The sequence below is a fragment of the Anas platyrhynchos genome, chromosome 1 (genome assembly GCF_047663525.1).
Source record: "Anas platyrhynchos isolate ZD024472 breed Pekin duck chromosome 1, IASCAAS_PekinDuck_T2T, whole genome shotgun sequence".
Classification (NCBI taxonomy): Eukaryota; Metazoa; Chordata; class Aves; order Anseriformes; family Anatidae; genus Anas; species Anas platyrhynchos.
The window spans coordinates 135525421-135597509 of record NC_092587.1 but is presented as its reverse complement, the minus strand read 5'-3'; the positions used below and the strand labels follow the sequence as shown (position 1 = coordinate 135597509).

General features: G+C 39.8%; 2 protein-coding genes and 1 long non-coding RNA gene across 6 annotated transcripts in view; 1 reads left to right on the top strand and 2 right to left on the bottom strand.

Annotated features, from left to right (window-relative positions):
* LOC113840609 (arylsulfatase D-like) overlaps window positions 1-12453 on the bottom strand; it is a 22727-nt gene extending 10274 nt beyond the window's left edge. The window contains exons 1-4 of one of the 3 annotated variants that reach the window (XR_011805435.1): window positions 10565-10649; window positions 9439-9517; window positions 8839-8979; window positions 7873-7994 (exon numbers count right to left, since the gene is read on the bottom strand). Coding sequence is in view for 1 of the 3 variants with exons in the window: in XM_072030034.1 (XP_071886135.1) it covers window positions 7873-7994; window positions 8839-8979; window positions 9439-9517; window positions 11272-11281 (352 nt within the window). In the remaining 2 variants the exon portion in view is untranslated. The other 2 variants (XM_072030034.1, XR_011805436.1) reach the window with 2 other exon arrangements.
* Window positions 12454-25130: 12677 nt separating this feature from the next.
* LOC101792097 (arylsulfatase D) lies at window positions 25131-41948 on the bottom strand. Of its 2 annotated transcripts, none has more exons than XM_027447347.3 (11): window positions 41768-41948; window positions 39254-39303; window positions 38542-38691; window positions 37437-37558; window positions 35894-36016; window positions 32892-33315; window positions 31672-31808; window positions 30333-30467; window positions 29491-29653; window positions 29077-29198; window positions 25131-28360 (listed from the first exon to the last, which is right to left on the bottom strand). In XM_027447347.3, exons 1-11 carry the CDS (start codon window positions 41867-41869, stop codon window positions 27990-27992), a joined length of 1899 nt encoding a protein of 632 aa, XP_027303148.1. In that variant the 5' UTR covers window positions 41870-41948; the 3' UTR covers window positions 25131-27989. The 2 variants fall into 2 exon arrangements, with proteins under 2 accessions (XP_027303148.1, XP_027303151.1); XM_027447350.3 differs by lacking the exon at window positions 41768-41948 and adding an exon at window positions 41289-41672.
* A 16626-nt stretch (window positions 41949-58574) lies between these two features.
* Window positions 58575-64192, top strand: LOC106014651 (uncharacterized). Its single transcript, XR_005262932.2, has 3 exons — window positions 58575-59141; window positions 61857-61931; window positions 62524-64192. It is a non-coding gene; the product is annotated as an uncharacterized lncRNA (long non-coding RNA).
* The last annotated feature ends 7897 nt before the right edge of the window (window positions 64193-72089 follow it).

Sequence of the window (72089 nt, the reverse complement as noted above, 5' to 3'; positions counted from 1 at the left end):
ATCTGAGTGGTTAGAAAGCTGCCTGGCAGAGAAGGACCTGGGCGTACTGGTGGCTAGTCGACTCAATATGAGGCAGCAGTGTGCTCAGGTGGCCAAGAAGGCCAACAGCATCCTGACTCGTATAAGAACCAGCGTGGCCAAGAGGACTAAGGAAGCGATTGACCCCCTGTACTTGGCCCTGGTGAGGCCGCAGCCCAAGTACTGTGTTCAGTTCTGGGCCCCTCGCTACAAGAAGGATATTGAGGGGCTCCAGTGAGTCCAGGGAAGGGCAACAAAGCTGGTGAGGGATCTGGAGAACAAGTCCTACGAGGAACGGCTGAGGGAGCTGGGATTGTTCGGTCTGGAGAAGAGGAGGCTCAGGGGCGACCTTATCGCACTCTACAGATACCTTAAAGGAGGCTGTAGCGAGGTGGGGGTTGGTCTATTCTCATATGTGCCTGGTGATAGGCTGAGGGGGAATGGGCTAAAGTTGCACCAGGGGAGGTTTCGGTTGGGTGTCAGGAAGAAATTCTTCACCATCCAGAAGAAACTTCAGGTGCTAGGGCCTGAATTTTCACTGAAACCAAAGGCAGGCATCTTACTGACGTAAAGAAAGGTGCTAGTTTGTTTACTAATGAAGGAGTGTGAAAGAGATGCATGTCCTTGTCACTGAAGAGGAGGCGAGGAAAAGCTAGTTCAAGGAACGCAAAATTCAGTTGTGCCGAACTAACAGGTGGTTGTATCCCAGCTTGGAGACCACAACACAGAATCACCTAGGTTGGAAGAGACCTCCAAGATCACGTAGTCCAACCTCTGGTGTAACACTAACAAGTCCTCCACTAAGCCGTAGCCCTAAGCTCTACACCTAAACATCTTCTAAAGACCTCCAGGGGTGGTGACACAACCACTCCCCTGGGCAGCCCATTCCAATGCCTAACAAGCCTTTTGGTGAAGAAGTTCTTCCTGACACCCAACCGAAACCTCCCCTGGTGCAACTTTAGTCCATTCCCCCTCGTCCTGTCACCAGGCACGTGGGAGAACAGGCCATCCCCCACCTCGCTACCGCCTCCTTTGAGGTATCTGTAGAGAGCAATAAGGTTGCCCCTGAGCCTCCTCTTCTCCAGGCTGAACAAGCCCAGCTCCTTCAGCTGCTCCTCGTAGGACTTGTTCTCCAGGCCCCTCACCAGCTTCGTCGCCCTTCTCTGGACCCGCTCAAGCACCTCAATGTCCTTCTTTGTAGCGAGGGGCCCAAAACTGAACACAGTACTCGAGGCGCGGCCTCACCAGAGCCGAGTACAGGGGGACGATCACCTCCCTAGCCCTGCTGGTCACACTGTTTCTGATACAAGCCAGGATGCCGTTGGCCTTCTTGGCCACCTGAGCACACTGCTGGCTCATATTCAGACGACTGTCCACCATCACTCCCAGATCCTTCTCTGCCTGGCAGCTCTCCAACCACTCGTCTCCCAGCCTGTAGCTCTGCTTGGGGTTATTGCGCCCCAGGTGCAGGACCCGGCACTTGGCCTTGTTGAACTTCATGCAGTTGACCTCAGCCCATCGGTGCAGCCTATCCAGATCCTCCTGCAGAGCTTTCCTACCCTCGAGCAGATCGACACATGCGCATAGCTTGGTGTCATCTGCAAACTTACTGAGGGTGCACTCAATGCCCTCGTCCAGATCATTGATGAAGATATTAAAGAGGACCGGCCCCAGCACCGAGCCCTGGGGAACGCCACTAGTGACTGGCCTTCAACTGGACTCGACTCCAATTAATACGACTCTTTGGGCCCAGCTATCCAGCCAGTTTTTAACCCAACGAAGCGTGCGCCAGTCCAAGTCAAGAGCAGCCAGTTTCTTGAGGAGAATGCTGTGGGAGACGGTGTCAAAAGCCTTGCTGAAGTCAAGGTAGACCACATCCACAGCCTTTCCCTTGTCCACCCAGCGCGTCACTTTGTCATAGAAGGAGATCAGGTTCGTCAAGCAGGATCTGCCTTCCCTAAACCCATGCTGACTGGGCCTGATCGCTGGCTTACCCTGCAAGTGCCGCAAGATGACTCTCAAGAGAATCTGCTCCATGAGCTTCCCTGGCACTGAGGTCAAACTGACAGGCCTGTAATTTTCTGGGTCTGCCCTCCGGCCCTTCTTGTAGATGGGCGTCATGTTTGCTAGCCGACAGTCCACTGGGACCTCCCCCGATAGCCAGGACTGTTGATAAATGATGTTAAGCGGCTTGGCCAGCTCCTCTGCCAGTTCTCTCAGTCCCCTTGGGTGGATCCCATCCGGCCCCTTCGACTTGTGCACATCCAAGTGCCGTACCACGTCACCAACCAGTTCTTCGTGGATAGTGAGGGCCACATCCTGCTCCCCATCCCCTTCCACCAGCTCAGGGTACTGGGTACCCAGAGAACAACCGGTTTTGCTGCTAAAGACTGAGGCGAAGAAGGCATTAAGCACCTCCGCCTTTTCCTCATCTCTTGTAACTAGGTTTCCCCCCGCATCCAGTAAAGGATGGAGATTCTCCTTAGTCCTCCTTTTTGTGTTGATGTATTTATAAAAACATTTTTTGTTATCTTTAACGGCAGTAGCCAGATTGAGCTCCAGATGAGCTTTGGCCTTTCTAATTGTTTCCCTGCACAGCCGCGCAACATCCTTATAGTCCTCCCTAGTGGCCTGCCCACTTTTCCAAAGATTATAAACCCTCTTTTTTCTCCTAAGCTCAAGCCACAATTCTCTGTTCAGCCAGGCTGGTCTTCTTCCCTGCCAGCTCGTCTTTGGGCATGTGGGGACAGACCGTTCCTGCGCCATTAAGATTTCCCTCTTGAAGAGCGCCCAGCCTTCCTGGACCCCTCTGCCCTTCAGAACCGCCTCCCAAGGGACTCTACCAACCAGTGTCCTTAGCAGCCCAAAGTCAGCCCTCCGGAAGTCCAATACAGCAATTTTACTGGTCCCCTTCCTGGCCTCGCCAAGAATAGAGAACTCCACCATTTCGTGGTCACTCTGCCCAAGACAGCTCCCGACAATCACATCCTCCACCAGTCCTTCTCTGTTTGTGAAGAGAAGGTCTAGCGGGGCACCACCCCTGGTAGGTTCACTAACCAGCTGCGTCAGGAAGCTATCTTCCACGCTCTCCAGAAACCTCCTAGACTGCTTCTCTGGGCTGTGTTGTGCTTCCAGGATATGTCAGGGAAGTTGAAGTCCCCCATGAGAACAAGCGCTGAAGATTTCGCAACATCTGTCAGCTGCCTGTAGAACTCCTCATCCGTCTCCTCATCCTGGTTTGGCGGTCTATAACAGACCCCGACCAGGACGCTAGCCTTGTTGTCCCTGCCGATCCTAACCCAAGGGGACTCGACCTTGTCATTCCCAGCCTCGAGCTCTACAACATCAAAAGACTCTCTCATACAGACAGCCACACCACCACCCCTTCTGTGCTGCCTGTCCCTTCTGAAGAGCTTATAGCCAGTCATTGCAGCACTCCAGTCATGAGACCGGTCCCACCACGTCTCCGTGATGGCAACCAAGTCATAGCCTGCCTGCCGCACGATGGCTTCCAGCTCCTCCTGTTTGTTACCCATGCTGCGTGCATTGGTGTAGATGCACTTCAGCTGGGCCATTGCCTTATCCCCCGGCCTTACTATTGTTCCCTCTGGCACAGCTCCAACAATCCTTGCTTCAGCCCCATCCCCCTTCTTACCTAGTTTAAAGACCTCTCAACGAGCCCTGCCAGCTCCTGGCCCAGGATCCTTTTTCCCCTAAAAGATAGGGACCCGTCTGCGGCCATCAGGCCGGGTGCCGAGTAAAGTGCCCCATTGTCGAAAAACCCAAGATTTCTGTGTTGGCACCAGCCCCTGAGCCACGTGTTTAACAGGTGGGCTTTCCGTGTCCTCTCTGGACCCCTCCCTGCCACTGTAGGGATGGACGAAAACACCACCTGCACTCCTGCTCCATCCACTAACTGTCCCAGCCCCCTAAAGTCTTGTTTGATAGCCTTCAGGCTTCTCTCTTCAATGTCGTCACTACCTGCCTGGACTATCAAAAGAGGATAATAATCAGAGGGGTGTACCAGGTTGGGAAGCTTCCTAGCAACGTCCCTGACCCTGGCCCCAGGGAGGCAGCAGACTTCCCTACGGGTAGGGTCAGGCCAACAAATAGGGCCCTCTGTTCCCCTAAGGGTAGAGTCTCCCACAACAATAACCCTTCTGTCTTTCTTGGTGGAGGCAGTCCTGAGGCGTGGAGTTGACCTCCTTGCCCTAGACATCCTCCTGGGAACACTTGCTACCTCTTCCTCACCCACCGGTTTCTCGAGCTCCACGGCCTCAAACCTGTTGTGTAAGGGCACCTGGGAAGGTGGGACCGGAAGGGGAGGGCATCGCTTGCGATGTCGAGCAGGGACCTGCTTCCATTCCTCCCCAACTCCCAGATCCCTTCCCTCTGCCCAACGGTGACAGGGCAGGGGGTCCACCCCCATTTGGGGTGTCTCACCTCGATACCTCTCCTTGAGGCCCTGCAGGGAGTTGCTCCAGAAGTCTCTCTCCCGCTCACACTCCCTGATATCCCTCAACCTCTCCACCTCCTCGTTGAGCTCCGCCACCATGTGGACCAGATCATCCACCTGCTCGCACCTCACGCACGCAGTTTCTCTGCCTCCCGCTGATGGCAGGAGCAGGCTCAGACACTCCTTGCATCCGGTGACCTGAACTGCAGAATTTTTTAATGGGCAGTCAGTCTGGGTGTGTACCGACTTCCTGGAGAGCGCACCGTGCCTGGTGGAGACCGTTATCACCTAGCTAACCGCTGTTGTTAAGGAGGTGTTAGTATGGGCAGGGGGAGTGCTCTGCCCTTCCTGCTCCCCCTACCTGCGCTAACTGCTGCGCCATGCCCTTCTGACGTGTCACGCCCTGTTTGCCCATCCTGCTCACTGCGCTCGTGGTTGCTCGCGCTCCCTAGGGGCAGCTTTTGAACGGCCGGGGAGGGGGCGCCTCAATTCTGCACCTCAATTCTGCATCTGGCAATGATCTTGGGAGGATTCACAGCCATATGACACTTCCTTGCAAATACAAAATAAAGGTATTAAACAAAATCCAACATTATTAGTATCGTGTGTCTGCCTGTATTTCTAAAAGTTTGGCTGCACTCCTCAGTTAAGGTGCAGCCAAGGGAGGAGCAGGTTGGAATAGGACAGGCTCTCTGGGAGCAATCATACTCTGGCACTCGGTCTGAGCAGAATATCTGTTTTTCCTCACTTATCTTAACAAAATTCCATACAGGGCAATGGTCCAGCTCAGCCTCCTCCCTGAGTAAGTACCAATATGGTTGTGCTATTTGGTGCTTATTATTTTGAAATGATAATGTAGTCATTCATTAATGGGTGGCCTGGCGGGGAGAATCCCTTTTGCTAAAATAAACAGTGCAAAAATATGATCTAATTTACACAAAATTTCTATTTGACCTTCACATTCAAGAACAGATTTCAGGAAGAACCTGTACACATTGGCTCTCTGTGTCTATATTCATCCTAAAATGAGTAGCAAAAATAGGCCATTCCAATTGTCTAGTACAATTATCCAATTATCCAGTACAATTGGACATATCAGAATATGTCATGCACTGATAATGAAGCTTAATGAAGTCATATTACAGAGCAGTGTAATTATCCTGACATTGAAGGACAGACAGTCTATGACCATGGGCTTTGGGCCTATTAGCCAGAGAAATAACTTTGGAGAGCTCCAAACCAGCTCTGTGAGCCTGAATATGAATGCGCTTTACAGCACAAGCTGTAACAGACTGCAAGGAGCTAGGAAAGATCCCCTTTTTGCACAGGCTCCTGTGAAGCTTGTACATCACTAATACTCATTAGGAACTACATGACACCTCAGTGTGCCAGAGCCAAGAAGAGGCATGGAAATCATAGTCATTACAATTAAGCACGACACATTTGCTACCTCAAAAAGAGCTTAAGAATGAGAGGTGCTTGAAGGACAAATCCATAATCACTGTTCAGGTGAAACTGGCAAACAGTTAATGGGATTTTCTTTCTTGAACATGGGTTCTGATCCAAAAACCACCAGAGGCAATGGGACTCTTTCAGCATTTTTTTTTTTTTTTTTTTTTTTTGGGGGGGGGGAGTGTCTCAATTTGCAGAACTGTTTTTTGCAGAAACTTAAGGTATTTTTAGAGTTTGTATGATAAGTGGGATGCATAAGTAATAGAAAATCTATCCATCAGATATAATTAAGACACTGTAGTGTCTGGGTGTCAACTGGCAGACATTTTCCTGCTCAGATAGATCACTGAATATCTCTGTTTGTTTTTCTAAAGCAATCTGTGCTTGGCAAATGAGATTTTATAAATGAGATTTTATTTATTTATTATTTATTTACTTATTTTGCTGTGTATATCTGAGTATTCCATACATCCTTATTTTGGATTTATCATATATACTGTGTTGACACTGTTGAGTGTGAGTGGAATTCTAAAAACCCTGCTGATTTTTAAAGTTATGCCTACAAAAACTCTAACTGATCCTAAACATTTTGGAAAAGAAAAATATTTACTGAAACAGCCTCGTTTTAATAACACCAATGAAAAGGCGGCAAGTTTCTACATCTCATATTTACAAGTGCTGTAGAATAGCCTTGCTGGTGCAGTATTGTGGCAAAAGTAGTTTCATTTGGTGGGAGGCCTCCAGAAAACCCATTCCAAAATAGAACACGATGTTGCGTATTGGATGCCATGCCTGGAGAAAAATAAGAGTCTTTAAACTAAAACAAGCCATACTTAAGATTTTCAGTCTCTTCAGGTTGTGCTTTCTAACCAATAAGATTCAGCTGCCTAAGTCGAGTACCTTTTTATTGTACATTCAGTATGCTGCAGGATATTCTAATTGACCCCCAGAAGAATATATCCTCCAAGTCCCGTGTTGTAAATGCTAGTCCAATGCAGATACCTCAGCTATGCTGGAGTGTCTAAAATTGCACCAAGACGTCTATGTTTGGACATTAGACAACCTCTTAAAACCAAAGTTATATCACAACATAATGTTGAAAAGAGAGAAAGAGAGAAAGAGAGAAAGAAAGAGAGAGAGAAAGAGAGAAAAAGAGAGAGAGAGAGAGAGAGAGAGAGAGAGAAAGAAAGAAAGAAAGAAAGAAAGAGAAAGAAAGAAAGAAAGAAAGAAAGAAAGAAAGAAAGAAAGAAAGAAAGAAAGAAAGAAAGAAAGAAAGAAAGAAAGAAAGAAAGAAAGAAAGAAAGAAAGAAAGAAAGAAAGAGAAAAAGAGACAAAAAGGGGAAAGTTTATCTAAAACAAAAGATTTACAGAGTCATGGGCACACACTTCTGAAATGTACAGCTCATGATTTCCTTTCTCCACAAAACCATCTTCTTTAGCAAGTTAGAATCAGATCAGAAGATCTACACTCATGATTACTGGGAGATAACATGGCTCAAGTTTTGTCTTGTTTTTAAAATATTTGTTTTAAAACATTATTGTTGAGAACTATTCCACTGCCTAACAGATTTCATTATGAAAATGTTTGTCAGGATACTCAAAATATTATGTTTTAACATAATTTTAATACCACTAACATACAGTGTTTACACTTTTTTTTTTTTTTTTTCCCTTTATGTTTCTACCTCTGAGTGCTTTGTGCTGTTTTGATTTTTATCTGTTTCTGTGTGGTCATTTAACTGCATTAAATGTGCTTTATGTGGGGCTTTTCCCATACAACTCAATCAGTGAATCTAGTCATCTTGATTTCTGCCCATCTCACTGATGCCCCAAATCCTTAGATTAACAAGCCTTTATTAAAGGGTTATAATGGGTTTATTTAAGGGTATTTTTAACAGCAATAATGGCTAGACAAGCTTCAGTCAACCATTAGAGAGAGGCCCAACCTGATCTGATGGGGTATCTGCCAGTCAGGAAGGCTGCTCTGCTTGGAGTACAGACAGAAGCTGCAGCAATGTGCTGACTAAGTCTCACTCCTTCCTTTGCCAGGCCATCAATGTTACGGGTCCTAAAGAGAAAAATCACATCTCTGATAAAAAATGTATTATACAGAAGTTCTCAGTGTCCTGGTCCTCCTAGTTTTGTCTAGGACATACTCACCAAATTTACAAATTCCTCTTTTTATCTACAACTCAACTAGGACAAATGTGTTATGTATTTTTGAGATATCTTAACTACTTTGAAAAGGAATTTTCTATAGATATGTGTTTTATGTATATAGAGAGAGATATGTATATATATATAAAGGTATTTCTGGTATTCTGGTCTGTCCTGTATCAAAAGCTCATGAAGCATAGTGAAAAAGATTCTACTAATAGAAACAGGACACACAATTTGTGAGACTAAAATAGGTTAGAATAGGCAAGGGATATATATATATACAATCATTCTACCAATCAGCCAGGCTACATCAAGACTGAAAAGTGCAATAGGGAGAAATAGATCCCATCATAGACTGAGCTGTCATTCTGTAACAAGCCTTTTGGAATTGTTAGCTGTTACTATATCCTAATCGTGGTCCTTAGCATTTCAACCCATGAGTTGTGGAAACTTACAAATTATACACATGCCTGAAAAATATAGGGCACATTTCTGTGCAGAATTTTGCACATTTACAAAATTCTGAAAATTGGAAGTCCAAGAAAGTCACTCAAGCATGCTCATATAATTATTACTCCAATAGAAATTACTGTAAAACATTTTATACATGTATTTGAAAAGAAGTGTATCTAGATAAACTAATCCATTAATAAGTTTTCTAGTAATGCCATCAGTAACTTTTTTTTTTTTTTTCCCTACTAAAATTCACCAGAAAGGGGGGAGGTAATTTAATTTGTAGAAAGCACTCTTACCTTATTGTATCATTGCCATAACAACCCACATCTCCAATACCAAGATCATCAGCCAGTATTAGTAAAAAATTGGGTTTTGAAGGATTTGATACACAAGTTCTTGGAAACAAACATAAAGTGAGCCAAATGCTTAGGCATGTCCTGAAGTTAAAAGTAAAAAGGTTAATATTAGAAACCTGCTTGCGAGCTTTAGAATGTAGTTTAAATTATTAGCCTTTAAGTATTATGAAGACTTTTTAGATGCAAAGAGCTACCAAATACTGGCAGCAGATGGAGCTCTTGAGTATTTACAAAACTTGATTTCTCTGAAACCAGTATTACCTTTTCCATTTGCACAGGAATCTTGTATGTACTTTTCCTTCTTGAGATTTGCACTAATCTCATCAGACATATATTAAATGTAATACACCATATACTACATATGCCACTAAACCTCCGTATCCTGTAAGAATAGGCTGAAAGGCCTTGAAAGACCTACAGTTCTAAATCCATATTTTCTGCTCTTAGATTATCAATTAAAAAAAAAAAAAAAAAAGAAAGAAGAGATTACATTTTCTTAAGTGCAACACTTAAAAATATAGGAAAGACCCTCAGCGATACCTTTTCTTACCACTGTGTTCCCCGGTAAACTTCATGGCTTCCCCTTGTGTGGAACAGGTACACAGTTCGTTATATAATTCTGGTTAAAACAAATGAAAAAAAAAAAAAAAGACACATAAAACAAAACAAAACAAAACAAAACAAAACACAACAATCAGAGCCCAGCAGCTCTAGTGATCTTGTCTGTAAAGTTAGTCATTAACTACATTTCATTACCACAATCACATCGCCATTGCCTGTGGCTGACTGTGACAGAGGGGGACTGAACTACTAGGGCTTGATCATGCACTCTCTGAATTCCTGAGCATGTGTGTGCAGAGCTCTCCTGAACTGACACTGCAAGGTAGGAGAGAGTGTTTCTGAGGACACACAGGGTCAGATAGCACAGCATGCAGTTTTACAAGATGCAGCCTGCTCTTATCTGCTATTAATTTTAGGGGGATGGGTGTTTGGCAAGAAGGCTAAACGCCCACAGCTTGAAGCACAGAACTTCACTGAAAGGAAGTCTTCCATTAGGTGGCAAACAGGAGGAAGTGATAAGTAAAACTAATACCTCACTCTCTATGTAATATCAAACTATCTTTAAGGTCCAGGAAAAGAAGCTAATCCTTACTGTGAGCTTAGAAACTACAACGCATACATTAAAGAAAAGCCTGCCTGGAAACCAATAATTAGAGTTTAAATCTTAGGGAAGGGACTGTAACACTTAGGTTTGGATGCCATTTAGTATGTTCAGGGAGGTGCTTCTATCTGAATGTTACTAAAAACTGTCCAGAAACATAAATATTCTGATAAAGAACTTCTAGGCTTAATGTCATTTATAAGTTTACAAGCAGGTTTTTCTACCTGTCACCTCTGTGAACTCAACCTGGACTTTTGTCGTGGTTTAACCCGGCCGGCAGCTAAATACCACGCAGCCGTTCGCTCACCCTCCCCCTCCCTCTCTGGGACAGGGGAGAGAAATGGAAAGTGAAGCCCGTGAGTTGAGATAAAGACAGTTTAATAAGACAGGAAAATAATAATAACAACAATAATAATAACAATAGTAATAATAATAATACAATGGTGATAATAGGAAAGTAATAATAGTATGTACAAACAAGTGATGCACAATGCAATTGCTCACCACTCGCTGACCGATGCCCAGCCTAACCCCGAGCAGTCCGGCCCTCTCCCCCCGGCTAGCCACCCCTATATATTGTTTAGCATGACGTCAGATGGTATGGAATACCCCTTTGGCTAGTTTGGGTCAGCTGTCCTGGGTCTGTCCCCTCCCAGCTCTTACTGCACCCCCAGCCTGCCCGTTGGCAGGACAGAGGAAAAGGCTGAGATGTCCTTGGCTTAGTATAAGCACTGCTCTGCAACAATTAAAGCATCGGGGTGTTATCAGCACTCTTCTCATCCTAAGCCAAAACACAGCATTCCACCAGCTGCTAGGAAGAAAATTAATTCTGTTCTAACTGAAACCAGGACAACTTTAAAAGACTAGAAATAGCTTTTAGGTTTCTAAATATTTATTTCTGCCTGGCAAGGCACATTTTATGAGTGGAAGCAGTTTCCTATGCTTGCTGAGGACAACTAGTTGCTTTGGTCAAAGAATGGCTTGGGGAATGCACTCATTTTGCTTGTGAATAGATGCAGACCAAGAGATCTGCAGAAGATGTTGTACTGGAACCATTCAAACAAGCATGCAGATGCCAGGGATAAATTGGTTGCACTGGGACTGGCACACCTCATCTTAATGCTGTACACTGATGTAAATTCAAGATGTTTGTTTATTCACTAAGAAATGAAATCACAATATGGAATATCCAGTCCATGAGTAATCCTTACTTTGCCACATTTCCTTGTCTTCATCTCCTGTGGGTGCCGATGAGCTTTCCAAGCTGGTACAACAGCTCTCTTGCCTTCCACTGTGTTCCCACAGGTTTGTGTGGCACAGCCAGCTGGTGACTGCAGTTGCATTAGTGTTTAGACAAAGATTTTGTAGAGCTTCTAAAGAAAGCTGGGAATTACAAACTGAGGAGCTGCAGTGGTAATATTAAAATATATTTGGATCTTAATACTATTGGCTGTGGTAAGATTAAAATTATTGCTCCCCGATTTAATACAAGCTATTTTACGAACACTACCCTTACTGAAGGATTAGAAGAAATACCAAACTTGTTAAAAATAAATTTAAATATACATGTTCACCTTTTTTTCTGTTAGGGGCTGATTCCTTCTACAAGCAGAGCTCTCACTGACATCACTGAGAGTGTGATGAACACCATAGTGAGGCCTAGGGCTTGTGAAGTTTCCTTAGTTGTTAAACAAAACAAAACAAAACAAAACAAAACAAAAAAACAATGTAATGCATAAATCTAAAAAAAATACTGTCCTCTGGAAATCAGTACAGTAACTTACACAAATCCAAGAAAATGGCAAATAGCAGTTTCCTCTGTAAAACAGTAAGCCACAATAAACAGACATCAAGTCTAATAAAAAAGACCAGCCCCTTTCAACAATGTGGAAAACAAATGATCTTCTTTCTCTCAAATTTTTCTTGCTCCTTGGTTTGCTGAGCAGTCCTGATCCTCTAAGATGTGCGTGGGAGGAAGCCGGACTGGATTTAGTGCTTTTGCTCTTTATCTCCCTTCCCCCAGTCTTGGACACAGGAACTGCTGGGATGCCTGCCAGGAGCAGCAAGCGAGCGGGACTGCCACTGAGGTTTCACATGAATTCCAGGCAGAATACAAAGTCTTTATTCTTGAAACACTGGCACAACGCGGCCACTGCCTTTTCTAGACTCCCTACCCAGTTAATTCTGTGCAGATTTGTGTAAAGCCTAGCACTGCTCTATTTTAATGCCTCCAAAGAGATGCCACAAATAATTGTCAAACTGAACTCAGAGCCTGTGGTTTTGTTTCCTCCCACCCTGCTTTCTGGCCTTCCAGGCAGGATAATGGGATTAGCTTGTCCTCCCCCTTTTCTTCTTTCATGTCATCTTTTATTCTTCATTGCATTTTGAAGAAAGCTAAACCTACTGTGATATTAAACCTACCTGAAGATATTAATTGCACTGTCTTCTCTCACAGCTGCAGGTTTAGTGTTCCTCCTTGCACACATACAATTTGGGAAGTTAGCTCTGCTGCAATGCATTTTACCCTTCTAAAGGTCTTGAGCAATCAGAGAAACTCTCATCTGTTCATTTGTTGACATTGCAGTCCTTCCAGTCTCTTGAACATTGAGACTGGTGAATTTAACTGCACTCGAGAGAAGTAAGCAGAAGTCAGTGAGGCAGAAAGATGTAGCAGCTTCACCTGGTGGGTTCGTACAACACATTGGCAGGGATAACTACGGCTAGAGGCAGGTTTTTGTTGACCTCCTTGCACACATGACTATGCTTGGTTACCTTGTAAGACACAAGGTATCAAATTTGGCTACTTTTACTAAGACCTGTTTGACTATAATACTTATTTAGTACAATTACTTAACAGCTTGTGATCTTTCTGGTGCAAAGATTGTTATTGAGAATTGTCTCTCTTGAAAATTATGTCACACTTTGGGAAAGGTGTGACTTTAAAAATTGCCAATAATGTAAGAATTAAATTACATCTGTCTTTGGTCCAAATTATGACTAAATTTTTCTTTCAGTTTTCTAGACTGTTTCCATTGTTCTGACCATGTGATTTCTACTGAAGATGTGCCCATGCTGCTGCTGGCATATCTTTAAAAACACAAGGAAAAAATAATAATAACAAAAAATGCTTTGAATTTTTCCCTAGTAATAAAACTATGTCTGGAAGTGGAGGCTGCTTGTGCACCCCTTGCATCCTATTACTCACCACTATGTTAGTGACCCAAAGCAAAGGTAACACCTATGATAACATTGTTTCCAACAAAATTAATTTTTAAACCAAGATAATTTATTAGGAGAAGAAAAAAAAAAGTTTGTAACAATGAAGCAGAAAGGGGATTATGTTTATTTGCATTCCAAGCCCTGTAGTATTTCCTCCTTTTCAGCTGTGTTTAAATTGTACCAAAGTACAGGAATTTGTTGTTTCCTCACTACACACTACTACTGGTGAATTCTCTGCCAAAAAAAACATTTGAGTTTTTGTGTGCTTTATATGGCCTCTCTGTTTCTCACATCTCAGTACTACAAAGAGACGCTGACAGTGGTAATATTCCCTTATAACTCTGACAAGTTTTCAGATTGAACTTGTTGTACAGAAGAAGCTAAATATTGAAATGACAGAAACAGAAATCTGTATTTATTTTTTTTTTGTTATGTAATACTTATGAAAAAACACTGAGATGATAAAGAAACAGTTAAGCAACTAAACTGGCTTAGCAAGTAAAATGCTTGTATGGGCAGTCATAGGAGAATAAAAAAATCCCTACAAACATTCACTTTCCAATTCCTCACTTCAAAGCCCAATTTCTCAACAGAGTTTTAGCAGTGTGCTTATGATAAACTCTGACTTCATCTACATACTGCAAAGAATGGTCAAAAATACAGTTTTAAGCACTAAAATCTCTGCAATTTCACTGCAATCTTCAGTGCAAACAAAGTCACTTGCCTCCTTAGAAAGTCTGGCTAGGATCACATCACTAGCAGTTTTTTTTTTTTGTTTTGTTTTGTTTTGTTTTGTTTTTTTTTTTTTCAAACTAGTATTGGCATGATCCATTTTTACAAGTTACAGTTTGTAAACATAAGTATACTGCTGCCAAATATTTATGAGCACTAATTCCAATATAACTCTCAAATGAACTGTGTTTTGCTAACTGACTTTGAAACAGTGCAAGCTATTTATCCAAAACACTTTAATTGGCATCTTTTATTCAATAAAACTGCTGTTTGCCAAGTTAGTACGCACCAAGACCTCCATCTGTAGAGCAAAATGATTCTCTCTCTTTTGTCAGTATTGCAGAGTTATACCGGACTTCAGTGTTTGGTACTTTCTACTATCTGTGATATGTGTTATTGTCACTCAACTAAAGCTGCAAATCTATTCAAAAAGTTATTTACAGCTTAAAAAAAGTGCTATTCAAAGTTCTAGTTCTATTCAATTTCTATTCTATTCTTCTACTCAAAAAGTTATTTACAGCTTGAGGATTACCCTTCACAAACTTACAATTGTTCAGAGTCTCAACAATATTCTTGGAAAGATAACAGAAGAATACAGGAAGCAATAATGACTCAAACTGCTGTGTTGGATAACTATGATTTATAGACCACAGGGCATGAGTGCAAACACGTAGTGTTCTAGGTAAGTCCAATATTTCTTACTGTATGCCTGCTCAACACTATACACTAGGCTCTCTGCAGAGTTCTCCAGTTGTCTTCTTTGAGCAGGCATAATTTTGACAGAGTTTAGGCCTATTAGGACAGTTGTCTCTTACATGTAAATCTGAAAGCAAAAACAAACAAAAACCACAAACAAACAAACAACAAACAAACAAACACCACAGTATCCATCCATTCAAGCCCTTTACCACAAAATACAGGACTTACTTAGACTTCTGAATACTGGTGAGGAATAAAGGGGAAAATCTCTACTCAACATTACTTTTCTTTATTTCATCCACTTTGCTGACCAGACAGTGGAAAGACCTGATTATTTTCTGAAAGCTTGTTCAGCAGAGGACTTAGTGCCTCAGGACATGTTACCTGACATTCATCTCACAAATTTTGTGTGCTGTCACCTTCCTTATCACACCAACAGAAAGGGAATGTCCCACAGCAGGGCTGCAGCCACGGCTTCCAGACGACGTTGTACAGGGAGAGCTGCTCTGGTACTGGAGTCAGTGTCCTGCGGTGCTCTTCTATGGCTCTCCCAATCCGCTCTACCACAGTGTCAAAGAGGGGCTCAGTGTCAGCCGACAGAGGTTTGGCTTCAGAAGGGTCTTGTGAGAGGTCAAACAGCAATGGAGGCTCATGATGGGTCATGCCTTCCCCAAAACACGGGCAAATTTCCTTTTCCATAGTAAGTCCCAGCCCCAAGTGGATGAAAGACTAGGGTCACATAATGAGCCTTCCAGATGGCTTCACCAGGCAGGAAAGAAATCTTATGGCATGACTATAAGACAATGGAGAAAAATGGAAAGTGTCTTCAAGTTAAAGTGTATTCAAGGAATATGACCATTTACTACAGATACCTCTTCTCATACACCCTGGCTCTCCCATCATCACAAATCAGATCTTCTGCACTGAGTACTGACTTTGAAGATGGAAAACACTACAAATATGAAGACAACAACATCCATCTTCCAATGCAGTAGTAGACAGCCTGTATTCCTACCCCACTTTCTATAATACATTTCCTTTATTACAAATCTCTCTTTGCTGTAAGACACCTCCAGCTACCTAGAATTACTGATATATCATGCATAACAATTTAAAGAATCTCAGATATCATTACAGATAAACACCTATCATATAATAAACCTGTCAATTTGCAAAACAGCCAACAGGAGGAGAAACCTCATATTCAGCAGTTAACACGGAGCAAACATTTACACTTACTGTCCTTTTGGTGCCACCGCACTGCATGCAGGTAGGACCCACAATAGTGAAACAGGAACTCATGCTCTGAACTTTGAGTTCTTCCTTGCAGTAAAGGTATCAAGTTTCGTCCATCAATCACCCTAATGTAACGGGAGAAATGTACTTAAGTGGGGACAAACCTGACAGAGTGAACTGTATACTTATTACTGATTTTGCATTAGCTACACTGGTGCTAGAGACAGCATAAAGAATAATTTGCTCATAGATTTAGAGCAGCCAGAAGATTGTAAATTAGTATTTTAAATACCTAGATTTTAATTAATTTATTTATTTAGTTTAAAAATAGCTGGGTCAACTCATGCCAGCAATATTTGAACTCCATTTAGAGTTTGGTCTATTGGAAAAATACCCTTTATTCAGAAAATCAATACTGATCTCATAATTGTTTATATATAGCACATTTCAAAGGAGCTTTTAGAAATCTGTTGGACAAGAATGTGTTTAATCATTTTAGGAGGAATCTAAAGTGGAATTTGTGTCCATAACTGAGGTCAGTCAGTACCAGAAGAACCTCAGCCACCAATTCTTTCATGAGAGATGCCGAACCTGTTTTTGAAAGAAGCACCTGGTCTTTTGCAGGAGCAACTCCTCTGGTGACATGCATACCTGTGGGCATATCTGGGGGGATTTGTCCTCTAGTTTAAAATCTTAGACTAGACTTGAGAATAATGGAATATTTGTGGGATCTCCAAGGATGATACAAAAAACAACAACACTGTAATTATTTAGTAGTTAGGTCTCCTATCAATTTCTCTTGTTGAAAACATCTCCCCACCTGTCCTGTGGCAATATTCCTCCAGCTAGATGAACAACTGTGGGATAAATATCCGTCAGACTTGTAGGTTCATTGATAACTGTGCATGCAGGTAACACTCCTGGCCACCTGAATACTCCTGGCACATGAATCCCTCCTTCCCAGCCTCCCATGCCTTTTCTACCTGCAGTAAAATTAATCAACATACGGCAGTTCAGAGGGAAACTCATGAGGAAGAACTCACAGAGGAAGTACTCACAAGACTGAAGAAATATTCAATATTCTGTTTAAAATTACACAAGACTTGAGAGTTAATATCCCACTTTAATAAATAGCTGTAAAAAAAAAAAAATAAATCTTATTTTTGTAGCCATGAATTCCGTTCAAAATCTGTGTCCTTAACACTTACATTTCCATATACTTTATACACATTTTGCATTTTTGAAATTGAGATTTGGACCTGACTCTCCCAATGCTTAATGCAACATCTCTGAACAACCTAGAAGCAAAAAATCTGAACCTAAGAAATCAAGTCATATACACATTACTTAAAATGGAAGGAAAACATCCTTCTCCAACTTGCTACCAGCATAAGCATCTTGATGCTCTCTATATATTAAGACAATATTTAACTAACTCTGAAGGCAGAAATCTATTTTAATTAAGACGTTCAATATGGCAAAAACACTGTCTTTGCTAGATCCCTTCAGGCTTATGAATCAGTCTTATTATGCATAAAAAGAAATAATTTATCAAGCAAAGGCAGGAAATACAGAGTGAGATAGAAGATCAGTGTACTAGTTGAAAGCCCTTCTCCTTGGTAAGAGCCAACAGCTCCATTGCTCAGCAGCAAAGCATCCACCACATGGGAGCCAAAATTTCATGTCTTTGACCTTGACTGTGTCCTGTGGAGAGGCTTAAGAAGGTTTTGAATTGGAAGCAATCTGTTTTGGGAAAATAAACATATCAGAAGTTTGGATAAGAAGTGGATGATTCATTGCTGGTAACAGAGCCTAAACCTCCTCCAGTGCACTTTCTCACCTATTCATGACAAGACACAGGATGAAGTGGTATGATCACAGAATCTCAGAATCATCTCGGTTGGAAGAGACCTTCAAGGTCACCTAGTCCAACTTCTGACCTAACACTAACCAGTCCTCCACTAAACCATATCACTAAGCATTACATCTAAAAGTCTTTTAAAGACGTCCAGGGGTGGTGACTCAACCACTTCCCTGGGCAGCCCATTCCAATGCCTAGCAACCCTTTCAGTAAAGAAGTTTTTCCTAATATCCAACCGAAAACACCCCTGGCACAACTTCAACCCATTCTCCCTCGTCTTGTCGACAGCCGCATGGGAGAATAGACCAACCCCCACCTCACTACAGCCTCCTTTAAGGTACCTGTAGAGTGTAATAAGGTTGCCACTGAGCCTCCTTTTCTCCAGGCTGAACAATCCTAGCTCCCTCAGCTGCTCCCCATAAGACTTGTTCTTCAGACCCCTCACCAGCTTCATTGCCCTTCTCTGGACTCGGTCGAGCACTTTGAGGTCCTTCTTGTAGCAAGGGGACCAAAACTGAACACACTACTCGAGGTGCAGCCTCACCAGAGCTAAGGACACGGGGACAATCCCTTCCCTAGCCCTGCTGGTCACACTGGTTCTTATACAAGCCAGGATGCTGTTGGCCTTCTTGGTGTAGTGGGTTTAAGTGGCAAGGTTTTGGTAGCAGGGGGCCATAGGGGTGGTTTCTGTGAGAAAGATCTAGAAGCTGCCCCACGTTTGGGAAGGGCTCCATTGTTTTCCAGAGCTGAGCCAATAAGCGATGTTGTTTTGCGCCTCTGTGAGAGCATCTTTAAGACAGGGAAAAAAACGCTGCGCCACACAGCAGCTGGGAGAGTGAAGGGAGTGAGGAACTGCCTTGCAGGCACCAAGGTCAGTGTAGAAGGAGGGGGAGAGGTGCTCCAGGTGCCGGAGCAGAAGTCCCCTGTGGCCTGTGGTGAGGACCATGGTGAAGCAGGATGTCCCCCTGCAGCCCATGGAGTACCACGGTGGAGCAGGGTTCCATGCTGCAGCCCGTGGAGGAGACCACGGTGGAGCAGGTGGACCTGCACCGATGGAGGCTGCCGCCTGTGGAAGACCCCTGCCGGAGCAGATTCCGGGCCAGACCTGTAGCCTGTGGAGAGGAGCCCACGCAGGAGCAGGTGACCTGGCAGGAGCTGCTGCCCGTGGGGGAGCCAGGTTGGAGCAGTTTTCTCCTGAGGGATGGACCCCATGGTATGGACCCATATCTGGAGCAGCTCTGGAAGAGCTGCTGCCTGTGGGAAGCCCACGCCAGATCAGTTCATCAAGGACTGTATCCCGTGGGTGGGACCCCACAGAACAGGGGATGAGAGTGACTGAGAAGGAGCAGCAGAGAAGAAGCGCTGTAGACTGACCATAACCCCCATTCCCCTGTTCCCCTGCGCTGCTCGGGGGGAGGAGGTGGAAGAGGGTGGATGGGGAGGAAGGTGCTTTTGGTTTCTTTCCTTTGTTTCTCACTTCTCTAGCTTGTTAGTAATAGGCAATAAATCTTACTATCTCCTTATGTCGAGTCTATTTTGCCCGTTACAATAATTACTGAGTGATTTTCTCATCCTTGTCTCAACCTTTGAGCCCTTTTCACATATTTTCTCCCCATTCCTCTTTGAGGAGGGGGAGTGAGTGAGCGGCTGAGCGCTCGGCTGCCCACTCGAGCTGAACCAGGACACTTGGCCATCTGAGCACACTGCTGGCTCATATTCAGCTGACTATCAACCAATAATCCCAGGTCCTTTTCCGCCAGGCAGCTTTCCAACCACTCATCTCCCAGCCTGTAGCTCTGTTATTGTTCCCCAGGTGCAGGACCCGGCACTTGGCCTTGTTGAACTTCACACAGTTGGCCTCAGCCCATCAATCCAGCCTGTCCAGATCCTCCTGCAGAGCCTTCCTACCCTTGAGCAGATCAACACACGCACCTAACTTGGTGTCATCTGCATGATGACACAGGGCTACTGGGGTAAGTGGGAGAATATGTAATGAATGCATATCCTTTTCGCTTGAAAAAGCTACTACACCACTGAGCAGGTTGAAGCATAATTCACTGCACAGAGTAGGAGGTAGAGAATGAGGTCTTTGTAGACCACCAAAGTCATTCAGATCTTATGCTAATCACCGATTTTGCATAGAGTATAAAAGCATACAGGGACTACATGGTTGCTGCAAGTCATAGCACAATGTGTCTTTACCCTATTTCATAACAATTAGGTGAGTAGCAATGATTTCTTGAAGATAATGAGAGAAAACAAGCAAATCAGGAACAGTCTTATTGGAGGTGGCAAGGGGAGAGATGAAGGGAACTATCACATTTTTTTCAGTGACTTTCATCTGAGAACACTGAATAGTTTACAGATATCAAACTATACAATCTCTTTATCAAGGAGATGTATAATAACACTTGCACTTTACTGAAAAAAAAGGTAACTTTAAGATTAAATTACCTCTGAATGTTACCTGTATTTCAAGCTAGAAAACAATATAACTCACTCCAGCCTTGACAGCTGCAGACAGGCAGATTCATTGTTCCTGTTTCTGACCTAGATGTAAGGCCATAATGAATTTTCTACCTTTATAAATACCATTCCAGCCACCTAGCTGGGCAGAGCCATCCTGAGCTTCCAAGTGTCCTCCACGATCAGAGGCAAAGTATGTGAACGTATGATTTTCCAAACCTTCCTTGTCAAGTGAATCCAGAATTTTGCCTTAAATTTAAGAAGAGAGACGGAAAGTTTCCTATTAAGCAATTAGAAAAATCACCCCACATTTATAATGTTTCAATAATAATCTTTTGCAATGCGCTATGAGAAGTCTTTAACAGCTTAAATTTCTGTGGATATTTTGGTTTTATTAGTTCTCCTGCTTTAAAATACACAGGCATATGTATCTGAAACACATCCTTCATCAAGAATACTTAACCACCATCAAGTCCATTTCTTCTACATTGTCTCCATATAAACCATGATGGCTTTTCCCAATAAATTTTGCTGTGGTGAAGAGAGGGGTGTGAACATGTAGAAAGGAAACAAAGAGAAGGAATGGTCCATACCTGTTTCTTAAAAAACAACAAAAAATTATAATCATTTTTGATGTACATTTGTAATATTTTGAGTTTTCATATTCATCTATGCATAGACATAATGGGTCTATACTGTGCCCACACATAACGCACCTCATTGATCATAGTTAATTATTGTTGGATTAAATGTAGGCAAGAAGGATCATTTCCAGCCAGATTATTTTCAAATTCCAATGTGTAAACAGGCATAGCATTTACACAGTGCTTAAATGAATCAGTTGACTGGCTCTGATGCCTCTTTAATTAAATGCAAATGGATACAGTCTTATGTTTACTTTAAGATTTATATGGCTTTTCTAAGATGGCCTTTTATACTTGTCAGTACATTTGTTTTCACAGATTTTAAGAAAAGAATAGTTATTCTCTTTGTTTTCCAGAAAGATATTTGGCACACTGAATTGTTTATCATCAGCTGTGCAGGCCAAAGAGTAACTTGAAGCTAGTAAATGAATGATCTTAGTTCCCTTTTCAAGTGTTTGAATGGCATGAAAATGGAATTCAGGTGTTTTGAGATTTTCACAAGATTTTGTGCATCATGCACCTTTTATCTGTGTGTTTTATAAGGATTATGAGAAAAAACAAAAATGAGGCTTGTAGAGTAAAATGTAAAAATAAGCTGGTTAATCTTGGAGTGAATTAACTATGTACAGATTAGAGTGTATAGTGAGATGGTCATGTATGATTTGGTGAAAAGCCATCTCATTTGCTGTCACTTCAAAAGTGGGCAGTTGCAATTAAAATTTAAGTCCTTTGGGTTTTTTAGTAGGGAACTTGGATGTGAGTTTCAAAGTTATCAAGATATAGCTCTAGGTATTGTGGAAAAAAAATACTATTCCAAGAGCCCAGAGTATCCTCCCACTTTTAAAGAAAACCACAGTCATTTACCTTTTGATAAATGACACTGCCTCTTTCAGCATGAGGGAAGTGGTCCTCTCTAATCTCATCAGCTGCTCAGTGACATCATGGTTTCTCATCAGGATACAATTCCAGTGCTGCACTAAGCCATAACCGGAGTACCATGAAATAAAGAAAAGGCAGTCCACCAAAGTAAAACAGGCAATTATCTTCCAGCAGATGGAAATCAAACCAGTCAGTTTTCCAGTAGTAAGAGTGATCACAGCAATAATAATTATCTGACTGTAAAATCAAAGTTTAGCTTGAAGGGCTACATCCAGCTCTGGAGGTTTGTTTTCTTGACTATTGTTCAGAAGTGTGAAAGGCATGTCATAACAGTAATCAAACTCATGATTTAGAGGGTGGTGACAATGATCATTGAAGGATTTTCAGTTTACACCTTGATACCACTTTCCTGAAAGTTTTGAAGCATGACAGAAATTAGAACATAAAGGTGGACAACTCAAAAGGAGCCCAAGGTAGCATTGTAAATATCTGCCTGGGGATTAGGTGAATCACTCCCTTTTTCAATGTAGTATTGAGGTACATAAGAATGCAGGGAGAAACCAGTGCTTGATCAGGTGAATGTTGTATCATGATATGCAACCCCCATGCAACGAACAGAGAAATCTGCAGGGTGGTCAGCTACTGAAGTGATGAGGGTCACATAGGGATGGGATTTTAATCACCTTTTAATGAAGATCAGGGAATTACAGTACTCTAAATCACCATCTGCTTTATTACATCCACTTCCCAACTTCAAATGTTTTACTTGCAACTTCATTTTAATATAATGTTACAAATTTACTAGAAGATCCAGTAAGCCTTTTGCCTACATTACCAAACATTTTGATCACCAGACTCAGGAAGATGATTTCCCAGGCATTATCCCTACTCAACATGAAAAGGAGAAAAAGCTATATTCCAACCATTCACTCCATCCCTGCCCAGTCTCCCTAACAGATCAAGCAAACAAAAACTATTTTCTGCTTAGAAAACTGCTGGATCAAAGCACCCTAATATTTGCTGGGTTACACAATTGCCAAGTAATTTATAGACTCAGCCAGGAAGACTTCACTTCATTAGTTTGTGATTCCATACAGCTGTATTTATTTCCAGAACTTGGAGATGACTGCATTTGGCACAGCTGAAGCCCATCACTTTAAGGGACACAATGCTTACCCTACCTATTAATTCATGCTAAGGCAATCATTGCAGAAGTGTATATCACTTGAGCAGTAGTAAAAGCAGAATAGAAGTGAAAAGAGACACTTAGCCAGTCCATTTTTGAGTATTTGGCAAAAGTAGATGAAACTTGAAACTGTTGAAATCTTATCAAAGTCACAGATAGGAAAGTCCTCCAGGGCAGTGTTTCTCTGACATCTTTGTATCTTGGCTTTATCTGAGAGAACTGCTACAGTACCATGACTCTTTGGGACCTCACAACCTCACCTGTGAGACATCACCTGCTCTGTGGGTACAAGCTTTATTTCTTTCTTTCCCTATCCGCTTTGGTTTATTTGCCTCTTGACTCCTAAAGGCAGGCGAAACACTTAAAGACTGTTTTATCTGGAACAATCTCGATGTCAACAAAACTCTTTCAGTGGACCAATCATTAAAAAGTCTTAGGCCAAGTAAAATAAATTCTCACTCATTATAATCATGAGTTGGGTTTTAATCCTTCCTGTCTCCCATACCCTATACAGGCATTCATATTTTCTTAAAACTCTTTACACCACAGTATTTTAAATTTTGCAAATACAAGTTGTTGTTTTCTCTCCTCAATCTTTTGGAGAGTATTCACGGACAATTTGGGGCAATTACAATCCCTAAATTCCCTTCATGTAACCAGGTCATTTTTCAGACTCATTCTAAAACTTTTTCATGTACCTATCAGCCCAGTGGCATAGCCTTGTTGCTGTAGAAGCTTGGAAAAAGTTGTTTCATTTTCAGGGGGCCCTTCTGATCCAGCATTCCACTGCAGCGCTCGGTACCAATTGCTGGAAGCCATCCCTGGTGGAAATAGCTAAGTCAGTCCTGCCAGCCTCCTGCACTCTGCTTGCTGGGCTGCTCCTCTCAGCCCCATATCTGGTACTTAACTTGAAGACAGCAGGGTGCTACATTCTGCCAAGCATATATTGAAGGCAGTCATATCATGTTATCGATAGTGTGCCTAAGTGCTTCAGATAGTCAAGGGTTATCCGTCAAAACAAATACTGCTTGGCACCAGATTTACCATCAAGTTAAGAATTAATCAATAGTGAAGTTTGCACAAGCCTACCTCTCAAGCTTGCACAGGTCCCTCTATCTGGCACCCGTTCCTTCCAGCATGTTAACCGCACCAAACAGCTTCTTGTCATCTGCAAACTTTGAGTGAGGGAGCACTCAATCCCAATGTCCATGTCACCAACAAAGATGTTAAACAGTGTCAGTCCCAATGAATAACACCACCTTTTACTGATCTCCACTTGGACATTGAGCCGTTGACCAGCTCTAGGAGTGCGACTGTCAAGCCAATCCCTTATGCACTGAGTGGTCTGCCCATCATATCCACGTCTCTCCAATTTAGAGACAAGAATATCATGGGGGACAGTATCAAATTCTTTGCACAAGTCCAGGTATATGACCAAGTAGATGATTACTCTTCCCCTATCCACCAATGCTCTAACCGCAACACAAAAGGCCACCAGATTTGTTAGGCACAAACTACCCTTATTGAAGCCATGTTGGCTGTCACCAAGTACCTCCTTATTTTCCATCTGCCTTAGCATAGTTTCCAGGAGGATCTGCTCCATGATCTTACCAGACACAGAGGTGAGACTGGCTGGTTTATAGTTCCCTAGGTCTTTTTCTCCTTTTTAATGGAGCTATTCCCTTTATATAGAGCTATATTAAACATACATAACTTGTACTGAGAGGATCCCTACTTTATGATACTGGTACAACTGAAAAACAATTCCAAGTTTGTCATAAACCCACAGCTGCCTTCACTCCATGCATCTTTCCAAACAAGTGTTAAATCACCACAGGATGTACTTTCCAACATCTTGAATGTATGAATGTTACTAAAGAACAGCTGTAGAAAACATGAAGCATCAAATTTCCCTCAATGAAATAAACACTTTTCTGGAGCATTAGGTAGTCTTCTGTGGACAGGAAGCTAAGGATGGAAGATTTAATTGTTTTAAGAATGTCTGTCTTAATCATCCTCTGCCTACTGGCTTTTTTCATAACTGAATTAAAAGAGCCCAAAAGGACATAGCTAATATCATATCAACCACTTTTTGTATATTTTTTATGCACTCAAAATATGTTAGAGCCATAAATTACTGCAATGTGATTTAAACATTGCTAAATCTGAAATTTATTATATCCCATTGCTGTCTTTATTTTTTTTTCTCAGTTTTTGTGGTAAATAGTAATTTTGCTGAATTTACAATACTGACACTGAATGATAAATGTCTTAAAAGCCTGAAATTTTCAAAGCATTTCACAGTTATTCATTTAAAAAAGTCATCCTCTGAAGAATTTACTCCCAGAATTACGTATGTAAATGAATTACTGTCAACTCGCAAATGGCTTGAGAACAAAGCATTCAAAAGGAACAATGTGATATTAGAAGACATTAATGAGCTTCTGCATATGGATTCTTTAAACCCTCTGCTTTGCAAGAGTCATTTCAAATACATAAAAAAAAAGAGGAAAAAAAAAAAAGAATTTATCTCTGTTCTGTGGATCTGCATGAAAATTATTTAATCTGTGTCTGTGAGTGACCAGAATTAACATGACTGGCAAAACAGTGGTGATAAAGTTATTGTAGGAAACTCATTGACTGCCTGCCGGGGTGGTCTCTTTGGAGGATGGTCAATGACTGGGAAAGCCCTGTTGCACCCGCTGCTTCACCCTGTCCTAGTGATATTGACTGCAATTAGATTATCGTGTGTTTAGTTACACCTGTGCTGTCTTGCTGTGAAGGCCCTCTTCCTGGAGCGATTGGTAGTGCAAGTTAACCACTACTAAATCCCAACAGTCAACACCAGGTGTAAGAGCATGACTATTTGAGAGTCTCTAGTTCCCATATGCTTTGTGCAAATTTACATAGGGCATCTGTAGTATGTTTCCCACACTCTCCATGATCTGCATTATCCATAATGATCAAGGGCCATGAAGTGGTAAAAACCTAGAAAATTCGACTTGTATCTTGAGTGACTGGGCGGTCCAGAATCTCCTCAGATAGTCTGTGCTTTGGTGAAAGAACAAGCAAACAGATCTCAATGGGTTCTAATAATGCTAACCTTTCTGAAAGCAGATTTTCATTAACTGTTATGTACTAAATGAGTTTTATGTTGTCTGCGCCATATTAACTGGGTATAATTGACCACAGGCAACAGGACTATGCAAAAAAGACCCGAATGCAATGTGTCTTGGGAAGAGCTTCAGGTCAAAAAGTGGCAGAAGTGCAACATTTGAAACTTCTGGGAAGGTACAGCATAATGACTGGTCGTGGGCCAATTTTATTGACTTCATGGGCGACCATTTGCTTATAAAACTCCTATAAAGGGAGATTTGTGGCTGGGGTGACATTGTTATGTAGCTGTTTAACAGCACATGGAGGAATAAGACTGAAGGGGAAGAGTCACATGTTGGTGCCTAGGAGATGATCCTGAGACTGGAACAAGCAAAGGTTTTGTCCCCCCCAATAAGTGTGCTTTCATGGCCAAACCCCAATGACCAGCACAATGTCTAGTTCAGATATTTTCCTCTGCCATCCAGCTCCAAACAGATATCCTGCAGTGCTATGAAGTATCCCTGTGCAAGAAAAATTGTTTCAGTTACATGAACAGGTCTTACACCCACATATTTTTAAAGGTGTTAAAAAACTGAGAGGATGTAAAATCCCAGATACTAGACTGGCTTAAGAATGGAAGTGAAGCCTTGGAAAAAGACTGAAAAGATTAATAAATGCTGGCCTTATTGCAGTAAACTGTTGTAAAGAAAATACTGGCTATCGAACATGAAAATACCTTTAAATCTATCCAAGAAAAAAAAAACAAAACACAATGAAATCAAATAAATTCTCGTGAATAACACTGAAGGAGCATCTAGGTGCTCTTCTGGGAGCAAGAGTCTGTGAAATGCATGAGGTCGCAGCATGCAATTCAGCTTTGCTTTTAATCTGTAGGATTTTATTTACTTGCAGATTTCCCATTGGATGAACTGTGGGGAACAAGGGGGAAAATAAAACCACAATAAGTCCAACATTTATCAAAGAGGAGAAATGGGTCCTAGCCATTGCTAGGGCAGCAAGATAACTTAAGTGACCTGTGCCCAAATGACTAAACTGGTAATCTGTGTTGTGCTTCTGTGACCATGAATGCCACTATGCCCTTGCCAGTGCTGCTTAGGAAGCTCAGTGCAATGGGGGCTTTGGAAAGGGAAAAACTTTTGCTCTTTGTGTTCTCCATCAAAAGAGGCTGACTCCAACCAGAGGAGTCCTGTCATTCTTAAAAAGCACGGAAGTCCCCAGCTCATCACATTTTTAAGCTTTGTGCTTCAACTAGACAATTAATCCTTAACCAGGCAGTTAATCCTGATCTAGAAGTCCCAGGCTACCCAGCTGCCATCATTAATGCTGCTGGAGAGACTAACTACATGGAAGGAAGGAATCAACTTATAAAGGAGTTTCTGGGAGGAACTGTAGGTAGAATTATTCTGGAATTATTTGGGAGGCAGGAGGAAAAGTACTCTGCAAAAATATTTTATAAGAGCCTGCTATGCGTTGCCAGTAAGTATAAAAAATTAAGGGACATCTCAGTCCCTGAATGACTTAGAAATTCAGAACAAAAAAGAAAACTAAGCTTCTAAATGTACATTCATAAACAACAAAATATAAGTAATATAATTACTGGTACAGCTATAACATTGGCCTGTTTCAGTGCATTTGAACTATTCATTCAGTTGTCAGCGGATGCAAGTTAAAACATGCAGTTCAGATCATACTGTTGTTGTCCCTCCCTGAGAACATCCAGCTTAAAGCCAACTTTACCAAATACTGTGCCACTCACTGGAGAAATTGTCAAATAAAGACTTCATCAAAAACAAAACAAACAAACAAATTAATCAACTCACCAATAAACACCCCCAGAGAAAACATATATGACCTGAAAACTTTGGTTTCAGGAAAATTTGCTTGTTTCCCTTATAGGTCAGCAAGTTCACTATCACCTTCCTTATCACACCAACAGAAAGGGAATGTCCCACAGCAGGGCTGCAGCCACGGCTTCCAGATGATGTTGTACAGGGAGAGCTGCTCTGGTACTGGAGTCAGTGTCCTGCGGTGCTCTTCTATGGCTCTCCCAATCCGCTCTACCACAGTGTCAAAGAGGGGCTCAGTGTCAGCTGACAGAGGTTTGGCTTCAGAAGGGTCTCGTGAAAGGTCAAACAGCAACGGAGGCTCATGCTGGGTCACACCTTCCCCAAAACATGGGCAAAATCCTCTGTCGTAACAAGCTCCAGCCCCGAGTGGATGGAATTTTGGGGTCACATAATGAGCCTTCCAGGTGGCTCCACCTGGCAGGAAAGAAAGAAGACTTTCAGTGATGCTGGTGGTTATCACCAGGTGTGTATCACAGGAGTGAATGTTTTCCTAGAGTTCATTTTTGGGCACTGGGTTGCACTTCAGCTCTATACTCACTAGTTGACATAGTATTGTAATTTCATTTAAATTAAATGCTACAAAATTAAATCAATAATTTGAAATGATTTCTATTTTTTTCTAATTTTCTAGTTTTCCAGCAGATATCACTTATCCCTGATTTTTTATTTATTTATTTATTTATTTATTTATTTATTTATTTATTCTATGAAGACATGCAAAAAAGATTTGAGGTTTCCATGGCTTGCTTTCAGGTAGCAGAAGGACAGACAAAAGACTGAGGAAAAGACTGAGACATGAGACAAAAAGGGCATGGACTTCCCAGGCCTAGCATTCAAATAGAGAGGTAGGTGAGACCCATCCTGAACACTAGTATCCTGCCTAGCATGACAGAGCTTGTGTCATGTGCCTGGAAGCTATGAGCAAAAACTTATTGCCATATAAGTAACGACAATGATATTAAGTTCTTTATCACCTTACACCTGGAATTAGTTGGAAAGCTGCAGTCCGAGAAAAACAAAACAAAACAAACCAAAACCAAAAAACAAAACAAAACAAAACAAAAATATGTTAGATAAATCTACCTTCCTTTAGACTGACCTCAATTCTTCAAAAGGATTCTTGTACTCACTGTCCTTCTGGTGCCACCGCACAGCATGTAAGTGAATGCCACAGTAATGAAACAGGAACTCATGCTCTGAGTGCTCAACTCTTCCTTGCAGTAAAGGCATCAGATCCCGGCCATCAATAACCCTAACAGAAAAAAGGGATGCCATCAGATTGGGTTAAGTTGTACGGCACTGTGTTTCCCCTGTACACCCCTGGTTGGAATTGACAGCTTTGAACAAGGAAGAGTTTGTAGAAGACTGCAAGTAGATGCTGAATCTCAAATGAAGGAAGAGGTGACTGAGCTGTGGTAACATTTATGTGTCTAGAAAAGGATCAGGAGTGATAAACAACATGGTAGGCCCTTAGAACTTGTTTCCAAAGTAGGTTTTCTATTGTTTTGGGAGAAAAGGGGGAATAATGACACTTATGTTTGTACCTGTCCTGTGGTACTACCCCTCCAGCCAGATGAGTTACTGTGGGGTAAATGTCCATAAGGCTTGTAGGTTCGTTGATAACTGTGCCAGCAGGTAACACTCCTGGCCATCTAAGTATTCCTGGGACACGGATTCCTCCTTCCCAGCCTCCCATAGCTTTTCCACCTTTAATCAAAAAAAAAAAAAAAAAAAATCATTAAAGTAAACATTTAAAAAATATATATTTCAGTTGAATGATACTGTATTAACATAAAACTATTTTTATCTTCATGAGTCTTCTGTACCCTCTTGATGTTACCACTAACTTCCTTCTCCTCAGCATCACTGATAATGTGTTCACTATATTACCCCATTTGTGACCTTATACTTTTACTCCTTTTTGTTATTTTATAAACACATAGTCCCATTAGAACTCAATGTGGATACATTTTCAGATATAAAGTGATTACACAGCCAAGTTCTCCTCTCTTTTGCAACCATATAACATACCTGTTGCAGTTAAAACAAAGTCTCAGATGTCAGATGAAGCTAATATTTATATATTATAAGTTACAACTAATAATTAAGCTAATAATATTTATATAAGTTACACATTCTTAATGAAAATTAACTTGTGATCAGTTGCTTCGTGAGGAAATGACAGCTTGAGAATTATTGCTTAAAAGAACATCTACACATGCTAGGACTGTGTATATTTTTGAATGCATAGTTAATAAGAGACAAAAATGCTTCTCAAGGATAAAAAGAGTTAACCCTGAAGCATGCAGTCTTATCTCATTTTTAGAGGTGTTCTGAGTACTTTGCTAGTTGTTGCTGGGTTGTCACCACCCCTGACAGCTCTTACCTCTGTATATTCCATTCCAGCCACCAAGCTGCCTTGTATCTTCTTGTCTTTCCAGCCATCCACCGTGATCAGAGGCAAAGTAAACCAGTGTAGTACTTTTCAAACCTTCCTTGTCAATAGCATCTAGAACCTGCCCTGTAAACACAGGAATATACGTGCATTAAAAAAATAAAAAATGTAGCTCACACAATATGGGTTTTAGCCTCTGACTTGCAAACATTAAAAAATGTAGGTCTACTCAGTGTTTAAAGGAAGAGTTATACAGCACTGAGATTTATAGATGTCATTTCACTGTCTATATAAAAGCACACAAAAAAAGACATGCCCTAAACCCTTCATGCAAGAACTACACCAGAAGTCTCTAGCCTCTATTGTAAAGGAGTGGTGTGCTGTAAAAATATGGAAAGAAATCTTTATTGAAGGTTCCCAGAAAGTAAGATTCTGCATAAGTGATGGCCATAGAGAAAAAATGTCTTATACATTTATCTTATAATTTTCTAGACCTTGGCTAGTATTTACATCAAGTTACTGGTATCATTTAACATATATTAACAATGTAAATCTTTTTTTTTTTTTTTTTTTTTTTTTTTTCTTCTTGATCTGATTCTGCCTTTTTAAGTATATCTTCAGTGTGCAAGTGTTTGAAAGATAGGTATGAAAAACTATTCTTTCTGTACATATACACCTGATTATTCCTTTTACAAATGTAACTACTTTTCCTACTGCATGGTTGGATAATAAAAAAATATTCTCCTTCTCCTTGAAAAAAACAGGTTCAAAAATTACTTGAATCTAATTTCTGGAAACATCAATTAACATTTATGAACATCTCTGGATTAGTGACTGGACTGAAAAATATTCAGTACTCTGCTGAATTCATCAGTCACAGAAAAATAGCCTGCTGTCTAACACCTGGAACTACATTTCTTATCAGTTTTATCACCTTCTTATGTGTGCTACTTAGAAGCAGATAAGACATGAACAGAAGAGGCTGAAATTACATGATCTGGAATAAATAAAGAAAGTTAAATAGTTCTTAGTTCATGTAGTATTTACAAAGAGAAGCAGATGGTTATCTTCAGAGCAGCCAAGGGGACATGGTTATAACTGGTAAACACTAGACAAAAAAATAGATTCACTTGGTCCAAAACTGGAGAAAATAAAAAGCCAACAGTGTAAGCAGTGCTCATACAAGGCTGATGTTACGACTTTTTTTTTTTTTCCTTCTTGCTTTTAATTCTCTTCCTTGTTTTTTGAATGAATAACAACTGCATTTTTATTGCATATTCACACCTAGGCATTAGCTAGAGAGACACTCTTATTTGCTATGGCCACTTACCCACCATCCAGTCCATCTCCTCTACATTGTCTCCATACAAACCATGGCTGCTCTTCCCAAGAAACTTCTCTGTGGTGAGGAGAGGGGTGTGGGAGTGTAAAAAGGAAAGAAAGAGGAGGAATGGCTTGTGCTTATTTCTAAAAAACAGAAATCAACGCTTTGTTACTAGGAGGAGGGTTCTCAATACATATAGAGGTCAATAATAATGGAAAACAGTATTATGATTTACATATGTATTTCAGCAGCCACTTCAGAACTATCTTACTTTGTAAGGTATTAAAATCCAGTGATTAGGATCTGTCTGATAAAATAATGTTTGGTTCTCTTTTTTCTCTGAATCATACATAGAAAAGTTTCATATTGAAGCTCCAATTTCATCTCTTGTAAACCATCACCATGCTACTGAAATGAAGACAGTGAGTTCATTGCCTGTCAGTGGCTCCCCACATCGGTCCATACAGTAACGTTAATCCACAGCTCTTCTTATCTTTCCCTTACCCATACACACATTTCTGCCACAAGCTGTTGTTATCCTTTAAAGTTTCACTGTTGGACTCACGGAATGGAATTGAATAGAATGGAATTGAATAGAATGGAATAGAATAGAACAGAACAGAACAGAACAGTTCTGGTCCTACAATGATGAGAAAGTCCAACTGCCTGACCACTTTGGGGCTAACCAAAAGTTAAGTCATATTATTAAGGGCATTATCCAATGTCTCTTGAACACTGACAGACATAGAAATATGCATTTCCTCAAAATAGTCTATGAACATTCAATCTAATATGTGGAAATTTGGAAAGGTTATCCACTTCAATGAAGCTAGGAATAACAGATGTCTTTAAGAGGCAGTTAATTTATGGCTTAATACTGTAGTGCCATTATTAGCATTATTAGTAATTAATAGGCATAATGCTATTTATATTATTTTATTTATTATATTATTTACAGTTATAGAAATTACAGTTTGCCCAGAGAAACCATGGATGCCCCATCACTGGAAGTATTCAAGGCCAGGCTGGATGGGGCTTTGGACAACCTGGTCTGGTGGGAGATGTCCCTGCCCATTGGAGGGGGATTGGAACTGGGTGGGATTTAAGTCCCTTCCAACCCAAACCATTCCGTGATTCTAAGATTCTACAAAGACTTCACATGGGAAAATGCTGTTGAAAGATATGCAAGAACCAGAATAAATGTGATCAAAGGAAATTTAGTTTACCTTTCAATAAATGCAATGGACTCTCTCAAGATAAGTGATGTAGTCCTTTCTGTCACCATTGGCTGCTCAGTAATTTCATGGTTTCTCATCATAATGCAGTTCCAGTATCTCACAAATCCATAGCTTGAGAACCATGACACAAAGAACAGGAGACTAAACCCAGCAAGACAGGTTAGTGTTTTCCAGCGGACTGGAATCAAGCCAGTGATTCTACCTAGGGCAGCAGTGAGTGTAAAAAGGCAAATCATCTGAGTGTAAAGCCAGAGTTTCCTTCTGAAGACTCTGTCCATCTCTGGTGCTTCTGTTGTTTGGCAGTCACTTATTAGCGTAAAAGGCATCCCATAAAAATAATCAAACCCATGGTTCAAAGGGTGATGACAGTGGTCGTTGCGGGATTCACAGTTAACACCTTGATGCCACTTCCCTGAAAATATGCATTATTAAAACATAGAGTTAATATTTACAAATGAACTTTTTCTCATTAATAACATTTCTCAAAAAATGTTTTCTTTTCCTACTTCTTCATCCTACAGATACATACTGATTAGGGACCAATAAAATGGAATATATCTTATAATTGGTGAAAGTTAACCACTACAATTTATGAATTCCCACCAGAGTTATTTCCACCACCCAGTTAGGGTGCTCTGTATTCATGCCATGTAGCTTTGATCAAATGCAACAAAGTCTGAACTATAAAGGCAACAAGAAATAAGGAAGACCTCGGGTTTTAAGAACTTTGTAAAATGTATGGCTTTCCTGGAGACCTGTCAGGTATGAAATAGGAGGAAGGAGTCCTTTTGTAAGCATAGGTAAAAATAACACTGTTCTGTTGTCTCTTTACTTTTAAGATGCTATGGATTTATTTATTTATTTATTTATTTTTCCTGGAAGTTTTGGATGACTTAATGGCAGTCCTGTGGCAACACTCAGTGATGTGTTAGTGACAGCTATGACAGCGCAATTAATTAGCTTGCATCTCAACAGTGAGTTTGCCAGGCAAACCATCAGATCCAGAATAATTTGAGCTCAGGAGATCAAGATTTATCATGAAATTACACATATGTAAGTAACTTTGCTGATAATAATATCTCCATATTTTGGATGAGAATAGAAAGTTTTGTTTTATAAATATTTTGTTGTCATTTATTTGTATTTAGTCAAGTTTTAAATCATCAAAGACTTTTTTTTTTTTTTAATTTAAATAATAAAGTCTTCATATATCAAAAGGAACACCTCATGGCTGTTTGCAATTGCAATACCATTTGTTCTTTATTATGAACATATGTCCACTATTATGATGAATAGCACATCAAAATCATACGTTTCCTGCCTCTTAAGTCTATTCAACCAGACTGGTTAGGTACTTACAGGGAAACATAACAAGTTGTTTCATTTGGCTCAAACACTGAGGCTTACAGATATGTGAATCGAGTGATCAGAATCTACCCTTTTTTTTTTTTTTTCTTCTTCTTTTTTTTTTTTTTTGGTTGTTTTGTTTTGTTTTCTCAGAGGAGCAGTTTAATTAACTCCGATGTAATGTAGGCTTTGGATACCAGATTTAAAGATCAAAATGAACTCTTTGAATTTTACTTGAAAACTAATTTGCAACCAGTTCTTATTGTGGAGTAAAGAATTGTGCACTGACAAAAACATATTATCCTAAGCAATTGGTTCACTATGTTACAACTACATATACTAACAGTGAGACCCCTGAGTAGATTTCAAAAGAATTGCAATGCATTACAATAGGAGCAGAAAAATCTACTTTGGAGGGGAAAAATGCTACTTTTTGGATGTAAATATAAAATTTTATTATTGGTGGATGAATTATTTTCAGATAAAATTCAGTTTACCTCAAAATATATTTAGAGACAACTATAAAATGAGACAAGTGAGTAATAAACATACAAATGTATTGGTCATAAATACAGGTGCAGTTAATGTATTCTTGGGCTTCAGATGCACTTCAACATCTAAATCTCTAGCTGAGATTGATAAAGGCTTCTGACATGCTGCAAAAGACTCAAAGCCATAGATAATAAATTGTCTGATTAAGATAAATTAATCTTTGCGGCCCTATTATACAACAGTATATTTCTGACTACAAAGACTTTGTAAAGCATTTCTCAACATAAAGTCTGCTTATCACGTTAAGCCATAGTTTATTAGTAGGAATTAACTTTACAGTCACACTGGCTGTGCTCATAACAAACCAAACATAAACCACTTAGGTGGATCAATTTAGTGGCTATTCAGCTGCGGCGATGTGGGCATGTGCTGTGTAAGATTTCTTGCTTCATGACTCAGCTCAGGAACATTTGTGTTTCCTCAGTCTGTGAAACTATGTGATATATCTAAGATAAACAATTATTTGAAACTGGATCATGACAAAAAAAGTTATGACTGTGTTAAAAAAATGTCCTATAAAATATAAAGTAAAATGGATTTCTTATTAATGCTGAAGGAGATAATGTTTCATGGGCTGTACTGAAATACTGGTGAACTACTGTGGCATGCTGCACTTAAATAATTGTTTTGTTTGTTTTTGAAAGACCAAATCCTGTGACATTTTGAACTGATTCTATTGCTTTAAGTAGCAGCTGTTGTCTTTTCTATAGAAAAAAAACAGCTCTGTCTGCTCTGCTCTGTGTAAAGCATGCACACACATCTTTGCATGAAACTCATGTATTTGTTTCTTATTTAATAGCACTGGAATAATTATCATATAACTGGTAGAATAGTATTTAAGGGATATTTTTAACAACATATTTTCCAGTATATCTTTTAACAACCACAGGCCAATGTGTTTGAAAGCAGACCAACAGTAAAGATTGTTTTTTATCACATATTTGTTCTTTTAAGAGAGATTCTTTTTGGTCAAGACTTCTTCTTACATAATATTCTTTTATCAGGAAATAAAAATATTACTGTTGTGACATAAGCAGTTGCTAATCAAACCAAATAGTCTGAATGGAACATCCTCAGGAACATCTCTTTACCTATTAGTCCTGTGCTGTAGCCTTGTTGCTGCAGAATTTTGGCAAAAGTAGTTTCATTTGGAGGGAGCCCTCCTGAGCCACCATTCCAAAAAATAACGCGATAATTGTTTATTGCATCCATTCCTACAAAATATAATAAAATCTCAGTAAGTAGAAATGGTAGTTTTATCAAATATACTTTCTCAATTCCTGGTTTCATTGGTATTATAGTGTCAAATGTTTATCCTAATGCTGTTTATTTGGGGAAATCAATCTTGGACAGCATACAAGGATGAGATTTAAAAGATTTAATTCTCTCCATTGTGTATTACCCGTCCTTCTTAGCATCTGATACTGCACCATTTTATCTGGAATGGCACAGTCTTACAGATGCATTTCTATGTTGCAGTGGCATCCAGGCTGCATGCAGTATACTTGTCTGGTGTGTTGGTGAAGGCAGGGAGCAGGGCAGGGAGATTTCAGCCCTCTCTCAGCCTCAAACTCCAGCTTGCATAAGGCTGCCTGCAAACTCACAATGTCCCTGCATGGTGGCAAGGCTGGTATACGACTACTGAAACCCACAGGGCAGCTATATAGCACCCTAATCTTCTCCTCAGATTTACACCCTGTTATTCAGCATTATATACTGGCATAACCTCATCATATGATGTGATGTGAAGTATGAAATGTCTTAAAAGTGTTGAACAGCCCTGCTGTTACAGCGGGACACAGACTCTGTACAAGTTCATGTGCATTTTTCAGCTATCTCAGTGGGAGCTATAAGGATGAAAGTAGGATGACATGTCAGCTTCAAAATGCCTCAGGAATGAAGGCACTGAAAATTTTTGCAATAGAACAAGCATTAGAGTCACTGTTAGAAACGTACAGAGCTATTTGCTTTTCATACCTCTTCAGCTCAGGAATGCATTTTGACAGGATAGTATTTTTTCTTCAAAAACAGTACTGGGAAAAATAATGTAGCTGTCAAACTGTTATTTTGTAGGACAGATGAATTTTGATATATAGGTTTACAAAGCTGACCTGTAAATGACTCACTCTGCATGCAGACTGGGGAGAATGGGCACAAATCTGCATAGATCTATTATGTTCCCTGAAAGGCTCTGTTATTTCTTATATCTGATGAGGAGTCCCCCAAAACCAAAGTTAAATGTAACTAGTGTTTTAAAGATGTGTTACTATCATACTCTGTGTAATAACTTATTTGAATGAAACAATTTGTACCAACTCCATTCTGGCTGCAATCTGTTCAATACAGCACAAAAATGCAACCAGAGTTGCTAGCTGGTGGGGAGTGAGATGCTCTGAAAAGCTGGCTCTTCTCTGCCTTACTTCCCTCTGGGCTGGTTCATTGTATGTCATAAATATAGATGCCGCCTCCAAGGTACTAGACCTAGCTGGTGAGTCTTTTGTGTCCCTAGTCAGGGACGGTAAGTCTATGGCACTCTGTCTCTGCATGCCTTCATTCCTTTGTGCCCACTGTATGACACTCTTCCCTTCAGCAATAAAGCAATGTTTAAAAGCTACTTGGCTGTGCAAGGCAAACCTGATCGGAGAGGATATCTGCCAGTGAGGAAAGCTGCTCTGCTTGGGGTGCAAAGTGGAGCTGCAGCGATGTGTTGGGTCAGTTTCACTCCTTCCTTTGCTAGGCGATCAATGTTTGGGGTCCTAAAAATGCAACCAACACTGTCAGGTATTATTCAGAGGGCCTTCAAGGGAATGAGAATGAGGAATAGTACACTTATCTTAATTTTTGGAAGTTTATTCTATTTGAAATATTTTGATTTCTTTTATTTATTTTCAAGAAGGGGGATGATTTTTTTTTTTCTTTTCATTTAACAATAGCTACCTGGATAAATTTCAAGCCAATCATTCCCTCTTTTTTCCTAAGTCCAATGAAGGGTCTTTGCAAAATGCATCCCACTGCTCTTGAAGAAGAGAACTCATGCCTTGGGGATGATGTTATCTTGAAGGCTGAGCCATGCAGAGCCTCATCACCCGTCTATCTGAAACTTGCCTGTTGGTGCCAGCAGGGTGAGATTCTGAGATCTTTGCTGGATGCTGGGAGTGCTCCCACCAAGTCTGGTTTTGTTCAGAGAAATAACGTGCTGGTAGGAAGCCAGCAGGTATTAATGTGGCATGATTTTTAAAGAGAAGACAAATTCCATGTCCCCATGTCTGTATATAGAAGTATTTCCTAGTAACATAGTTCATCACAGTGATTAAAACTGTATTTCGATGTGAGACTTGGAAAGAATGGCAAAACAGACTTGAAAGAGGTAATGAGGCCTGATATGCTGAAAGAGGAGACAGCATTTTTATCTTCAGGTATATGCAAAAACATACCATTTCTCAGTATTGGGCAGTTAAGGAATACACAAGAACTATTGTCACATTCTCAGAGTGGAAGAGCTCTGGATAGCAGAGCTGTCTGTGGGAATGCCCTCTAGTGTGTGAGATAATCCTGGTAGTGCTTGATATTTACATAGAGGACCACCCCCCCCCCCCCCCCCCCCAGGAAATGTCCCCAGTTCCCCAGTTCTCCAGTAAACAAATTTGAATAGAGCTCTAATGGCTGCTGATGGGCAGAGGATCTCAGGCTTATGGGAAATAACACCAGGTCTGTTCATTATTACAGTTTGTTTCCTTACCTGATAGTATCATTCCCATAGCAACCTACATCCCCTATGCCAAGATCATCAGCCATCAACAGGACAAAGTTTGGCTGCGTGATGGTGGAAAGCTGTGCCAGTGGTGGCTGCAGAAGCAGACCAAAAATCATGGACGTGACCAGGGATGTCCTGAAACACAGAAGAAGAAAAGAAGCCAAAGGCCTGTCCATTCATCCCTCCCACTACTCATGGCCAAAGACCTTCCCACATGAGCTTGTCTGTAGACCAGACCATTCTCTGCCCAAAACACAAAGGGCATCTTAGATTTTGATCACTGACCCAAGCAGATGTCATAAAAAGGAAAGTGTCAGGAGCATAAATTTAAGATATCCTTTCCCATTTTTTTACAAACTTCTCATGAGCAGTGTCCCTTGGGAATCTACACATTAAAGATAATGAAAAAAATATTTTGCTTTAATAATTTGAGATGTTTCTAGAAATTGGTTTGGGAAACCGAGAATTTGGTCAGCTTCCACTGACATCCTTCTTGTTCAGATTGAGACCTTTGTGTTAAAAACAATGGTAAGAACAAGAATCAACCAAACAGACAAAAAAAAAATAAATCACATTGTGAGTATATTTTATGGTTAAAAAAAAACATTCTTTTATAATATCATGTTCTGTCATCATTAACCTTAGATCACTTTAGATTTAATAATGATATAAAAAGAATTCATGAACTCTTTCTTACCAGTAAGATGTTAGTTGCCAAATCATTTTTGCATTTGGGGTGCTCAGATCCTGTAAAACCAAGAGAGAACCTTGTCATGCTTGCATCTTCCTAGTAATCAAGGCAATAAAAATAGATAAAAACTTAATCAAAGCCTTACAATATTCATTCTGTTTTATTACTTTAGTTTGACTTTGATCAGCTCCTACATGAAGAATAGTAAAGGCATTAAAGTAATTTTTATTGATAGGACTTCTTCACTTCTTAGAGGAATTTTGTTCTTTTGTGAAGTTTTTCTTAAAGTAGCAAAATATTTCTTCTTTGTTACATGTCTTAGCTTTATAAAAATACTTAGAATTCAGTCACAAAGAAAAGATCTCTTTAAAACCTAGTCCTCAATATCATTATTTTTCTGTAATCACAGAGACAGAAGCAGCCTGCTGCTTCTTCTTATAATGTGCCAAGTTTCCTTTCAGGCTTATGAGGGATATCTTTAGCCATAGAAATTCTAGTCATCTTCTTTCAATGATGACATTTTCACAGAAGACACCAAATCTGTGTCCTCCTGTTGTTTGGCTTTATACTCTGAGTTGAGCCTTTTTCCTTCTTTGTATGTGTCAGATTTCAGGGTTTTAAACAATTTTCCCTTTCTCTGTACAGCTTTCTGCAAAGGTTCTTCTGGATCATTCTCTTTTACTACCAGGACAAGACAAAATGTTAAAAGGCTTTAAAGTTGAAGCTGAGTGACAAGGCTTTTCAACAGACTCCTTTCATTTTTTTCCCATGTCTGGTTAAATTATTCCAAGTGTCCCAATTTTAAAAATCTTGTTGGTTTAACTTTTGTTTTCCAGAAATTACACTATTTAGCAGCATAGTTAATAGCCATGGTTTGTACATTTTATTGATCAATACTACAAGCCTCACTGTGAAAAAGTACATTTCTGTGCTTAGAAAATTGATATTCAGACATGCACAATGCATAAATGCTGGTGCAGCACTGCTATCTACAGACATTCAAACTTTGTTTCCTGCATCTGAATTTGTGCCTTTGCTGCATCCTAGGCCTTTACAGGAGAGATACTGGAGTACAGCTCAGCCATGCTTTATGTATACATACTACTTGCCCTAAAACAGGTGAAATTAATGGGAATTTGAAGGGTTTCCTTAGAAGCTGCCTGTGAAATAGCAGGTAAAATACAGAAAACAGCTTGCTCTGCTTCATGACATTACCTCTGTCAGGCCGCTTGCTCAGTGAAAGCAGCAGGAGTGCTGCCAGAAGAACCCTAGCAGGTCCTGGGGGAATTAGAGGGATAATCAGAGCATTTTTTTCCCTGTTCCTCACCTTTTTGAGAAGAAAGAGAGGGCCCCACGTCCCCACACAGTGGTGCTGCTAACTTGGCCATGAGCACTTTTGGGAACAAAACCTTGTGGGGCCTGTATGGCTCTGCTATGGGAACCAAACCCAGCTTCAAGCAAGACTTTCCTCTCTCTCCCATTAATTAACCCCCTCAAATATAATGTAGATTTTATTCCTTTATCCATTTTAATAATCTAGGAGGTGGGGTGGGGGTGTAACTTGCAGGTCTTCCTTACCTTACTGTTTTCATTTACTGACTGAATTTTTTATGTCCATCTCTGCTTTTCTATCAAAATCCTCACAAGATACTGAGATCCCAATTCAAGCCAGTTTGCATACGATAAATTATTCATATTTTCTGATATGCTCAGATGCACTTTTCACATTCTTTATTCTCAGATACTTTTCACAAAAACAGTACCCATTTGTGGCATCAGCTACGTAACACTCAGTGGAAGCTCTTCCAGGTTATATTCCATTCAGTCTGCTACTCTTCAGACTGTCAAAATATCTTCTAAATAGTCCTTATCTGTAGTCTTCGCATAGATAAAAAAAGTCAGACTCACTCACAATAAGTTCGCTGCAGCCTTCGAAACACTTCCTCGAGATATTTTTATCTACAGCAGCAAGAAACTTTTTCAAACACCCGTTAAAATTTTCCTGAGCATTTCCAGAGACAGCAAGGGAGAAATACAGTACCTGGTAATATCAAGTTAGGCTCAAAGCAGGCAGCTGATGCACTGGAGTGTGAGCTTATTTTCAGTCGACTTAAAAACAAACCAATTTTTCGGCACAGCAACTACTACTACAGCACGGCATCTAACATCTGTTGCTGAAGGCAGTCCTTAAATCTGCCCTGGCTGCTCATGCGCATTTTTCCACAGGAAAGCCTTGCTGTACTAGAGCTAACAAGCCGCTGGATGGTCTGACTTACACTGGAGTCCCTCAAGCTGTACATCCTGCCATTCGCACAACGACAACATTCATACAGGCATGAAGATCAGGCTGGGAGCACCAGAAATGTAGCTAAAATGCTTTTTGCCCAGCCACCGTGTTTTCACAGGAAGCAAAGAACCTCCTTCAAGTCTGACAGGCTCCAATGAAAGACGCTATAAGTAACAGCTCCCAATAAACCTCCCCGCATTCCACCAAGGAGAACAGAAAATTACTGTACTTACAAAGCAGCAATTCTTTGCCTGTGGAAACAGGAATGGAGTGCATATCTTCACTTTATGGCAACCCCAAGCACCAGCAGTGATGACGAGGTCACCTCTGCACATGCAGTAAGAAGCAGTTTTAGGGTGTGGGAAGGAAATGGCAGGAAGAGACCTGAGTTTGCCTTTGCGGAAAATGAGTCATTCAGCTTCATATCTGAGCATTGCCTGTTTTCTAGTCATGTGGGCTAATGCTTTCTTTCTTAACTTTTCTTCTTTGAGCCCTGTTGTACCAAGCGTTTTTGGAAAATATGAAATACTAACAAACAACAATCTTGCATTGCTGACACAGAATTTCCTGCGCTTTCATGCCTCAAAAGAGAAGGGATGTTGTTACGAGTTGGTGGTTCACCAGCAACTGCAGTGCTCAGGTTACTTTGCTAGTGGAACATGTCTGAGGCTAGCTACAGCACTGTACAGGACCCCTATTCCACTCTCTCCCAACCCAAAATTTCCGTGCTGGAGAGGTTACAGCTGGCGCACACAGAAATGATGTCTTTGGTTTCTCTTCTCTCCTTCTACACTCAGTGCCTGCTTCCTTATCCGCACCCTCCTCTGCAGTTACTCAATCTTTACATCTTCAGTTCACTTTCCCCTTCACTTTAGCATTTCAGGATTCATTAACACACATGCAGTTTCTGATTGTCTCATGCCCTCTGCTGTTGTGTGTTTTCTAAAATGAAAGCACGTTCAGAGTTGCTGCATTTTTCTGTCCAGGATGCAATCAGTCCCAATGCTGACAGGGGCAGGCCCTCTTGCAGCTGGGGTCTCCTCCACAGCTCTTCTGTTGCTTCTTATGGTTTTCCATGGCTTCTTGCAAATTGTATAGTATTTGTAATGGAAAACCACAAAGTATAACTGCTGTGTTATTTACTAAATTTAGAGTGTAGCAGAAAATTGAATACACGTCTACAGTGACATTGCAGGAACATGTCTCCTTGTTTTATTTGTGGCCTTCTAACTCATAAGGAGCTAGCCCAGATCACTACTGTGTAAGCAGCACTCCTTAAAGCCTGGCTACTGGCAATTGCCATCTGGGCACAACTAGGGTGTAAGGAAGATAAAGGAAGAAGAGTGGTTCTTGTAGTTTAAGGAGAATCCTCTCACAATGGCAAGTGGTGTTTATTTTGGTGTTTTATCTTGGAGAGGGAGAAAGATGAATGCCCTTTCACTGATGCCACATACAGAGGGCTTTTTCACAAGTTCTAGGCCAAGCTAATTCTGTTCCCTGCTGCTGCACTATCTGTACCTATTTTCTGTGGGGAAATCTTCAGAAAGCCTGTATTTATTCTGAACTAGGAATGAATGTGGAATTTTTCAAAAGTCTTGCATACGTCTTTTAGCCTTATTTTCTTTAAAACAAGTGCTGGAGGAAATATCACTTACCAACCTTTTTAAAGTACCTCAACATCTAGGATTTTGAAGTCCCAAACTAGTAGCAGTTTCATAGTAGGATATGATGATTAAGAGTCTCCCTCTAGCGACTAATTTATTTTTGAACTTTTGTTAGGTTTTAAAGAATATTTGGTTTATGCTCTATCTTTCTAGAAGCCATTGCTGCTCTATTTTTCTAAAAGACATTTATCCCTGTATGCGATGATGTAAAATGGTGTGATTTCTTTGAAGTCTGATTTACATTGGGTCTTCCAGGATTGAATGCCTACCAGCAGTTGCAGAGCCTTACCTGTCATCCTGGAAGCAAGTATTCCAGGTTTGCATCATCTGAAAGCAACTTGGTGCTTGTACTCCAGGACTACTCTGCAGCATTAAATGGAGTGCAGTGAGTGGGGGTGACTGGGAGACAAGCTTCAGAAGTGCAATCATAGTCTAGGTTAAAGCAGAAATTCAGGTGCTCCCATTACCTACTTCTGGCCCAACTTGGAAAACACTTGGCCACAAGTATCAGAGAGCAATTCAGATCACTTACACACCATCTAACCTCACAAGGGAACCTAAAAGTCTGTGAGTGTTTCCATTCTGAAAAGCAATTTGCTGTAGTGTAGTCTAAAACAGTGCAAATGGTAGGGACCAGATACATGCATGTAGGTATGATCTAACTGTTAAGCAGAACAGGATGAGAACTAACCTGATAAAAAAAAAAAAAAAAAAAAAAAAAAAAAAGATCTTATTTTATTTTTTCTGGATCTTGCTCCCATGATTTTTCAGTGGATTTTTCTATTAGAAACTGTGAAGAAGGTGTATGAAGAGCCTTTAAAATGGGAACAATGCAATGAGCCCAAACTGGTACACAAAAACTCTGTCTAAACACCAGGCAGCACTGTGCAGGTGATGTAGCCTTGGCACAGGCAGCCCGGAGAGGCTGTGGGGTCTGCTCCTTGGAGATCTTCCAAAGGTGCCTGGAGATGGGCCTGGGCAGCCTGTGCTGGGTGGCCCTGCTGGAGCAGGGGTCGGAGCAGATGGTCTGAGAGCTCCCATCCAGCCTCAGCCACTCTGTGGTTCTCTGATGCCGTGAAACATGACTCTGGACTACCCTTTCATGAATCCCACCTTTTACGAGAGGCAGAAGTTAGCTCTCTTCAGCTGAGGAAAACCTGCAGTAGGTGATCCTCAGTGGAAAAGAAATTGTCTTCATCTTGGGCTTTCCTGCACGAGAGAGTACATAATTCAGATTCCTGAGGCCCTTGTGCTGTACTTGGTCATGCACTTATTTTGTCCCAGGTTTACATATGCTTTTTTTTCTGTTGCCACAGTCCTTGTGTTGTCCTACAGGGGTGGTTGCTTCTCTGTCTGCCATCCAGAGGGACACCTGGCTCTTCTAAGTACTGTATCATCACTCCCGCTGTTGACCCCCTCCAGACTATGCAGGCTGAGTAAGCATCCGTAGCAGTCTGCTTTGACACTACTCTTTAGGAATGTCATGTGTAAGTTAAATGAGTTAAAACAGGCAGGAGGTCTTTCATCTTCCTTTCCATTGCACTGAAGGTAGAGATAACCTAGTGTGTGAATATACATGTATGTATATATACATGTATATATGTATACACATAACAGAGTTTACAGAGTTTATTTCAAATATTTATTCCTTTTTTCCCCACATGATAAAGAGAGTAAAACAGAAGATTAAGATTTTTTAGGTAGTTGAGATGGCTAGACTAAAATGTACATTGGAAATATTAGGGAAAAACAATAAAACAAGAATGTATTGATCTCACTGCTTGAGAAATAGTGGTGAGATGTGAAAAAATCATAGATTTTATCAGACAAGCTACAAAATACACAAAACATTTTTATTTTGACAGTTTGCAAAAGCAAGGACCCTATCTAACATGTTATTACAACTGCTGTCCTTTAAAACTGCTTAAAACAGTAAGAGGCTGGGATAAAGCATGTGCTTGAAGCTCGGAGGTATTACCTGATCCTGTATTTTGCCATCTTATGAAGTTTCCAGCAGTGCAATGGTTCTTGCAGATACCAAGAGCTACACTCACAATGGGGTGTTAGTTCAGCTATAGAGGGATGGTTAAAAGATGGAAGTATTTAGTTTCAGGCTGTTTTCTGATGCTGAGACTAAATATACTCATACTGCTTGAGTCTATCTAGAACACTTCCTATGACAATTTTATAAAATATTTTTACTAACATGGTAATTTATAAGGTAACACAGTGGAAAACTACAAGGCACTGTTGTCACTAAATGAAAAGAGCTAGATAAGCTTAAAACTCATGAGGTGTTTCAGATTTTCAATATTTTTCAATATTTTTCTAAACTTGAGTATGAAGTCAAAAATATATTTATGCTAGTATACTTTATCAAAGATTTTCAAAAAGAAGTATAGGAGGTTTTAGTTTTCATTGCTTATTCATTAGCAATTAATGACTATTAGTAATTGGGCATTATATAAAATGCCAGTAAAATAAATGGCCTAACAACTTTGAGTGTTCCATATTCAAGTCAACTTTTCTGTCTATTGAAAAGTGATCCTACGATAAAGGAAATAAGGAGGATGAGAGACCTTCTGCCTGTTATTAGTCATTTAACTTAAAAGCAACAATTCCTACAACATGAGACAGGAAATCTGTAATTCAGCATTCACAGAACTATGGGAGCTGAAAAGGTGAAAGATCTTGAGACTCCTTAAAAAGCTTGAAACAGTATGACAGAGCACGTGTTGCATGTAGATTACATATGACTTGCAGGGGACAGAACAACACTCATATGTATCTGTAAAAAGCCCCAGTGGCAAAGCTGAAAATAGATTCTGGAGTACATTTTGGTAATGATTACTATTCTAGAATTATAGAAATTATGCTCCTTGTTACTGCAGCTCACGTGCCAACTTAAAACTGTCTTCAGTATTTTCCTGGCAATCGTCACAAGCTTCAGTGACTGGGTTTTGAATTTCAAAACCATGACATGATTTGATTTCAAGCCTTCTAATTGTAATCCTCACACTGAGAAAACAAAGAAAAAAAAAAGAATAATGCTGGCCTGTACATACAGAGTATTATGAATAGTTCTTGTTAAATCAAAGTCCCTTTAAATAGTATTTTTGTATTATAAACTTGGGGAAGAGCATTTGTCCTTTGGAATCAAGGATCCACTTCAGAAAACAACACCTTGCGTATTTCAGACCAGAAATCACATGAATTGCCCACTTCAACAGCTGAGCACCTGAACAGCTCCAGCACTGCAAAAGGGGGATGTCAGTTCATGACAGTTCAAATAGGTATTTTTTGCACTCTCAGGCAAGGCAGCTTTGCTCCAGAAATCAGTGATGGGAAAATTCCTGAGGAAGCTGCATAGAACCAACTTTGCTGGGATGGTCTACATGGAACAAAAACATGGATTAGGTTCTGTGAAATGTTTTTATATCAGTGGCATTCTTAAGCCAAGGCTGTACCACAGACTTTTCATAGCAGAGGTATGTTGGTTAAGGTTGTGAAGTGCAATTTTGCCAGTGCATTGTGGGAAAGAAATTGCTAAAATAAACTAAAATGCTAAAAATGGGCTTTTTTTGGTACAAATGCATCTTCATCAGGAATGATTAAGTGACACGATGCAGTCCAAGCACTCCTTCAGTGGACATGGTCTCACATTTTTCACACATGAATGTGCTGTATTTTATTCTAGCATCTCACTTCAACATCTGGAGACTTTTGGGGGGGAGGTAGGTAGACAAACATACAGAAATACCCTTGGAATTTTTGCTGGTATATTATATACTATGATCTCTAATCCAAATACTGTAGCACCTGTAGCCTTATAAAAATTCTGACAACTATCTCTCTCTCTCTTTCTCTCTTTTTTTTTTTTTTAATTCCCATTCAGGTACTCTTTCCATTTATGAAGTTATAGATTTAATTCTTTTTCCCCCATGTGTACATTATATTTTAATATGTCTGATTTTTCCAACCCATTCCCTCCCTCTTGGCTTTTTGTGGTTTGTAACTAAGTACTATGGATTCCCTTTTTATGGGTTAGTGAATTAAAATCTACTGCAAGGGTAGTTTGAGGAAGGTCTCCACTACAGGATATACCAACGAATCCATTTGAAAAGTTTTATCTTTTGCTCCTTCTCTCTCTATATATGTATTTATTGAGGCATTAGAAATTGTCTTTGAACTTGACGATTGTTATTTACCTTGTTGTTACAAAAGCTTAAGTAGTGACTTTTTAGCCACTATTGTCTTAAGCAGATTTTCAGTAGCAGAACTAGAGTTCCCTTACTTCATTTTTAAAATGAACAACTCTTTAATATTTGGCAAAATAGCAAAATACTTCTGCAGAAAACAAAATTTCCTTGTACTTTAAATGTTATGTATTTTTTAACCTTAGCACTTATTTAAAAGCCTCTTTATTTTTAGTTCTATCCTGGAATTTACTGGCTTGGGTTTACCAGTGAGGCAGATCAGATTTCCCCACAAACTACAGACTTCCTTCCTTCCCATATTGCATTACAGACACTGGCCAGTTTCAAAATATTAAACAAACCAAGAGTTTCCCCTGTAGTTTTATAATTTAACTGGTCTCCAACCATAAGTGTTCAGTAATACCAGGTACTTTATTTCTGCTCTGCTGCCAAAGTCAACCTTTCTCTCTAGGGCCTCTCCCAGCTTTTGATCACCAGCAATATGGGCTACATCTATGCTCAGAATTACCAAGGACCCAAAGAAGCTCCAGTCCCATCTATTACTTGCTGTTTCTTTCCCCTGCAAACCTTTCCCCCTCCTGCCCTACTGCAACCCCACATTTCCTGACCAGAGCTCCCCTTTTCCAGTCTTTACCATTGCTAAGTGCTCGCTTCATTGACAAATACCTGGAGATTGCAGTGCTCCCTGAGCAGAGCCTTGACTTTTCTCCACCTCTTTCTGTATGGGAAAACCCTTTGCTGCTTCAGAGAGCCTGGTCTGCCTGCTTGGCTGCTGTCCCAGTGTCTGCTAACGCATCCAGCACCCGACCCTGGCATCTCCCCTTGACAGGAGTTACTACTGCCTCTGCCAGGACCAGAGCTGTGTGGCAGCTCTCTGTTCTCTCTGCCTTCATCTGCCCTCTTCTCATCTGGGTAAGAAGGAAGAGAACCGTGTTTGGGTTTGAAGCTCAAATCCTTTAAGACAGGCATAAAAGCAGGGATTATTGAAATACTAGAAATGTCTCTTCTGACTTCAGAAGGCTCAGCTCTGATGTCTGCAGTTCTCCTAGCTGTTCCTGAAGACTGCCCAGAAAGCTGCCCTTGTTGCTTAAAGCAGGGATGGGATTTTGAATGACACAACTATTTGTCCGTCTGTGCTTTACAGACTCTGCACTAGCAAAATTACACCTTAGCAACACTAAACCAACCATTTACATTTCTTATGCATTTATAGATGGAATTATTTTCTCTTATATTACTATATGGTGTATATATGTGTATGCATAGTATGCATATATGCACATGAGAAAATTAAAACCAGAATATTAGCAATATTTGTTATACTGTAGAGGTAGCTAGTTTGTTAGTAAGTATGGGAAATGGATCAGAAGAAATGTTAATTACTATAGTGTGTTGTCCACCCCCCATCCCCCTCTCCCCCTTTTTCTTCCCTCCCCCTTCCCCCCCCCAAATCCTGTAATGAAGAGATTATATGAACACAGTTTGGCATTACATTGATGTGGAAGTTTCAGGCATTCATTGATGTGACAACTGCTATCTAGAGTGCATTGACAGTTTCTATACCCTCATCAAAAGGAAATACTATTATTCACTATTTAGGATCCAATATTAACTATTGATTAAACTCCACCATAATTACTATAACATAATATAAATGTCAAGGCAGAAATTATTCAAAAGAGTAACAACATAAGAAGGTGAAATAAAGTAGAAGTGCTTAAAAGAAAGCTGTTAGTGTGATTCTATACATTTTAAGTATTTTAACACATTTCAGGTATACAGCACGTGCATGACATTTATTTCAGTTTTCCAAGCTTGTTGGCTTAATTTATCCAGAAAGTCAACTAGAAATTTAAATTATGCAAAATCTATAATTCCAGATAGATTATACCCAGTACATCAGAACTGATAACCTTCAGTTTGATGAACGGACAGAAGCCGTGAACATAATATTCAGAAAAATAAGATTTTTTAATATAGAAATCAAGTTTGCATTTTTCTGTTTGTAGGATTGAACTACAACATATTCTTGAATTACCTAGTTAGAAGACACATTCCTTGAATAAATCTTTTTCTGCCTTTGCTAACAACATGTTGCTTATTCATTACACTTTCAACCTGAAATTCATAGATAAAATACCGTAACAAATATGTAACAAGCAGTTATATGAGTCATGCCCCATTTTCTACTAGTATTTCAACTAATATATGTTTATACTAGTTTTATACTAGTTTTATAGTGTTTATACTAAGGCAAATTTTGGTGCCTTAAATGCTTTGGTATCCTTTTTAAATGTAAAACATCATATTATCTATCTTTTGTTAAGACCTTCCAGACTGTCACATGTCTTTTGTCTAAAATCTTTGTCGTGGTTTTTGAAAAGTTAGTTTTTTTTCTGAGATGGTGTTTTCACCACTAGGGGGCAGAGAAATACAGCATTGGACAGCAAGTAAAAATGTCCTAATCTCTAGGAATAACAGTATTATTGGTTTTAGATTCCCAGGGAACTTCCATTTTTCTCTTCAACAGGACTGTTCAGACGGAGTAAAGGTAACAAAATACAGCTCTCAGACAAAAGATGAATAGAGTCCATACAGTCACCTTGTTTTGTCTGCCAACAAACTCTTCCTTGCTAGTATGTCTGAACATTGTGGTTCACTTAAAGCTGAATGTTACGTTTGCAGCAAAGAGGCCAATTACTTTCTAAAGCTGAAAAGCTGAACTCTAGATATGCATTAGGCAACCCAAACTATTTATTGAAGTACTAAGTACTGAGTACTTTAGTAAGCCTACTTTCATAATGCTGGTCAGACTTTTAATGAGTACTTGTCTTCTGCTTTGCAATCTAAAACACTGGGATCATGATATCCATGTTTGTGACGTGTTTTAGAGTCCTTTAAGAATTTATTTGCATGCAAGAATGCAGCATCTGGGAACAGGCAGATGTTTAAAATACAATTAGGCTGTTCCTAAACATCTGGCGATATAATCAAAATATGGTATGTGGAGCAACCATCACTGCAACTTCTCAACGTTGAACTGACTGGAGGTTTATGCACTCTAGTTAAAGCATCTGTAAGCTACAAACTGGTCAGTTAAATCCTAAGACAAATTTTTGAACTTACATAGCAGAAACAAAATACACTGTAGTATGGCTATGTACATCCTCAGGACATCTTTCTAACTTAATAAAATTTGTCTGCCACTGAAAACATAACAGGTTAACAAACTCTGTTGCAGACAGCTCAGATACTGTCTAATGCAATCTTTAACTCTCTCATTGAAGGGGAAGCTTAAAAAGCACAAAGAGCTTTAGTTGGCATTCCTGGAATCAGGGTTTGTTCCATATAAATGTCTTCTAGTTTTATCCTACACAGGCATCTGTCCATTCATCAAACTGAAGGGTATTAGTTCTGATGTGACAGGTACATTCTAGTTGAGTAATTATTTTTCAAGTAGGATTCCCTAGTGCTCTGCAAGGGTTGTGGGGACTCCAGGTGAGCTTGACCTACCTCAGATATGAGAATCTAATGTACAAATGAAGAAGAGTTACTACTGATAATTATGTTGAGAGAAATGTATTGTTTCAATAAGACACAATAAATTGAGAGATTTTTTCATTTCTTCTTTCTCCCATTAGTTTTTTTTTTTAGTCTGTGGAGTAAAAAAACTTCTCAGAAAACAATATTTTTCTTCTCCAAAAAGTCATTAATTGAAATATGGCTCTTTAGGTAAGAAACACTAGAAGCCAGTCTTTTAGAAGCACCAGTTAAAAGAGAAAAAACGTCCTCCAAATTATATGTAAAGTAAAAAAAAAAATCAGACATTAAATGCATCTTTTCATGAAGCTGAATTTTTATGTATTCAGAACAGATTTTTACTTCCTTAGAGTGTGCTAAAAGCATTAGAAGAAAAAAAGAAAAAAAAAAAAAAACAACCACAAACCCTCTGCTTTATTTAAAAAACATCTGTTGTAAAGAATTCCTCCTCGAAGCAGTCACCTTTCATTGCCTCCTGCCATACACATCAACAGCTTCACTTCAGCTTGGGCTGAAGCAAAGAAAACAAAATGGGAACAGAGGCAGCCCCAGTGTGAACGAATGGCTGGATCCCTGTTTATTCCTCACTTCTTGGCACAGGGCATACGGAAGAGTGGGAGGGGAAGGCAACAGCCCAAACCTCTGTGTGTGGAGCACCACCTATAGCCCTAGCACATACAGTCCTGGCCTTAGGTGCTCTGGAGTAGAAGGTGTGCCTTGAACCTACTGCAGCCGTGGGGAGAGGTCTATTACCACACAGTGGGTGCAGCCAGCTGCACTGCCACCATCCCAGCTCCTGAAACAGAGCTGGAAGACAGCCATTTCTCCATGCTGGCTGTGTTAATGCTGCTAAACGTGAAGAAAGGGAGCATGACACAGAGACTATGTGGGGAGAGGGGTGAGAATGTTTTCAGCTTCTTTGCAGCCTGAGCCTGCAGGTAATGGGATAGACCCAAAATAACTAAGGAATGTGACCAGCAGGGCTAGGGAGGTGATCGTCCCTCTGTACTCGGCTCTGGTGAGGCCGCACCTCGAGTACTGTGTTCAGTTTTGGGCCCCTCGCTACAAGAAGGACATCGAGGTGCTTGAGCGGGTCCAGAGAAGGGCGACGAAGCTGGTGAGGGGCCTGGAGAACAAGTCCTACGAGGAGCGGCTGAAGGAGCTGGGCTTGTTCAGCCTGGAGAAGAGGAGGCTCAGGGGCGACCTTATTGCTCTCTACAGATACCTCAAAGGAGGCTGTAGCGAGGTGGGGGATGGCCTGTTCTCCCACGTGCCTGGTGACAGGACGAGGGGGAATGGGCTTAAGTTGCACCGGGGGAGTTTTAGGTTAGATGTTAGGAAGAACTTCTTTACTGAAAGGGTTGTTAGACACTGGAACAGGCTGCCCAGGGAGGTGGTGGAGTCACCATCCCTGGAAGTCTTTAAAAGACGTTTAGATGTAGAGCTTAGGGATATGGTTTAGTGGGGACTGTTAGCGTTAGGTCAGAGGTTGGACTCGATGATCTTGAGGTCTCTTCCAACCTAGAAATTCTGTGATTCTGTAATTGGTCTTAGCTGTGTTTGTTGAGGTTGTGTTTTCACTGCAGACACCAGCTGAGTGATTGGCATCCAGCTCAGAGAGTGCATATTAGTCTTTGCTTCAATTACTGTTTCCTTACTAGTGGTATGTTCTTAGCTTCTCACCTGTTGTGAGTGTAGGTCTCTAGAAAGCATTTCCTCTGGTTGCCTGTAATACATTTGGTGAACTGACTCATGTGAACTGTGGGGTGCTGCTGGGGGTATGTGTCTTTTCCTGAGTGCAACCAGAAATAGTGGGAGATGCTGGAGGACTAACAGCTCTCAAGCATGCCTCATCTATGACCTCTTTATAAAGCAGACGGATTAGTTATAGTCCAAACTGGATGAGATAATTGTGCGGAGACATCCCTTCTATCTGTCCTGAAGTGAATGCTGCATTTATTTCATACTTTAATAGGTGGTAAAGAAAATCTTTGGCCTAATGCCATGCTTTAAAAATAAATACTGATAATACCAGGGAAGTTTCAAAAAAGTCGGAGAGTGGTGATGTGGTACTGATGTTTAAAATGTGCAGGAAGATTGACCTGAGCAAGCCTGGGCCAGCTGCACCAGCATTAGCTGTCAAACAAACCTGAATTTTCTTCTTTGCAATTACTAGTCTGGGTGGTGACATTAACAGCAGGTTTGCAATCTACATACAGTTTTGAAAGACTTTATATAACGTAGACCGAATTCTGATTTATAAGGTGAATACCCTACAATATTACCCAAGAATGTATAAGATAGGTCGAGACTAACTGCAATATATTACAAAGGCAGTTGTCAGTGAGGAAATGTTATTCTAAGACCTGTGTTTCTAAATATCTGCCTTAAATATAGCACAATTGACTTTGTAAGTGTGACTTTGAGAAAAAAAAATCTGCTGAAAGCACTTATTCCTAGGACTGAAGAAGACTAAGTGATGATCAAAACAAGATGACATTACACTGGAAACTGGATTGCTTGATAGTCTGGGTCCTTTCAACAAAATGGGTGTTAACATGCAGGGCATTCACCCATGGGATCTCAAAAGGCAAGTTGTTATCAAACAGACCCTGAAAAGGGTCTGATTACAGTGTCTTCTCAACCTGGTATGAAATGCCAGAATACTACTATAGTGGGAGGACTATGTGATCTTTGAATGAATACATGCAAAGGAGTAGCAGAGTGCTAGAACTTTGTTCCTCTGCTACCTTCTTTCTCAAAGACTTTTGAAACAATTAAAAAGATATAGAAAAATAATTTTAGTGTCACAGAACACGATCTACAGTGAGAGCCTTAAAAAGACTTGATTAAAGAATGTAGGAAGAGGTGATTTCTCAAAAGAATGAAGGTTTATCTTAAAGGGAAAATAATGAATATTGGAGTCACTGATATAATAATGATAAACAGTTTAACATTTGGACATCTGCAAAAAGGAAATAAGTCACCATTTCTGATCAAACATTGCAACAAACCATTTGAGAAGGCATAGTCTTCTTTCTTAATATATTCACCTCAAGCCTGGATCACTTTCTGGAAGAAAAGTTTTAGCCAAATAGATTACTGGGCTTAAAACAGAAATAACTGAATGAGGTCTTATAATATCTTGCAGGTCAGATTAGATGATGTAATGGTCCCTGTTGACATACAACTCTATGAGTCTCTGAAAAGGCTGTTACCCAACGTGGTCTAGCAACTGCATAGACAAGACAGTCTAGACTGAAGCACATGCTAGGAACTGCTTTTAAGTAGTTTTGCAGGATTCCTTTTCATTATAAAATAAAACCCACTGGTTCAGTACAGGAGAAAACTGAACTGGCCTTAAAGAAGGAATGACCTTCCTGAACCATTTGTCCTTGGCAGCCTTATAATAACGCCAAAATAACAAGTAAGGTGTTGTCTGGTCAGGGAGCAACTGAAAGCTACTGCTGCTCCTCTGAAAGAGTTTTAATGTTGTTGATCTAACTTACCGTACTTTTTTTTTTTTTTTTTTTTCAGTCAAGTCAATTGCATCTTGTTTCTGAGCATATGAGAAAACAATTACATCATATTTCTCATGCCAATACAAAACGTTCACTACTAAAACTGCATATATTTTGTAGTCCATTCATAAAAGCTACCTCTTCCCTGTGATTGATTCTGCATATTAGTATAAATATGTGCAGTTTTTGTTTCAAACAGAGATGGAGTAGTTTGTTGTTTCTTTCTTGCTCTTTAATATTAATATATGGCTTTTAATAATCTAGTGTAGAAAAATTCACAGTGATTCTTTTCTTTCAAGTTTGTCCTATAACCGTGCATCTGTGCCTTTACGTGAACTATAAGTCCTGTTACATTAGTTATCTTTTTAAAATTATTTTGGCTACATCTTGAAGGGCCCATTCAAGAACAGGATACACTGACTTTATAGAGAGCAATTCTGCGTTAGCTTCTACAAGATGCAGTCAGCACAATAGAACACCTGAATTCTGAGGGCTTAGGGCTTTCTTAACAAGAACTGTTTATGGAATGCAAGTTTTTCAGGGGTTATAAATCTAAATCCTCCATTTATTTTACATGTAAGTACTAGATTTCTATTCATAAATAGAGAAATTGACATAACCTTTCTGACTCTTAACAATCTGCAGATAAAAAATGCAAGCACAATTACAGCTTTATGTATTGTACTGGTGTAAAGACATCATGCAAAAGGACTCCATACTTCTTATGATAACCCAGTTCTTATACTAATCCACATTTACCCACATTTTGGGGCTTTGCTTAGGAATCTAACTTTCTGTGGATAAAAGAATTCCCTGGCTTTTGTCCAAACTCAGACTTCTTTAACCAGAGTTTGATTCTGTTGTTTCAAACAGCATATTCTTTGGGCAAATGTGAATGCACAAACAGAAACTTAGACTGATTTCATTTAGCCATTATAGCCTGACTGACATGGCTGAGCTATTTCACATGACTGCAAATGTCTGGTGAGCTATTAATAGACATGCCAAACAATCCTTGAATTTAAATGCTTACAGATTTTAATGTCTGATTCTTTTTAGGCACCTGACTGAATAAAGAGTTCAGTTTTCTGAGGTCTGGAGCTTTTGCACATCCAGTTGGTGTTAATGTGGCAAAACAGTCCTTATGTAGTTTCTAAACAAGCCTTCAGTTCCTCTTGCCATGTTATTTCAAGTAGCAACACTTACACATGCTGATACTTCCCATTTTATAAGCACCAATTTCTGTCACAGTGGTGGTGCTATGAAGCAACATCAAAATGGAAATCTCTGCCAATGATCTAGATAGCTGGAAAGTCATATAAGTGGTATGGTAGATTTAAATATTGTCTTGAAATATGATTTGGAGAGAAACTAATAATAATAATAAGTCTTTCCCACCCCCAGTTTCACTGTTCCATTCAATGTTTTGCCAGGTGCTTGCTATTTTGTTATGTTTTTCAAGGAAAATTTCAACTTCCAGAGGGGTGATCTTAGTAGTAAAGTTAAGGAAATATATTAAATTACAACTTTTTTTTTTTTTTTTTTTTTTTTTTTAAGTGCTTATACTGCATTAGCAGTATTCTTGCTGAAACCAAGCATGCAGGAAGATATCCTACAGCTGGGAAACAGCTACTCTGACTTTCACATCTGACTTTCACAGTTTCAACTATTCTTTGCAACCCAACAAGCAAGTAGATGTATACTGCAAAGATTGAAGGAAGGCAATGGGTACAAAGGAGGAGATCAGTAACCGGGCTCTCAGCCAAGCTAGTGGAGATGAATAACATTACGAGGCCTCTGTGCCTTACTAGGGTAACTTTACTTGTGTGCACTGTCTTTTTCCTATTCTGTTTTCAAGAAACTTAGACCTGGAATAGCTCCCACTTCATGTTCTATGACATTAGGTCTCTTATTGAGCTCCTGTTTTACAGTATCATGAAAACAATGCATCTTGTGTTCTTCCTATATGCTGGTGCAGTAAGCTCAGTTTAGAAAGGCTGTACTTCATTTGTCTGTTGTATATAATTATTTAGAAAAGGAGAAAAAGAAAAAAAGGGCAAAGTTAAATGAGAGTCAGGGGAGACAGAACAGTAACTGAGCAACATTTCTTTTGCATACCACAATCCATACAGTAGAATTTGTTTCCCCATTAAGAAAAATACGTATATGACCTAGGGGTATACGTGGCAGAAAGTCAGAAATAATTTAGTCATGAGATCATATCTGAAAAGAAGTACATTGTCACTGGATAATGTTCTAGTGGTGTTATGAAAACACCGATGCATGTGTACTAAAAGAAGGCTTATTGTGGTAATGCAGAGTAGCAAATATGTTAGTGAGCATATGGATGAGAAATAACAACAATTAGAAAGTGACATGTTACCAACAGCTGATGAAGTTATACTTGGACTAAGAGTAAAAATGACTTTGACAGCACATTTCATTTATATGAGTGCTAAATTAATCACTGCCTTTCACTAATGCCTTTACCAGACTTTGCGACAACATGGATGAAACCTAGATTCCTTTGTGTTTTTTCTTCCTTGCATTTACATGGAAAAATGTATTATGTCACCCCAAACTCCCAGCTCAGTTAGTCTGCTGTGCCAAAGGACTCAGAATGCATTAATCCCACCTTCTTCAGGAAGTTATATACCAAATTTTGCACGCTCCATTACTGATGAAAGCAACTTTCTTGCCACTTAGTAGTTTTTTGTTTTAAATTCTAGAACTAACATGAATACTGAAAGAGAGAAAAAATAAATAGAGAAAGGAACTTAAAATTGGGAAATAAGACAGCATGAACTGTGTTCTTGGAAACTATCATATGAGATGGCAAGGCAGTAGAATATATCATGATTTAAGGCCATTTTATAAGAGGAAATACAGCATAAAACCTACATTATCCTGTGTTCTTCTTGCGGAAATATGAATGCTAAATATATCATATAAAATGCTTATGCACGAAAAGTGTCTTTTGCACTATTAAACTAAAGGGTGAAATTTGGTGAAAAAGCAGACTTTTGTGTCACATAGACTCTCTCTACATTATCAAGCACCAAGGACTAACACACACACTATTTGCTGGATCTGCAGGGTGGGGCAATTTGTGCTACAATCTCACTGTGCTCTGTGGGGCTTTTGTTTTACTTCAGGCTGGTCCCAGAGACTGAACGCCCAGTAGCTGCTGCAGTACACTAGGTGTGGTGCTGCAATGCATCTTCAAGTTTTGTTTCCCCTGAAAGAAATAATTTGTGCATTCCAGTTCAACTAACTCCACAATGCAAACCAGTGCACCATGTACATGAATGGACACAGGATTCACTTTAGAAGAGTAGATGTATCCATTTAAAGCAAAAACTTGTTCCTATATGACTACAATACTGGGGAATGTAGTGCTTGCACATAGCAAGACCCTATATTCTTTAAAGTTTGTGAAGCATTTCTACACCGATGCCAAACATTATGATTTCAGAGCTATAACATATTTACAGCTTTTGATGTGTTCACTTAGTGGCTTGGGGCTAGGAACTAAAAAGGCTCGTTATGAATTGCAATGTAATGGTGTCAGTTTCTGTCAGTTACAGAAATGCTTTTTGTAATGCTAATTAAAACAACAAGCCACAGCAAAATATGCTTGTCTCTTAAATATATTAGCTCAGAAGAATCTAACCATCAGCTAACTGTTTAGTTTTCCAACCTCAGGTTATAACTTATGGCAGGTGCACTTAGGCGGGGTGTGACACTCCCAAGGCTGCTACACACCCGCCTCAGCTGCAGACGGCTTCCTGGGTATGGTGCTAAGCTCTGACAGTGCTGAGCTCCTTCAACATAAGGAGTTCAACCAGCTGCCAAACTGCACTGAAATGTACGTCCTTTGGGTCAAAACTGGCTGCAGTTCAGCACCACTGGGGCATGGGCAGGGAGCATTTGGGTTCATCTGCACCAGTGCAGGTGTACATGCTTTCAGGCATGGACTTAACCAACAAGCTGGTCAGGATTCCTGGAACTACTAATGAAACTACTTTTGCAAATTAACTACTTTTTTTTTTTTTTTTTTTTTTTTTTTTTTTTTCAAAGACAGCACTGTTACTAGATTGGAGGTTGTTAGTTCTGTACAAAGGCTGTGTTGTGGTTGTTACCTCCCTGGGGCTCCCCACCTGCCCAGGCCCAGGCCCCCACATCACCCTGGGGCCACCAGCACCAGTGAGGCTGCAGCAGTGCCAGGCTCCAGGTCCCCCCTCAGAAACCATCGGCAGCCCCCATGGCCCCCAGGGAGACCACAACCCCTGCAAGGCCCTGGCAGTGTTTGTAAAATGAGCTGCAGTTCTGGGTAATCTTTTGCAAATTACAGATCTAAATTAAATATGCTTCTCAAAACCTATACTTTCTGAATTTCAGGTGCCGCACCCAATGATGTAATGATGGACTAAAGAAATGGCCACCCCTTCAACATGGGAGAATATCTTTGCTAATGTGGCAATAAAGATGTTTGGACAGAGATGCTGCTGTTCTCCTAAAGCAAAGTCCTTGGTTTTATGACTGTGGACCTGACAACTCTGAACAAATGCTGGGGAGGATTATACTTGTGTGAAACATCTAAGTATGACACTGTAAATGTGCTGTAGGACTCTTGCACATGCATATGCAGCAGTAACAAAAGATGTAAGTATCTAATGGGCAGTAGGCCAATAACTTTTGGTGACAGTTATGAATAATATTAACTCTTCCTTACTATTCTTATAGTGTCTTTCATTTCCATATAATGCTTTATTCACAAGCTGTGTGTTATTTCCTTTTTGAATCTTGACTGGGAAATGTCAATGACAGTGCATTAAGATACACATGTACAGTGGCAATAGGAGTCAAATCTATGCAAATTTTCCTGTAGTCTTTAAAACAGAACCCAGGCTGGTGTTTCACTACCTGGTGAAACTGAGGTGCAGGGAAGTGAGGGCAGTACACTACGATTTCTGTGTGCATTATGATAACATGATGGTTTCTGCAAGAGGATTCATGTTAGTCCTAGTAATCTTGACAGCACTCCTTTAATTCTCCCCCAGTTCCTCCTCAAACTTTAGCTGTGTTGTTTGGCTGCAAGCCTTCAACTGTTTTATAATGCTCCTACACTCTCCCTCCTCTAAGAGGATATGCATTGATGTCAAAGTGTTTCCTCCATACACAACATTTGTAAATAGCTTTGGAACCTATAAATTAAAAAAAAAAAAAAAAAAAAAAAAAAAAAAAAAAAAAAAGTTTTTGTAAAGAAAGACTGATGATATAAGGGAAATTAAAACAATTTTGTTTTTAAGTAATTAGGCAACCCATTCACATTAATTATTTGAATTTCTGGTTAATGTCCCTATGCAATTTTATTTATTTATTTATTTATTTATATCTAATTTAATTTCTGTAATTTACTATTTCTACCCCAGTAGCTGACATTTGCATTAAGCTTTTCAAAAATATATGTACAGTGGTGAAAAATTTTAGAGTCAAGACATCAAACATCTCAAATTTACCATAAGCTTAGAGAGTATTTAGAGACATATAGAGAGTTATAGTTTTAAATTTAAACACTTTTGTTAAATTTCATCAGTGTTATGTCTTGTACTCCATAAAGCTATATATGATAGACCAACACTTTACATTTCCTCTGTCCAGAACAGACAATTACTCTTCCCATTTACAAATTGGCAGAAAATTCTGTGTGATAGGTGGTGAATGCATTACTAGATAGCTGAAATTCTAGAACATACAATGAAGATAATGAATTGAACAGTGGAATCATTCACAAATCCTGTTTATATATATTTTGGGAAGGTAAATGGAGAAAAAATAAATTCTGATTTTAAAAAAATCATCTGATTTTTTTCTGAGAAAAAAAAATATCTGATTTAAGGACAGCAATGTCCCCAGGACCAACCTAGTGCAAGAATGAGACCTATAAGTACTTTAAAGATATATTTAGATAATTTGGGTTATTTTAAATAAGAATTATATAACATCTCTGCCTGCATAGGTAGAGAATCAGACTCTAGGACCGAGCAAGTTCCTTCCATTCTCATGTGTAAAGTTAGCTAATAAATTTAGCTAATATATTATTAAGACTATCATATATTTTAAGTCGTATTCAGGGCTGTTAAAGAGAGAGCCAAAAAGTTAATAGTCAGTCATGAATACTGCCTAGAAGTAAAAGAGAAAAAAAAAACTCATTAATTTCTCTGATGTATGTCTGAATATGTGCTATTGAAGGAATTAGAAATAATGAAAAAGTAAAGGGATTTCTCTATCTGCAGTGTCCTGTTGCTGCAGCATGAAACAACGGAAAGAAACTCTTTTGCTATGAGACCAACTGACTCCAGAGGCACCTAAAGGAGGTCTTTGTGGACCTTCCTTTGCTGAGGGGCACATGTTAAAATCTATGCGAGATTTATGCCTTTAGTTTTTATTAATATATGTAACTGGGCAGAAACAAAAGGTTTTTTGATACCTCTGAAACAAAAAGTTTTTTGATACCTCTAAAAATGCACAGTTGACTGCAGATTCATGTACATTCTCATGGATTTAAAATCAGCTTAACAATTCTTCCTGTGCTCTTAGGCACAGAGCTTTAGCACCATTTTACTTCTTTTCTTCACGTCTCCAAAGCAAAGTAAAATGAGGGACCCCTGTTCTGGAAGCATATGGAGGAAGCAATCCATTCATTACTAAAGGATTTCCCTTCTAGGAAATCCTCTCTCTCTCCCTGCTGTCAGCTTTTCTCTGTTTGGAAGATGGTGTTGCTGTTGGAAAAGAGCTGCTGCAGGGAAAAAATGAGCCCTGAAAGCCTGTGCATTGGCCAGGAAGAGTGAGAAGCAGCCTCAACCCAAAGACAAGGAAGCTCCCCTGCAGGCAGAGGGACTGTTGCAGAATGTGATACCTAAAGAAGGCCACAATTGCTCATAGAAATATTGGAACAAATTAGTAACCTCTTGTGGCTGAGAAAAAAAATCATACTCAAAACAGGAATGTTCTAATTTTGAGAACTGATACATTTAGCGTTTCTCTTTCCCTGCTGTTTTATGTGCTTTAGCACTGCCTGATGCCAGTGAAATTAGAGCACGGGGACAGGGAGGAGAATCATCATTCTGCTTTATTGTAAGGGTTTCCAGTGAATGCTGTACCTATGATGATCAATTAAGTACCTATAACTTGGGTAAACAGCACTAAAATAAAGGAGCACAAGATATACAAGTTGACCCCTTCATATATTTCATTAGTGCACTGGGGAAGTTCTGTCAGCATTAAGAATTTACTTTGAAAACTGTGTAGAAGATGAAGCCATGAAAAATAATTTTATTTATTTATTTATTTATATTTTTTTTTTACGGAAACCAGTATGGTAAATGTAGATTGGATGCTACAAAGAAGCAACAGAAAATTCTTTCATGTTACTAAGAACTGGGGATACAGGTAGTGATGCTTTCTATATTTACATTATAATAATACTCATTGTTAATAACACCATGATAAATATTTATGTCTCCTGTCTATTAATATAATGCAGATTAATGCAAATGGAATAATAGATGGGAAAGAAGAATGCCCATGCTCACTGGTATCCATGTACAATGAGACAACAAACAAAACAACCTGTGGCAGTCATAGCTGGTCTCTGATGCTGATAATCACTTGATGTGGGAACTGCTGCAGAGGTGGCATCAGTCACAATCACAGATACTGTATTATAGTGAAGAAGGGGGAGAGAGTGGATCAGAAAAATGATTGTGCAAGTTGCAGTGTGAAGAAGTGGCACAAAGTCTCTGGCTTCCAAAGATAATGTTCAATCTGGAAAATGAAGTTTTAGTTCTACTGAGCACAAACGGGGTGTTGCCCTACGAGCTGTTTCTACAGATCTAACAGCTGAGACATATCTTAGACATCCTAAGTGAAAAACCAAAATAGGGAATTTGTAAATAAAATCTAGCTGTTTTTAAGAGAATTTATGCTCTTTTTCTAAGTTATTTCCAACTTACTAATGAGAGCTTAACCTTGTGTTTTCTAGAGTATGCTGTTCTTCACCTGTGCACTTGTACAATAGAACTGAGGCCAGGCAAAGCTGCGGAATTAAGTTATATTGCCTATTTGGAGGTAAAAGATCCAAAATATGAGAGCATGTGTGCTGGTAGACCTTGTGGATCTCACACATTGACACGTGTGCAAATGCCTAGGGGCCACAGCACATTTCCTGCCAAGCCCAAGGAGCCTGGGTGCTAGTTTTGCTGGGTCCTTGAAAGGCATCCCCTGTCAGGCTTAGTCCAAAGCTGCTCCTGTAAGACCCAGGTGGCAGCGAGACAGTTTTGTCCGGGCAGGCTCTTCGCCTATCACACCTGCACCGCAGCTGTTATTGCTGGACTCTATGTTGGCTATAGATCCGCCAAATTAAAAATGGGACATTTTATCCCTGTTCCAAGGAGACTGAAGACTTCAACTACCAGAACTGAATGCCAATAAATACTATACAGTGAAAGAAAGTGATTTTTTTTTCTTCCTAGGAATTAAAAGCCCATATTACCACTGCTAATTTAAAATAATATTACTTCAAACTGTATCCCTTGGAGACAGACTTCAGAGGCCACACATTTACAAATGGCTCTAAAGAGAAATATCCACATTTACTTTTCTTCTGAGGTCTACTCAGAAAACTTTATAGATTTGGATTATTATGAATCATTCATTGAAAAGACTGTATTTCATAGATGGCTCCATGCTTCATGGCCTTTTCACACAGAGATGCTACTAACTGGTTTGTTGTTTGCCAACTTTGATTTTCAACATTGGACAGAGCAATTTTGGATAAGAAATAAACAATTTCACTACATTTGTTTCCTCTACAGTTCTGTGGGGAAAAAAAAAAAAAAAAAAAAAAAAAGGATAGCATCTCCAGTTATTTGTTAAAGGAAAAATACACAACTTCTGTGTCTAGAAAAGGCAACATGGTTCTACTTATCTTATGACCTGTAACATTGCTTTAAAGAATAATAAGCTCATCACTGTAATGTATTGCGGACAATCTGGTTGCTACTTAAATTCCACAAGTTGCATTATACTTTTTCTGACTTTGGTTAGTCTTTGGGTCTATTTGGCAATGAAACAGTTACTTTCGCATTTCCTTTTGCAGCTTTGCATTACAATCTATGTGAAATCCAGATGTATTTGTTTTCTTCCAAAGAGTTACCTTGGGATACGAAATCATGGCTAATGAATATGAATGTCTTGGATCAGATCCCAGTCCAGCTCTCTGGAAAACCCAAATTCCATTACCTCAAAAAAATGAGCCCCAAATACATTAAAAACTTTATATGCCAAATAACCTTCACTATCGATCATACCAGAATCTATTGCTTCTGCTTGACAGGAGTTGTTGAGACAGTAGAATAATAAATTGACTGTACACCTAGTCTTTGAACTATTTTTTTTTTTTGCCTCTATTTTTAAAAAATAGAAAAAATAGGCTCTCCTAGGATGAAGATTTTGTAAGTCAAATTTTATCCCTTCATGCCCCAGAAAGCTTTTCTCCCCTCGAAGTTCTAGTTTAGACTTCTGAAAACAGATACATTGGAAAACTTGACAATATCCTAGCTGTGTTAAGGCACTTCCAACAGAATTTATACTGAAATTATTTTTAAAAATAAATAAATAAAACAAAAGCACAGGACACAAATCTAATGGGAATTCACCTGATGCTTTGTGACTGAACTCCTCCCCTCCTCTCCCCACCCCTTCCCTCTCCTCCCCTCCCCTCCCGTTTTTTTTCCCCACCACCTTGGAGGTTCTCCACTTTTCTCCTTTGTGAATTCAGTACTGAATTTTTTGCTGTTTCTATTTTGATCATGATTAACAACTCCTAACTTGGTGCTTCAGTACTAAAGAGTCATTTCAAAGAAGAGCTGCTGAAGAGTCAGCTGCTTGCAGTTAGCAGAGGCAAAGCTTCAGAGCATAGTTAAACTCTCGCACATACTCAACACACAGAGATGACCTGCTCTTTTATAATATTCTTGTATTTCCAAACTGTCTAGAGATCATATTTTTCAAGTAATATTTTCCAGAGCAGAAGCAGCAAATCAGCTTAAAAGGTATACCAAGAATCTTATTTAGCAGTTCTGGGATGTAAGTGATCATCTTACTCCAAGGAAATTTAGACAACCCAAGTACTATTCAACATAAAGTGGAAAAAACAAACAAACAAACAAAACCACATTGGTTTATATGATGCAAACTAACAAACTTCTTTATAAATCTTTTTCTCAGAACCAAATTACAAAGCCTGTTGCACGGGGAACTCATTGTATCTAAATTAAATATTTTTTTCCAGTTCTGGCATTTTACAAATGAAAATAAAAGTGCATGAATGACCCAAGATAATACAAGGTTACATCATCTCACACAAAATTGCAAAATTTAGTGAAACAGGATTGATTTGACCAGACAACTTATACAGAATTCTCAATTACTACACTGTTAGTTTTTTTGAGTCACAGAAGTGAAGTCAATTGTAGAGACATCAGTTCCCAATAAATCAATTTGATAAGAACAAAATTTTGAATTTATCCCTTCTGTACCCTGAATTATTGGGAAAATAAACCTTGATCAGTGAGTAGGTAACTAATATGAGAGTGAAGGGAGAAAAACATGGTGAAATGGAGGCAAGAGTCTTTCCTGATCTGAATATTTTTGAAAGATTTGTTTCATTCCCTGGGAAGAAGTGCAATGGTTGATTGATTTATATATTTTTTTAAGTTCTTTGATTATACTGAGTTTGAATTTAGTGTTTGTTATTTTAAAATGAGTTTACATTATATGCAAACATCTATCCTTCTAATTGGAATTATTCACAGAACAATGTTAACATTCAGGACAGAGAAGATTGTCTGATAACAATAATTATCTGATAAGTATAAATAATAATAACATTTATTTCTGACCATTTCATCCTACCCCTTTTACATTACTGCAATTAATCTGTCAAGATACTTCTGGAGAGAAGTGGTGTGGGTTGTTGCACCTCCAGCTTTGTGGTATGGGTTGTTGCACCTCTAGCTTTGAACCTTCTGCTTCTTTGTCAGCATGCTACCAGTCAGCTCACCAATGAACAGAAAAGTGCTCCATGGCATGGATTTTATTTAGTATAATTTACAGGACATTCCTCATAACAGGAGAAATAAAGAAAAGTGTAAGTGAAAAAAAAAAAAAAAATGAAGGAACTGTTCGGGCTGCAGACTGCATTGAGAAACAACTTCAGCTACTGGCTGAAGTTGAAACTTCTCTTGAAAAGTATCAGAAAGTGAGCTCCATTTGGCAAACAAGAAGGAGAAATGATAGAGCTTAAACTGTTTTTATTTGTAGTGATCTGATTTTCTGCTTGGTCTCTAAATGCTGCTGCTCAAAATAATGTGTCTCTGTTCAATTCCAGCATAAGACTGCCCTGTGGAAACCAGATGGAAATTTGTTGAGATTAATTTATTTTTTTTAATGGTTAGAAATCTGGGGGTGGGAAGAGCTTGTCTGTAAATACTCTCAGAAGTTTTCTTATTCTATTTCTGAGTCCTATGCTGGTCTTTGCAAGAAACTCTGGAGTTTTGAGGTCCCTAACAGTTGCAGGAGAAATGTATTTGGAACAAAGTTTTGATATTCTGGAGTCTAAAATGTGCGTGTGTGTGTTGAGAGAGGAGGATAATTACAGTAAATAATCTTTAGGGCTGAGCCAGTACTAGGGTGCTCATCATATGAATTCACTTTGATTGTCTGGGGGACAGTTACAAATATTGGAAATATGGATTTAAGATTCTCCAACTATTTTCATGCTCAAGGCTTTGAGAACAGACATTCAAAAGCGTGGCGTGGGTAAAAGAAAAGATGTTTCTTTCCATTTTGGAAGAAAAATCTTACAACACTTTCAGATCTTGCTATCCATGGCATTAAGTTGGCTTATAAGTGTCTTGGGTTTTCATCAGGATTTCAGTGAAGGAGGTGAGATTATCAGATACTTTAGGACCTATTTTAAAATACATTGGGCCGAATACTGCAAGGTTTTGAAATCAGAAAGAGTGGAGAATGTTTAGAATCCAGGAGTTATGCAACATCTCAAAAAATACTAAACGTACAGTGTTTTCTCTTTTATATTTTGTGTAAAACATTAATTTTCACTACAGTCCATTTATAAGGAAACAGATCATGGCGTGGTCTTAGTTTATAGTCTTACATTCAAAAAAGGTATAAAAGCTATCTGTTTTTTTCTGGCTTTGTCTTTAACTGTTTACTGATTTCTGAATACTATGAATACAGCAATGCATTTGTGCTTCAAAACCCTATAAAAAAGACAATACATTTGTTAAGTTTTATGATTTTATTATTATTATTCTTTTTTTTAATGCTAAGTTTTATGCTATTAAGAAGTTGGTCTGAAGTTTCAGAATTTTTCAGAAAGCCAACCCTCCACCTCGTCAATCTTCTTTAGCATTTTTTTCTCCAATTTAAATTAATGTGATCACTGTTTTCATTCTTTTGTATGTAAACAAAGCACTTCCAGGAAAAAAAAAATGTTATGAAGAGAGTTCTATTTACATGAGAAAGAGATCTAGATGACAGCCATGGCTTAGTGACTGGCAAAGTGCCCTTGACAGATTTGTCTCCTACCAAACCAAGCTGCACTGTTTTCCAGACAAAAAAAGTATTTTCCTCCTCAAGTGACTTGCTGTTTGTACAAATTAATGTCAAAGATAGATTTCAGTGCAGTGATGACAGATTTGGAACACACAGTGCAGTTTACGTGTCAAATAAAATTATGTGGATATTCTTCACTTTCACAGCACTCATTCACAAAACACAGGAACATCAATAGATTTATAGCCTGCAGAGTGTGAAAATGTTTTGGTGAGCAGTGTCATACTAGGTCACTCATCCTTAATGATACTGTTTCATATTTATGCCACAAACAAAACCAGCTCAAGGCAAAATGAAATGTTACACTGATTGTTGCTGGCCTTCCATGTAGAAGGACAAAGAGAAGCCATCAGACCCTGTGGCTAGCTTCATTTACAAAGTAGTCAATGTAGATTAAAGATTGTTAAATATCTCCCAACAGCATGGGCCATGTGATTAAAAGCCCTGGTGTTCCTGCAGTGAAGACAATTTGTCATCCTTTGTTTGGTGGTTTGATGCTGAACAAAAAAAAAAAAAAAAGAAAGAGAGAGAGAAAGAAAAGGAAAAGAAAAATGCCTCTGTGACAATTTAAATTTGGAGGGCAGCTGTGATGTTCTGTTTCATGATATATCTTGGAATAGAGATTGGTAAAAATGCAATGTGGTACAATGACATTTTAGCTGATTTATTCCATAGCCTCTGAATGAATATATACTCTGAATGTATACCCTGGGAAGTGTACACAGCACTTTCCAGCATTAGTTGGGTTTCACTGCTGAGGTTTTCTCCTCCCACCCATCCTCATATGCTTCCGCTTTCTCTTCCTCCTCCCCCTCCCCCCCCCCCCCCCCCCCCATTATGCCTCAGACTCTGGAGCAGTCACCTGGCCATGCTTTTCACATTGGCAGCCTCAGCCCAGTGGGGTTAGTAGCACCTTGGTAAGGAAACAGTGGTGCAGGGCTTATATTCAGAGGGTCTTTTTCTTTGTTCTAAAGGCATCTCTACCTTCTCTAAGTAAGGAAATACAAACCCCAAGATTTTATAGTCTAACTTCATGATAATTATGCACCGATAAGTTACAAAATAATATCTACTGTTTCAGGCATATAACAAAGTAAAAAACTATCCTAAATTGAGTGATTTGTGGGAACTGAATAGTTCCTTGAAGAAATTAGGTCTTATTTTCCTATTTTTCCATACTGGAATTGGTCTTTTGTTACCATTCATGCTGTTCCACAGCAGGGCAATATGAACATCCTTGGACTATGCTTACGTATGCTTATTTGTTCTTAGAACACTACTAAATAATACATCAACCAGAAGTTAATTATTAAAAAAATGCAAAATCATTATATTATTCATTAAGCTTGAGATGGACTTTTTCCTCTTTTTCATTCTTGGAATTTTCAGAGGCAGAATTCCTGGATTACAGGGGACCACGGTCCTCCAGTCTTGCATTTTCTAACCAGGGAGCTTATTTTCCTAAGAGAAGAGAAAGCACGTAAAGCCATGGCTGTTTCTTGTTGCTTGTTGTGAAGACTCATGGATAGGATGAGAATACAAATAAAACAATATGAGTATGGTATACAGAAGTACATGAGATGTAAGATTACAGTACACATGAAGTATTGTTAGATGTTGTTAATACATTGAAGCTGATACTCCAGTGTGCACTTGTGAGCATTTCTTACTTCCCTAACATGTCAGCATCTTCTGCAAACTATTAGTAGACAATTTGTCTGGAGCTTGAGGTTCAGAGCCATCACTGCCTAAGAGCTGCATGGCATTATTTTGTTGAAATCAAAGTCACCTTGCCAAATGCCCAGCTTCAATGATATCAGAGGTGTTTTTCCACATATTCTTGGAATTGCAAATAACAGACCTAGTGACACCATTTTCAAAGTCCCAATTTTGACAATATTATAATATTCAAAGTGTGCCTTTGATTTCAAAATTATAACCACTTTTTGAAAATTTAGAAATATTAATGATCAGTTTTTATTATGATTAACTAAGGGGTGTTAAGAGGTATGACAACATAGTTCTTACCAAGACAGCTCATTATCCTTCTTTACTCATCTCAAATTTTAAAATGTCATTTAATCCTATACCCTAATTTGTAGATGGAGGGGTTGTAAAGCAAACATGCTATGTTGTTACCTGATAAAACCATTTTATCTCCATGATACTGCTCTTAGATCACTGCTAGACTTTCATAGAATCATTGAATTATTAAGGTTGGAAAAGACCTTCAAGATTATCTGCTCCAACCATTCCCTACTACCAATGTCACTCTCTAAACCATGTCCCTAAGCACCACATCCAACCTTTCCTTAAATACCCCCTGGGACAGTGACTCTACCACCTCCCTTGGCAACCTGTTCCAATGCCTGACTGCTCTATCTGAGAAGAAATATCTCCTAATTTCCAACCTAAACCTCCCCTGGAGCAACTTGAGGCCATTCCCTCTAGTCTTATCACCAGCTAGCTGTGAGAAGAGCCCTACCCCCAGCTTCCCACACCTTCCTTTCAGGTCGTTGGAGAGAGCAATAAGGTCTGCTCTGAGCCTCCTCTTCTCCAGACTAAAAAACCCCAGTACCCTCAGCTGCTCCTCATAGGACTTGTAGTCTAGGCGCTTCTACATCCCTTCTCTGGACACACTCCAGGGCCTCAATGTCTTTCTTGTACTGAGGGGCCCAAAACTGAACACAGTAGTTGAGGTATGGCCTCACCAAAGCTGAGTACAGGGGGACAATTACCTCCCTTGTCCTGCTGGCTACACTACTCCTGATAGAAGCCAGAATGCCATTGGCCTTCTTGGCAACCTGGGCATGCTGCTGACTCATGTTCAGCTGAGCATCAACCAACACCCTCAGATCCCTTTTCTCTGCACAGCTTTCCAGCCACTCTGCCTGAAGCCTGTAGTGTTTCATGGGGTTGTTGTGATCAACGTGTAGGACTCAGCACTTAGCCATGTTGGACCTCATCCCATTGGTCTCTGCCCACTGACCCATCCTGTCCAGGTCCCTCTGCTGGGCCTTCCTATCCTCTGGCAGATCGACACTTCCCCCCAGCTTGGTGTCATCTGCAAACTTATTAAGGATACACTCAATTCACTCATCCAAATCATTAATAAAGATATTAAAGAGGATGAGCCCCAAAATCATGTAGCTTATATGTACCAATTTTGAGCCAGCAGTGTGCTTAGGTGGCCAAGAAGGCCAACAGCATCCTGGCTTGCATAAGAAACAGTGTGACCAGCAGGGCTAGGGAGGTGATCGTCCCTCTGTACTCGGCTCTGGTGAGGCCGCACCTCGAGTACTGTGTTCAGTTTTGGGCCCCTCGCTACAAGAAGGACATCGAGGTGCTTGAGCAGGTCCAGAGAAGGGCGACGAAGCTGGTGAGAGGCCTGGAGAACAAGTCCTACGAGGAGCGGCTGAAGGAGCTGGGCTTGTTCAGCCTGGAGAAGAGGAGGCTCAGGGGCGACCTTATTGCTCTCTACAGATACCTCAAAGGAGGCTGTAGCGAGGTGGGGGATGGCCTGTTCTCCCACGTGCCTGGTGACAGGACGAGGGGGAATGGGCTTAAGTTGCGCCAGGGGAGTTTTAGGTTAGATGTTAGGAAGAACTTCTTTACTGAAAGGGTTGTTAGACATTGGAACAGGCTGCCCAGGGAAGTGGTGGAGTCACCATCCCTGGAAGTCTTTAAAAGATGTTTAGATGTAGAGTTTAGGGATATGGTTTAGTGGGGACTGTTAGTGTTAGGTCAGAGGTTGGACTCGATGATCTTGAGGTCTCTTCCAACCTAGAAATTCTGTGATTCTGTGATCAGTCCCTGGGGAACACCACTCATGACCGGTTGCCAGCTGGATTCAACTCCATTCATCACTACTCTCTGGGCCCAGCCATCCAGCCCATTTTTAACCCAGCAAAGAGTGTACTTATTCAGCCACGGGCTGCCAGCTTCTCCAGAATACTGTGGGAGACTGTGTCAAAGGCATTGCTGAAGTCTAGGTAGACTACGTCAGCAGTCTTTCCCTCTTCCAAAATGATGATTACAACAAACATAAAGCAGGCCAGCTGAAAGGGCAAACCATATAAAAATTGAGTTATGCAAGTCTTACTCACCAGTGACAAAATCTTTTATTGGGGGTATGTGCATAGAAAGAAAGCAATGGTGGAAGGGCCAAGAATCATATGAAAGGAGCTTCATGCACGAATGATTTATATTTACCTCTAAAATGGTTTTATTTTAAAGGAAGCATACTTTATCTTATGCATTATCTGGTAAGTCAGCATGTACCTATAATCAAATATTTGTGTAGACAATTTTTATGAGCAAGCAGGCACACACAAACAGGCTAGTCTTCTGCTATGCTAGATTTTTCAGACACAATAGTCCTTGGAGATCCTAAACCCTACCATACATGTAGGACTGAAATAAAACAACTTCTAACACAAGCAGGACTGAAAATGCATACTATTTGTTTGAAATATCACACGTAGGCCACATGCTCCTCCAAGGTAAACTGCCTCCAAAAAAGATACAGCAGATATGGTAGCTACAGATTAGTATGCTATGTTGAAAGGAATGCATCTGATAGTCTCACTGTCTTGCTCCATTTGGAGACCTCTAAGAGTGTACATGTCATATGGGCTAGCAATTTTTCTAGTAGCCTAGGGGGATTTATTATTTCTTAGTTTTGTTTATTTTGGAGGGGGAGGAGAATGAGTAGGACTATAAATCAGTCCCTTCCCACCCACTTAATTTTGTTTGTTTGTGGCCCCATCTGGGCCTCATTAGTTGCAGAACACCAGGGCTGCAATCAGGAAAGCAAGGGACACGGCAGAGCTCCTTACTGGTCAGCCTCAGAACAAACACTGTTGGGGGAAATTAGGTCATAAAATAATTTCCTGAACCTGTATTCTA

Excerpts from the sequence above, each read along its gene's own strand:
- LOC101792097 (XM_027447347.3), bottom strand. The coding sequence starts at position 41,869 with ATGTGCAGAGGTGACCTCGTCATCACTGCTGGTGCTTGGGGTTGCCAT. Across the intron at positions 39,304-41,767 it reads AGGCAAAGAATTGCTGCTTT|GATCTGAGCACCCCAAATGC; the intron begins GTAAGTACAGTA and ends TTGGTTTTACAG. Across the intron at positions 37,559-38,541 it reads TATGGGAATGATACTATCAG|GACCCCAAACATTGATCGCC; the intron begins GTAAGGAAACAA and ends TTGCATTTTTAG.